At 32.5% G+C, this 72089-nt stretch overlaps 3 protein-coding genes and 1 pseudogene across 3 annotated transcripts; all 4 read right to left on the bottom strand.

Annotated features, from left to right (window-relative positions):
• Positions 1-31382: 31382 nt before the first annotated feature.
• Positions 31383-31838, bottom strand: LOC124941244 (ribosomal protein S12, mitochondrial). Its single transcript, XM_047481543.1, has one exon. It carries the CDS (start codon positions 31836-31838, stop codon positions 31383-31385), a length of 456 nt encoding a protein of 151 aa, XP_047337499.1.
• LOC124941253 (NADH-ubiquinone oxidoreductase chain 3) lies at positions 31613-32362 on the bottom strand. Its single transcript, XM_047481554.1, has one exon. It carries the CDS (start codon positions 32160-32162, stop codon positions 31839-31841), a length of 324 nt encoding a protein of 107 aa, XP_047337510.1. The 5' UTR covers positions 32163-32362; the 3' UTR covers positions 31613-31838.
• A 5525-nt stretch (positions 32363-37887) lies between these two features.
• Positions 37888-38904, bottom strand: LOC124945050 (F-box/kelch-repeat protein At2g44130-like). Its single transcript, XM_047485423.1, has one exon. It carries the CDS (start codon positions 38902-38904, stop codon positions 37888-37890), a length of 1017 nt encoding a protein of 338 aa, XP_047341379.1.
• A 12403-nt stretch (positions 38905-51307) lies between these two features.
• On the bottom strand, positions 51308-53448 carry LOC124919902 (annotated as a pseudogene).
• Positions 53449-72089: the final 18641 nt, after the last annotated feature.

Here is a 72089-nt window from a genome sequence, read left to right as displayed (position 1 = left end):
ATTTCTGATGTATGTTAAACCTAATCCAATATATCGATGGTACAAACGATCATTTCTAACGTATGTAAAACCTAAATCAATTTGTCGATGGTACATACGATAATTTCTGATGTTTTTAAAACATCAACTCATATGTCGACGGTGCATACGATCATTTCGGGCGTATGTCAAACATAAACACATTTGTCAATGGTGTATACGATCATTTATGGCGTATGTCAAACCTAAACATATTTGTTGATAGTGTATACGATCATTTTTATGACGTTTGTTAAGATCCAAACATATATGTTGATAGTGCATACGATCATTGTCTTAACATATGTCAAAATTCAGAATAATTTGTTGATAGTGCACGATAATTATCATGACGTATGTCAAAATTCAAAATTATTTATTGATAGGAATATGATCATTGTCATTATGTATGTCAAAATTCAAACATATTCGTTGATAGTGTGCATACAATCATTTTTATGACGTATGTCAAACTTCAAACATATTTGTTAATAGTGTATACGATCATTTTTATGACATATGTCAAAATTCAAACATATTTATTGATAGTGCATACAATCATTTTTTTTAGGGAAAACGACTTAGTGTCTTTCATTAAAAAAACTCCAAAAGAGAGAAATGAGTTTCAAGAAACAAATCTAGACATACCCTAACTTTGTTGAAAATACCAATTGAGTTTTAAACAACTAAATTACAAAAACAAACAAAACAATAGACAATTGAATTACAAACAAACCATCAAATAAGAACTATTTGAACATTTCTTTTAAACATATCTATTGTAGTGCATACGATCAGTTTTATGATGTATGTAAAACTTCAAACCTATCTTTCGATAATACATATGATCGTTTATATATGATCATCCTAAAAACATTATTTGTTAATGACGTACGTGAATACTTTATCAAGAGTCACGTCAAATTAAAATATATCTTTCGATTGTATCACGATCATTTATATATGACAATCTTTAACTTTATTTATTAATGACATACGTGAATACTTTGTTAAGATTCACATCAAATCAAAATATATTTGTTGATAGTATTTGTGATATTTTATGTATGATTGTCTTAAACATCACTTGTTAGTAACTCACGTGAATAGTTTATTAAGATTCATGTCAAAACTAAACGTATCTATTGATAGTACTTGGGATCATTTATACATGATCGTCCTAAACGTTACTTGTTAGTAACTCAAGTCAATAGTTTATTAACATTCATGCCCAAATTAAACTTATTTGTTGATAGTACTTGCGATCATATATACATGATCGTCATAAAAGTTTCTTTTTAGTAACTTTCGTGAATAATCTATTAACATTCATCTAAATTAAACTTATATGTTGATAGTACTTGCAATCATTTATACATGATCGTCCTAAACATTTTGTAGTAACTCACGTGAATAGTTCATTAACATTCACATACAAATTAAGCATATTTGTTGATAATACTTGTGATCATTTAAATGATCTTCCTAAAGGTTACTTGTTAATAACTCATGTCAATAGTTTATTAACATTCAAACCAAAATAAACTTATTTGCTTATAGTATTTGCAATTATTTACACATGATTGTCCTAAACATTACTTGTTAGTAACTCACGTGAATAGTTTATTAACATTCACATCCAAATTAAATTATTTGTTGATATTCACATCCAAATAAACATATATGTTGATAGTACTTACGATCATTTATACATGGTCGTTCAAAGGTTATTTGTAGTAACTCACATGAATAGTTTATTAACATTCATGTCCAAATTAAGCATATGTTGATAGTATTTACGATAATTTATACGAGATCGTCCTAAATGTTACTTGTTTATAACTCACGTAAATAGTTAATTAACATTCACATCGAAATTAAACATATTTGTTGATAAGTATTTACAATAATTTATATTTGATCATTCTATAAATATTATTTGTTAACAATCTATGTAAAAACAATTTTGTAGAGGTCCACATCACATCGTGTTTTGTTTATTGACATCAGCTCTGTACGTACGACCATTTCTATACTATTGTTCTAAAAAAACATCAACAATAAATACTATTGGTTGGTATCCTTAAAATACTATGATCGGTTAATAATTATATACAAACTTTTTTCTTAAAAGAAAATGTATTTACGGTCATTTTTATGATCACTCTTCAAATGTTATTTACAAATATCCCACACAATTACTTTGTTAAGATTCACGTCAAATCAAAACCTATGTTTCGATATTATCACGATCATTTATATATGACCGTTTTATAACGTTATTTATTAATAACATACGTGAATACTTTATTAAAATTCTCGCCAACCCCAAATGCAATAGTCCATGCGTATACTTTATTAAGATTTCTACACGTTAAAGCAAACTTAGGACAAAAATTAATCATTGTTAAAGTAATTAACAAAAACATACAATAATAATCGCAATTAATCGCAATTGTTAAATAATTGAAATTCTTCAACAATTGCAACACATGCGACAACACAAGGGCAACGTCAACATCAATGTTCTATCCTTCTATCGTCTTTATATATAATCAAAACCATAAATTGGAAAAAGAGAATATAGTATCTATATGTCAAATTTGGATTTGCGTTTTTCAAAATCGATTTGTTATATTCAAACTCGGTCCAATAGGTGTATTCTTTAATCACTAAAATTTTACAATTCTAATTTATAAATTTTAGTTATTTTTGAAATGAATGTTAAATCATACCTTCAAAATAATTAAAATAAAAGTTGTAACAAAAATAAATAATTATTTGAACTAATTATTATATCTATTAAATAAATATAAATTTAATTAATTAAATAAGATTAATAATTTAATGTTATTGTGAGGGTAAATACATATGGTCTATTTCGGGGAGTGGGAGAGACTAGAGAGTAGAGAGTAAACGGTGGCTGCTTACTGCTTGCTCTAACTCATAGATAAGAAAATCATTCCCTATCTATCACATTTCATTCAATTATTTTCTGACTAATTAAATAATCCACTAATTAATCCACTATGCACTCTCTAAACTCATTAATTATTTCATTTTATATTTTCATTTCTAATTATCAATATTTTGAATATAAAATAAAGTTCTAGTTTTTGAGAATATGAGCACACCATCATCTAGTTCATCAACTAATTAAGATCGGTTTCACATTCCATAAGATTCATAACCAGATTAATTCTGCAAGGCATGAAAGTCACTAGAAAATTAGTAGAGTTCATTTCAAAATGTACATTTTAGTTAATAGATTATTTAGAAAATGTGAAATAGAAGAAAATTTAAAGCATTCATCACACCTCAAACATTGTGGCAACATTAAGCTCTATAATCATTGCTTAACATTGAAAAAATACTTAGTTAAATAATATCTAAAATAAGATAACACACTTCACACAAAACATTATTAAACATTACCGAACTTTTCTATCAAACTTATATTGAAACCTTAATTGATTCTCTCTTCTCTTTCGCTCAATCGATTAAACTATAAATAATCAATTTTTACATCAAACCAATTCAAAAGATGATGGAATTTTTCCATCAATACTCTATGTATACAGTTAGAGTCGACAAAAGCTTATGATTGTTTGACATAAACTAAATGAAACAAAAATACAAATTTAAGAACCCTAATTTAGTATAGAGCTCCATATAAAAATTTGATTTAGCAAGTTTATAAAGCTCAATAATACTACAGGGCCAAACTTTTTCAAAACTATCATCTTTCTTATGCATATTAAATAAATCTTTGAAACAATTATTGTGCGTGAAGACCGTGACCTTTATTAAACTTTGTTTGCACAATTAGAGTCGAAAAACACTCTTATTAAATTTCAATTTCGTGATAAACTCAGAACACTTTTTAAACGCCTCAATATCTTAAAAACCGAGTATCACAACAAGGACATGACAACTCATCAAGTCCAAAACCTCATTAAAGTAGTCTCTATTTTCCAGTTTGAAGATGATATACCTCTGCAAAATGTTCCTTAATCCCCATTTCTAATGAAACTTTGTACTACAATCCATTATAACCCATAATTCTGTTGGTTAATTAGATGTTCGCAGCGGAATAATTTATAGATCTAATCTAAACATCTAATCATATAATCATGCATAATTAATAGAATCATGATATATAGTTTATAGAAATATACATTTGATGTGTGAACCAGATCAGATCTGGTAGTAATGAATAGTCGAGAGCCCCACGTGTTGCTCCTCTACTTGGTCCACACGAGCCCGACTAGGTCTCTTTACTTTCGACTGCTAGGACGAAAAAGACAAAGGAGAAGCAATCCAATTGCTAGATTAAAAGATGATTTCTTCCTCTTGGAGTTCTCACCGTAATATAGCAAAAACCGTTTTAAAGAAGTAATAATTCTCTCTCTATTCACTTCCGTTTTCTTGCAAATAAGTGAATCCTTTTGTATTAAATAAAATTCCATAATTAACCATTAATTATATATTATTTTATTTCACAAATAAATAATATTTCTTATTATTAATAATATTTAATATGTATTAATTATATATTATTTTATTTCACAATCTTAACTGCATAATTAACCATTAATTATATATTATTTTATTTCACAATCTTAACTCCATAATTAACCATTAATTATATATTATTTTATTTTACAAATAAATAATATTTCTTATTATTAATAATATCTAATATGTATTAATTATATATTATTTTATTTCACAATCTTAACTGCATAATTAACCATTAATTATATATTATTTTATTTCACAATCTTAACTCCATAATTAACCATTAATTATATATTATTTTATTTCACAATCTAATATGTATTAATTATATATTATTTCACAATCTTAACTCCATAATTAACCATTAATTATATATTATTTTATTTCACAAATAAATAATATTTCTTATTATTAATAATATCTAATATGTATTAATTATATATTATTTTATTTCACAAATAAATAATATTTCTTATTATTAATAATATCTAATATTTATTAATAATTAACCATATTTCTCGTTTATCTAGTCGGTCAACTCTAAGTGTGTGACCTCATATGACCCGATTATAATAGTTATAGGTTTAACCCCATTAATCGTAGTTGGCTTCTAGCAAAGCACTAAAACTCATAAAATAATCGGATTAAATTATATCTGTTAATTTGTCCTATCCAAGTTTAGTCATTGCACATTAAATTAAAGGACACAATTCCTTCAATCTCCCACTTGTCCTTAAACAAGTGTGCAATATAAGATACATTTGTCTCTTAATGTCTTATTTGATGATATGGTAACATTCATACCTTTCTATCAAATATGTTTCTTGAACTCTGAGTTTGAACTGTCAATTAAACGGATGATTCATATTAATCCATCCGAGCATGGCCATGCATTTTCAGTTCTCGCTCTTCAAGTGGTCGAGACACCATTCCTGTTCAATGTATCACAGTATACATGAAGTAGGAGGACTTCTCCATTCTTGTATGACTATGGCTCCCACTCAATTTTTAGAAATCCCAACTACTGTCTTTATAACTCTCTTTTACGGAAAGCATTTAACAGTGTCAAAGAAATATCAATCATCAAGTGAGGCCACAACATACTCATGTCTGAGGAATCTACTAAACCTGGTTTAACTTAAAACTCTACAATCTCTTTTGGAGAGTCTTAAGGTGGGTTAGTCTTACATGTATCATCCATACACATATATGTAATTGACTAGACATCTCCATGTCCTTATAGCCCATGAAACTTGACGCTATCAGTCAGCTTACAATATAGTAACTTATAAAATCATCTATGTCCATTTGATGATTTCAAACTATAGACTTTTAATAATTCAAAACTTCATTTCACTTAATGGGGTTTCATTCACCAGAAAACTTAAGGTGATCTCATTTGTTAATAATGAATTATTTGGACATATTATTCAATATCGATAAAAACAATATAAATAAGGATGAAATATCATATATCATAAAATCATCAAGTTAAACATAAAACTGGTGTCTAACACTCATAAATACATAATGTAATACAAAAGCAAACTCAAAGCCATTCTCCAATGTGCTTGAGACCCTTAGCCCTAGTGTGACTCTCATGCTTGGGCCTAGGCATAGGTTTGGTTAATGGATCTGCAATGTTGTCATCAGTATGCACCTTAGACATCCTAATATCACCCATAGTGATGATGTGTCGAATAAGGTGATACTTTCTCATAACGTGTATGGATTTGGAGTTCGAACTCGATTCCTTTGCCTGAGCTATGGCACCATTGTTGTCACAATAGATGTCGATAGGCATTGAAATGCTAGGAACAACACTGAGTTCATCTAGGAACTTCCTCACCCAAACGGCCTCCTTTGCTGCTTCACTAGCAGCAATGTACTTAGCCTCTATTGTAGAATCTGCTATAGTACCTTGCTTGGAGCTCTTCCAGCTCACAGCTCCTCCGTTAAGGATAAAGACATAACCCGATTGAGACTCAAAGCCATCTCGGTCAGTCTGAAAGCTTGCATCAGTATAGCCTTGTATGATCAATTTTTCATCTCCCCCATATACTAAGAAATCATCCTTTGTTCTTCTTAAGTACTTCAGGATATTCTTAGCTGCACTCCAGTGTGCTTCTCCCGGACTTGATTTGTATCTGCTACACATGCTCAAAGAATATGCAACATCTGGACGTGTACATACCATGACATACATGATAGATCCTATAGTAGAAGCATATAGGATCTTGTTCATCTTCTCAAGCTCAGCAGGTGTTTTAGGACACTACATCTTGCTGAGATATACACCTTGTTGAATGGGTAAAAATCCATTCTTGGAATCTTGCATCTTGAATCTATTAAGAATCTTATCAATATAAGTTCCTTGACTTAATCCAAGAAGCCTCTTAGATCTATCTCTACAGATCTTAATTCCAAGTATGTACTCGGCCTTTCCTAAGTCTTTCATTGAGAAACATTTCTTCAGCCATTCTTTTACGGACTCTAGCATCGAAATGTCATTCCCAATAAGTAGTATGTCATCCACATACAAGACTAAGAAGGCTACCTTACTCCCACTAAACTTCTTATAAACACAAGGATCCTCTTCGCATCTAATGAATTCAAACTCTTTGATCTATTCATCAAATCGAAAGTTCCAACTCCTGGATGCTTGCTTAAGTCCATAAATGGACTTCTTAAGCTTGTATACCTTCCCAGTATGATTTGGATCTTCAAAACCTTCAGGTTGTATCATGTACACATCCTCTTCTAAAAAACCATTTAGAAAAGCGGTTTTGACATTCATTTGCCATATCTCATAGTCATAATATGCAGCAATAGCTAGGATTATCCTAATGGATCTAATCATGACAACTGGTGAAAATGTCTCGTCATAGTCTATATCATGAATTTGTCTAAAACCTTTGGCAACTAGTCTTGCCTTGTAAACAGATGCATTTCCATCCTTGTCATTTTTTAGTTTGAAAATCCATTTACTTCCTATGGGTGTTACCCCATCTGGAAAATCTATCAAGTCCCATACTTAATTTTCAAACATCGAATCCATTTCAGACCTCATGGCGTCAAGCCATTTATTGGAGTCTGGACCCGTCACTGCTTGCTTATAGGTCGAAGGCTCACTATGTTCTAGCATAAGAACATTAAAGCTTACATTTAAGATGAAATCATCATAACGTCTTGGTTGTACCCTTGGCCTTTCTGATCTACGAGTGGGTTCAACTTGTTCAACAACTAAATCCGGAACATGATCTACAACTGTTTGTAGATCCTCTTGTTCTGGTTCTTGATGTTCTGAGGCCATGAGCCTTCAAAAGTAATCATCTCTGCATCAACATCATCCATGTCATTTTGTTGTTGAGTTTGTTGCTCTTCATCATCTTGAACTGTTTCAAGATGAATATTTCTCCCACTTGACTTGTTGGAAAGGAACTCTCTTTCCAAAAAGACACCATGCCTTGCAATAAACACCTTTTGCTGAGTTGGATTGTAGAAGTAATATCCATAACTTCATTTTGGATACCCTATAAAAAAGCATTTATCTGATTTTGGGGCAAACTTCTCTGTTTGTAAACGCTTTACATAAGCTTCACATCCCCATATTTCCAAAAAAGACAACTTTGGAACCTTTCCAGTCCATATCTCATATGGAGTTTTGTTTATAGTTCTTGACGGAGTCCTATTTAGTGTAAGTACAGCGGTAGTGAGGGCATATCCCCAGAAGGATACCGGAAGATTAACAAAACTCATCATTGATCGGACCATATCTAACAAAGTCTTGTTTCTCCTTTCAGACACACCATTTAGCTGATGTGTTCTTAGGGTAGACAACTGTGTGACTATCCCACAGTTTTCAAATGATGATCAAATTCGTGGCTCAAGTACTCACCACCACGATCAGATCGAAGTGCTTTTATTTTCTTGCCACTTTGAGTCTCTACTTCGTTTTGAAATTCCTTGAACTTTTCAAAGGACTCTGATTTATGTGATATAAGGTAAATATACCCATATCTACTCATGTCATCAGTAAATGTGATGAAGTATCTATAGCACCTCTAGCTTCAGTGCTCATTGGACCACATACATCAGTATGTATTACGCCCAATAGTTCAGTAGCCCTTTCAAACGTTCCTTTGAAAGGTGACCTTGTCATCTTGCCCATCAGACATTGATCACATGTATCAATGGATTCAAAATCCATGTCTTTTAGAAGCCCATCTTTGTGGATCTTCTTCATGCGATTCGCACTAATGTAACCCAATCGACAATGCCATAGGTAGGCCTCACTCAAACTATTTAATTTTTGTCTTTTGTTATTTATGTTATACAATTCTGATTTGAGATCCAATACAAAGAGTCCATTACTCAGTGGAGCAGTCGCATATAAAATATCATTCTTAAAAACAGAAATATTTCCATTTTTAATGCTAAATTCAAAACCTTCAGAATGTAATATAGTAACCGAAACAACGTTCTTAGTAATGCAAGGAACATAATAACAATTATTCAGTTCTAATATTAAACCAGAAGGTAAAGATAGACTTAAATCTCCTACGGTAAGTGAAGCAACACTTGTTCCATTTCCAACGCGCAGGTCTATCTCTCCTTTCTTCACTTGTATTTTATTTTTAAGTCCCTGCACATATGAAATAATGTGAGCACCACATGCAGTATCTAATACCCAAGTAGGACCATTATTTAATGTGAGAACATCAGTTGTCATAATCTCAATAACATAAATACCTGAAGTGGAACTCACAGTCCCGTTCTTCTTGTCTTCTAGGTACTTGGGACAATTTCTTTTCCAGTGTCCCTTGGCCTTGCAGTAAAAATAATCATGATCAGCAGCCATCTTTGGCTTCTCACCACCCTTGTGTTTGGCAACTTGATTGCCTTTCCCTTGGTTATTGTTCTTTTTCTTAGCCACCTTCTTAAACTCCTTCCCATTGTTGACATTTAGAACTTCCTTCTTCTTCTCATCAATAATATTGCCTTCAGCATTTTAAGCATGTTATGGAGCTCATTCAGATCATGCTTTAGACCATTCATATGGTATTGCATTCTAAATGGTGCAAAACCATCATGTAAGGATCTAAGAACAATATCAGTGGCCAACTCTTGGTCATATGGGGTCCCAGATTTTCAATCCTCTTGAAAAGCCCAGTCAGGCTAATCACATGAGGACTCACTGGTTTTCCCTTCACAAACTTTCTATCAAGTATAGCCTTGTGAGTCTCATATCGCTCTATCCTTGCCTGATCCTAAAACAGCGTTTTCAGTTCAGTTATGATAGTATAAGCATCAGAATGCAAAACCTCTTTTGCAATTTAGGCTCTATTGCAGCTAGCATGAGGCAAGTAACAGGTAATGCTTCAGTTTTCACCCGAGTTGATGTTGCCTTCTCCTCATCTGATGAGGTTCTGGTCACAATAGGGATAGGGTACTTGGGACGTCCTCACGTCCCTCAGACCTGAGAATATTTCTCAGATTCCTTTCCCAATCAAGGAAGTTCGTTTTATTGAGCTTGTTTTTCTCAACAATTGAGCGCAGAGAGAATTTCAAATTATCGTTAGACATATTCTACAGAATATAAATGACATACAAATCAGTTTATGTTTTGAAATTTACAAAATACTTATAATTGAACAATTTGAAATAAGTGAATGCACATTTTATTCAAGTTTTTATAGTCCCTTATAAATAAAATGATTCCAAGTAGGGCTGAAAACGAGTCGAGTCGAGCTCGAGTAGAGGTCTACTCGAGCTCGAGCTCGAAAAAATTTCAACGGCTCGAACTCGAGCTCGAGCTCGATCGAGTATCAAAATTAAAGCTCGAGCTCGAGCTCGAACTCAAAACAAGTACTCGAGCTCGACTCGAACTCGACTCGATTAGCTTGAATTTTACCGAGCTCATGAGCTCGGCTCGAGCTCGACTCGATTAGTTCGATTTATAGCTCGAGCTCGAGCTCGAACTCGACTCGAAACATACAAAATTAAAACATATCAACTAAATAGTTTCACACTATCAATATATCAAAAGATCACAACAAAATGAATAAACATATAGAATTATTCATTTCACCTAAAACATAAACATTCCATCAAAATCAAATAGAACACACAACATTACACATTAAAACATTCAACTTAAAACATAACCATTCTAACTAAAAATATCTAAAATCCAAAGTCCAAACATACAATATATTAAATTAGTCCAACATAAAACAACCAAACTTACTTAATCAAAACTCCAAAGTTTCCAACATTCCAAAGTCCAAACTAAAAAATAACACCTTATTTGGATTCCGGAAGACAAATTTCTTGATAAGTTTTATCTCTCTGAAAAAAACAATATATAGTTAAATTAATGTTCAAATAATAATATATGTTAACATAAAATAAAAAATATTAAATTTCACTTACCCTCGTATTTTTTTTCACTCCATGCAAATGTCGAAGCCAATCTCCTCCACATAGAAGAACTTGCACCGTCTCTGGGGAAAGTGATGAACGATAAGAATCAAGAATTCCTAAATGCAGATATTAAATTGAAGAGAATCTAGTTCTTTGTTGACAGATCGGAAGTATAACATATCGAATCTATGCAAGATCGAAAGAGAATAAAGAAGAAATTGAAATGAAAATAAAAAAGGGGAAAACGATGAAAACCTTTCGGTGCTTTGCATTGAGCTCCTTGGTGACGTTTGCTTTCTCGTTTGATGAAAACCTAGTTCTTTGTTGGCGGATGTCCGAATGAACTATGGAGGAGAAGAGGTTAGAGATTTTGGAGGAGAAAGGTTAGGGTTAGGGATTTTGGACTTTGGAGGAGAACTGGAGAAGAATGAAGAGGGAGGGTGCCCGTTAGGGATTTAGCCATTTAGGGTATAAATTTATATTTTATATTTTAATACTCATATTTTATATTTAATTAAAGTATTACAATTTTTTATATTATAAAATATAAAATATAAAATATAAAATATAAAATATAAAATATAAAATATAAAATATAAAATATAAAATATAAAATATAAAATATAAAATATAAATTAAAAAATATATATAAAATATAAATATAAAATATAAATTAAATATAAAATATATTAATATAAATTATATATATTCGAGTAGCTCGTCGAGTACTCGAGCCGAGTATATAACTACTCGAACTCGGCTCGATTATATAACGAGTCGAGCTCGAGCATGCTCAAGCTCGAGTTTGACCGAGCTCGAGTCGAGCTTTGACCGAGCTACTCGCGAGCAGCTCACGAGCAGCTCGTCTCATTTTCAGCCCTAATTCCAAGATCCCATTACAGACAATCCCCAACGTACTTTTGCACTGCCTTAGGTCTTGTATGTTCAAGATAAGTAACAATTACTAATTATAACTTCTTATAATTCTTGGTTGATGATCCACATCCAATGTAGGATTCATCCCCATGCCTCAAGATCCAAAACTTTGCCTTTTGGTCTCTTGTTGGGTACAACCGTAATAAGGTTTATGAATCCCCGCATAGATTCATCCTCAGTAGCCTAAGGTTGAGGAAAAACACCCTCGCTTTTGTGAAACCTATCCAACCAAAACCATAAACTTTATGGGTCATGAGACGGAAAGGCATTGCCCTAATTGTCTTTAAGAACTTAAGTTTTGATTGTCTTTTATTTATTAGTGAAAATTATTATAAATAAAAACAATGCAATGAAAATTGTGATCATAGTATGGACCTAAGATGCAAAAAAATATATATATAAAGAACTAAACTTCTTTGGTCTCCATGCTTGCACCCTTCATGGATCTCCATCCTTGAACTTCATGGTTCTTATTTGTATTACATAATTATTTATAATAATCTAATTATCAAAATAAATTACAAAATACATAACGATACGTAGATCGTGTTATAAGATAACATTACGATGCTCAGATCGTATTTCTGGGCCATACTAGAAAAATATTAATCTTTAATAAGTGAGATTTCCTAACTTTTAAAAACAAATATATCATATTTATTTGATCCAAATATTTATATAATCCAATTAAAATAAATATTTCTTTTATTTTCTTAAAGATAGTTTCACATCTTAATCTATGTAAAATTATATCATCGATATAGATCCGCATCAAAATTAACAGTTAATTTATTGATCATTTCAATATATGCAACCTTACGCTTTGATACCACTGTTGGTTAATTAGATGTTCGCAGCAGAATAATTTATAGATCTAATCTAAACATCTAATCATATGATAATGCATAATTGATAGAATCATGATATATAGTTTATAAAAATATACATTTAATGCGTGAACCGGATAAGATCTGGTAGTAATGAATAGTCGAGAGCCCCACGTGTTGCTCCTCTACTTGGTCCACACAAGCCCGACTAGATCTCTTTACTTTCGACTGCTAGGACGAAAAAGACAAAGGGGAAGCAATCAAATTGCTAGATTAAAAGATGATTTCTTCCTCTTGGAGTTCTCACCGTAATATAGCAAAAGCCGTTTTAAAAGAGGAACAATTCTCTCTCTATTCACTTCCGTTTCTTGCAAATAAGTGAATCCTTTTATATTAAATGAAATTCCATAATTAACCATTAATTATATATTATTTTATTTCACAAATAAATAATATTTCTTATTATTTATAATATCTAATATGTATTAATTATATATTATTTTATTTCACAATCTTAACTCCATAATTAACCATTAATTATATATTATTTTATTTCACAATCTTAACTCCATAATTAACCATTAATTATATATTATTTTATTTCACAAATAAATAATATTTCTTATTATTAATAATATCTAATATGTATTAATTATATATTATTTTATTTCACAAATAAATAATATTTCTTATTATTAATAATATCTAATATGTATTAATAATTAATCATCTTTCTCGTTTATCTAGTCGGTCAACTCTAAGTGTGTGACCTCATAGGACCTGATTATAATAGTTATAGGTTTAACCTCATTAATCGTAGTTGGCTTCTAGCAAAGCACTACGACTCCTAAAATAATCGGATTAAATTATATCTGTTAATTTGTCCTATCCAAGTTTAGTCATTGCACATTAAATTAAAGGACACCATTCCTTCAAATTTAACTCAAATGAATACACCTAATTGAATTTAGTGGGCAGCAAACAGGGGATTAGAATTTGAGAGAAAGAAGAGAGGAGTGAGGATCTGCTGTCCCAAAGACTGTCCCACTTGCTGTCTCAGAGATCAAAACGATGTCGTTTTGATAAATGAGACAAATAAAAATTTATATATATGACTTAAACTCTAAACCATAAATCCTAAATCCTAAATCCTAAATATTAAATCCTAAATCTTAAACCCTAAATCATAAAATCTTAAGCTCTAAAATATTATATATATGATATTTTATTTTAATATTCAATTTTCTCTTTCCTCTCTCCACACTCTTCTCTCTCCTCTGAGACAGCAAGTGAGATATTCTCTTGGGACAGCAGATCCGAATTTCATACTCCATTAACTCTCATATAAACAAAGACACTCTAGCTAAAGAAGAAAATGATGAAACCCTTGAATTCGTGAGCAAGAACATCAATGTCAACTCTGAAAAAGCTTTAGGTATGCATTCTTCCACTATAGCCTTCGATAATTCAGTTAAGATGAATGTCAACTGAGATAAAAGCACAAATGAAATACATACTGATTTTTTAAATAAAAAAACTTTTTCTAATGAATTTGTTATTGATTCTTTTGGGAATTAGAATCAATCCAATAAAATTGGTAAGTCATAGAGGAAAAAATGAAAGCAAAATAAAACAGAGGCGACCAACAAGAAGAAGGAAAGAATAGGGGAACAAAAGGAAAATAGTGCTGATCTGGAAGAAATCAGGGTTGGAAACAAATGTCAAAATAATGCAGTAAACAAGAAAGTAAGGGAAACAGAGGAAATCGAAGAGAAGGAAAAAGGCAAATGGAAGGTTGGTTTTAATGAGAGGGCAAACCTCAAAGTGCTGAGAAACCAAATTTTAAGGATGTTGATGCAAGCTAAGAATGGAGAAATGATTCTCAACAAAGAAAGGGCTCAGAAAATCACTATTCAACTAAACCTGCACTACCTCCAAGATTGGAACCTTCTAAAAAAAGAGAAGTATGACATTAATGTTAGCTGGTCCGTCAACACAATGAAAGAGTTGGAAAAATGTACCAAGACAAAGGTTTATACTCTGAAGAAGAACCCAAATTGGCAGGTTGATCAAGTCTAGAAGAAGAATCCAGACATAAAGCAGTGTCAAAACTTAGAAAAATAAAGTAAAAACAAAATCTCAGAAAAGGGACAGATTTTCCTGGGTGCATTCAAAGCAAAGGTGGAAAAACTCGAAAATCCCTTTGAGTTCAAGCTATAATCAGACGTAGAAGAAAAATGTGTTCGATCATGGGAACATGTGATAGTGGGTAATTATATTGGGAAAGAACCTGTCAGTTTTGATGCCACCAAGGAAGAACTAATGAAGCAATGGGGAAAAGAAGGTCTAATGAATGTCACCTCTAACAGTCACGACATGTATTTCCTGAAATTCAATTAAGAGGTTAATCTTGAGAAAATTTTAGAGTTGGGACATGCACACGTGGGGAAAGAATGCATGAAGGTCGAAAAATGGAGAGAGGGTACGAGCTATAACAGTATTTCAAAAGAAACGGTGTAAAACTGGTTCAAGTTGTGAAATAACCCTCCCCATACGTACAATGCGGAAGCCCTAAGCCATTTATCCAGCCTTCTAGAAAACCCTCTATACATGGACAAAATCACTAAGGAAAGTGAAAATCTCACATATGCTAGGATGAGCGTTGAAGTTAAACCAAGAAGCATTCTCCCCCAACGAATTATAGTGGTGGATCGAAAAGGAAAAATTCTACCAAGATGGACATACACTATGAATGGCGACCGTACAGATGCGTGAACAGCAATACCTTTAAACATTCTATAGTTAGATGCCCTAAATTAATGGCCAACCATAAAGCAAACTAGGAACAAGAAATGCATAATGGAGAAGCCAATCAACAAAAGGTTCCTAGTACAAATGAATTAGTGGTGGAAAAACAAGCAGCAAAAGAAAGAAATGCCAAAGGGAAAGATGTTAAGAATTCGGGTGAAGGAACAAAAGGAAATCAAACTCAAGAAGAGGGAAATAAGAAAGGAAATGAAAATGTGGAAAGGCAAGCCAAAGAACCTAAGGAAACATAAAATGTTGAGAACGGTGACCCGAAAATAGAGTAGATCCCAACAGAGGCAGGAAACAAAGAACCCGTAGGAGAAGGAACTTCATACTCCTCTTCTAACGAAATGGAAGAAGATTTTAAGGAAAAGAAAGGAAGGAATAAGCACGTTGTCAATCTTTATTCATGAATATAATAACCTGGAATATTAGGGGCTCAACGACCCCATCAAAAGGAATGAAGTCAGAAGAATGATTAAAGGCATGAAATCACTATTATGGGTATACTGGAGAAGAGAGTAAGGAACAATCAAATTGATACTATCAATAAAGGCTGTTTTGGTAGCGACTGGTCTTAGTTGAGGTCAAGAAGTTATTCGACAGTAAGCATGTCATCATGGTGGAGATTGTTAGTAGGATAATAAAGGCGAAATTCTATTTTGCTGTTATCTATGGAAACAATGTAGCATGAGAAAGAAAAAAGTTATGGAGAGAGCTTAAGAGTAAAGTTATTGATGATGAGCCTTGAATTTTAATGGGCGACTTCAATGTCACCAGATTTATCCAAGAAATAGAACCAGAAACGAGAATCACACTAGACATGCTGGACTTCAATGAATGCATCAAAGACATCAACTGTATCGAACCTTCTAGTTCAGGTAATCTATTTTCATGGTCAGCTACTAGAGGGTCAGAGGAAATGAGGAAGAGTTGCATTGATCGTGGGTTGATCAACGAGAAATGGGCAGATCTCTACCCGAGAAGCCAGATACAAGTTCTATAGCCAGGAATCTCTAATCATTGCCCGTTAAAATTTTTCTGAGAAATGGAGAAAAGACTAAAGAGGCCTTTCAAATTCTTTAATTTTTGAATGCAAAACGAAGAAATCAAAGGAGTACTAATGGAAACCTAGAATACCAGTATATACGGGACAAAGATGTTTAGAGTTTGCAAAAAGCTTAGGATCCTAAAAGGTAAGCTCAACAAGTTTGATAGGAAAAATATAGCAGTATATCAAAAAGGTAGAGGAAGCACGAGTAAAATTGGAGAATATTCAAAGCAAAAGCTTGAGGATGTAGAACCTACATAATAATCAAGCTGAGGAGAAAGAAGCATTGACAAGTTTCAGAGATCTCTACTCAAAAGAAGAAAGTTTCTTCAAGAAGAAGTCTAGAGAAAGTTGGCTTTCTTTGAGAGACAAAAATATTGTCTTCTTCTACAGAAAATGCACGGCTCGAAACTTCAGGAACCAAGTCCTAAGATTGAAAGATTATAATGGGGAAATTCTTCAGGGATGGGAAGCAGTTCCAAAGGAAGCTATCAGTTATTATAAGGGTCTGATTGGAACAAAACCGAGTAACGAAGGACTCGATGGTAGACTTGGGGTGTTGCAACAAATTGTTCTAAGAAGAATCGATAATGAGGATGATGATAAGCTGGTAGCAAGGGTTAGTCAAGAAGAGATCAATAATACTTTGTTTACGATGAAATGATGTAAAAGTCCAGGGCCAGATGGATACAATGCAAATTTTTTCAAGGAAAACTGGGATATAGTTGGGAAAGATGTAAGTGAAGGGGTCCTGGAATTATTTTAAAACGGGAAAATGCTTAAGCAATGGAACGTTACAGTATTGAATCTGATTCCCAAAATCTCACTTCCAGAAAAAATTCAGGACTTTTATCCTATTTCATGATGTAATGTAATCTATAAAATCATTTCGCAAAGATTTAAAACTGTTATTTCAATAGTTTAGGGCAATCAACTTTTATTCTGAATTGCTCTATCTCCCATAATATACTTCTTATGCAGAGTTTATTGAAAATTTATGGGAAGAAAGTTATATCTCCGAGAGTGACTTTCAAAATTGACATTCGAAAAGCTTTTGACTCGATAAGATGGAAATATATTCATGAATTCCTTTATGTTGTCCGTTTCCCTAACATTTTATCGAGTGGTTAATGCAGTGTGTTTTGAATCCTCACTTCATTGTTAGCGTGAATGACATACATAGTGACTTCTTTAAGGGTAAAAGGGGAGTAAGACAAGGAGATACTCTCTCACCCTACCTCTTCGTTCTTATTATAGATATCACGGACTGTATCTTTAAAATGCTCTTAAGGACCATAAATTTAAATTTCACCCCTACTACAAGGAACAAGCAATAACACATGTTTGTTTCGCTAATGATCTGTTCTTAGTGGCTCACGCGTATGTTGAATCTGTTAGTAAAATCAAAGAAACACTAACAATGTTTCCTAGTATTACAAGTTTATTCATTAATGAAGACAAAAGTCATGATTTCTATGGAGGAGTAGTGAAAGAGAATTTGAAGCAGAATATATTTAATATCATGAGGATAGAAGAAGGAACGCTTCCAATCAAATATCTTGGAGTCCCCTTATCTGTAAATCAACTTCAAAGCTCACATTTTCGCCCACTTATTGAAAAGATGAGAAATTCTATCTTAGGTTGGGCTACAAAAAACTTATCTTACGTAGAAAGAATAAAGCTTGTGAAAAGAGTGACTATGGGAATCATTGGCTACTAGGCATAACAAATAGTCATTCCCAAAAAAATTATGGCTTAACTGGATAAACTGATGAGAGACTTCATCTGGGGTACTCAAGGAAGAGGAGGAAAAAAGGCCAAATGGGAAACTATATGTACCCCAAAGGAAGAAGGAGGGCTTGGCATTAAAAATTGTGTCATATGGAATCGAGCGCTCACAATTAGACTTTTATGGGCCCTTGAGATGAAAGCGGATTCATTATGGGTCAAATGGGTTGATAGGAGATTCATGAAAGGAGAAGCTATCATATGGACATGCCAAATCAAAAATGAAATGGCATGGTCCTTGAAGAAAATCCTAAGAACTAGAGGAGAGACATATCAGATGATGAAGTTCAGAATCGGGAATGGAAATGGAATATTATTCTGGCACGATCCATGGTTAAAGAATAATCTCATAATTCTTCGGGAGGAATTCCAATCTGTTAGAGTTAGAATCAGAAGAAAATGTCTCTTGTACTCAATTAGAGATATTCAAAAAGGAAAATGAAGCTCTATTCTTAGGAGTATTCCAGAAGGAGTTAGAATTCTGAATCTTATCAATAATATACAATTCAATGGAAACATTGATACAAAGAGTTGGGATACTGTTATGAATGGAAAGTTCGTGGTAGGAAAAGCATGGGAGATAATTAGAACAAAGAAGGTGGTGGTCGATTGACACAAAGTAGTTTAGTCTTCAAAGGTTATACCTCGAAACCAATTCATTCTTTGATTGACATTCAGGAAAAGATTAGCAACAAGACATAGAATTAAGAAGTATATGAATATTCCAGATGTCAATTGCCCAATCTGCACAAAAAAGAGGAAAGCATTGATCACTGTTTAGGGAGTGTGCATTTGTATCCAAGTTGTGGATCAATTTTGCTCAGAACATGAATATCACTAAATTTCCTGGTACATGGAACGAAATCATAGAGCTTGTAAAGAAAAAGGCTAAGGGAGATAGTTTTTACCCGAATGTTTTCAAACGATTCTTTGGAGCCCTGGTCTATAATGCCTGAAGAGAATTTATAGCACGAATAAGAGAACATAAATAAAAGTTTGGGATGATATTGTTTCTGATGGCAACCCTCTCATACATACATGGAGGGGAATTTCAATTAATGAAGATAATTGAAAACTCAGTCAAAAATAGAATATCCCCTATAAAATCATTACAAGAAAAGGAAGGTTCAAATAGTTCTTGTTTAATGACTTGTTTGTAATTCAATTGTTTGTTGTTCTGTTTGTTCTGTAATTTAGTTGTCTGAAACTCATTTGATTTTTTCAACAAAACTAGGGTCTGTCTAGCTTTGTTTCTTGAAACTCATTTTCCCACTATTGGGGTTTTTAATGAAATGGCACTAAGACGTCTTCTAAAAAAAAAAAAACCTTCAACAACATTAACAAATAACCTAATGAATTCTCATTAATTGAATTTAACATTAAATATTAATTATAATACCTTCACCAACATTGATGTATGCTATAACTATATGCAATTAAATCAATTAAACCAAATTTTTCGTATTTTTCTCCACTCAAATATTTTTTGTTTTTATAAATAATCTTAAACAATAAAGTCAAATTGCAACAACCACGTCAACAAGACACTTGTATTTTCTCCCTCATCTCTCATACTTTTCCTTTCTTAATTAATTTTATTTTCCTTACTATATATATATATATATATTATTCTCACCATATATAATCTAAAAAATAATATTTCATTATTTTTTTAAGTTATTATGTCTTTTATCTATGTATAAGGAGTTAACATTTTTTAGCTCTTCTCAAAGATATTTCTTAAATTTAATGTGTTGGTATGCTGGATTTCTCCGCAATTTCGATGTGATCATCAATCTAGGGTTGCGAGGTTTTAGGCAGGGGTGAGCATAATTTGGGTTTACCCAAACCCAACCCTAACCCAAACCCAAAATATTAATTTGGGTTGGTTAATATAGGTTGGGTTGAGTATGGGTTGGAATTAATTTGGGTTGGGTTAGGGTTACCCAAATTATATAAATTTATTTAATTCTTTATTATTAATCCAATATAAACTAATCATCTTTCAACTCTAAGTCGAACACGTTTTGACATGTTTAACACGTTATTTTTAACACGTTTTCACACTTATAACACGTTTAACACGTTTTCACATTTTCAGCACGTTTAACATGTTTAACACGTTTTTATAGTAATAACACGTTTTTCACGTTTAACACATTTTTGACATGTTTAATACATTTAACGTGTTTTTGACAAGTTTAACATGTTTTTTATGTTTTTGGCACGTTTAACACGTTTTAAACATATTTAACATGTTGACACGTTTTTTATAAGTTTAACACAGTTTCACATTTTTGGCACGTTTAACATATTTTTGACATTTTAACACGTTTTTGATATGTTGAACACGTTTTCACACGTTTTTCACATGTTTAACATGTTTTTCACATGTTTAACACGTTTTTCACACGTTTAACATGTTTTCACGTTTATGGCATGTTTAACACGTTTTTGACATGTTTGACACGTTTTTCACACGTTAACACATTTTTCACATATTTGGCACGTTTAACACGTTTTTGACATGTTGAACATGTTTAACATGTTTTTGTCTCATTTAACACATTTTTAGCACATTTAACACGTTTTGGTACGTTTAACACGTTTTTGGCATATTTTCATGTTTTTTTGCACGTTTAACACGTTTTTGACATTTAACATGTTTAACATGTTTTTGCACATTTAACATATTTTTGACATATTTAACATGTTTTTTTGCACGTTAACACGTTTTGATAAGTTTTAACACGTTTGTGTCATGTTTAACACGTTTTTGGCATGTTTAACACGTTTTCCATATTTTTGGCACGTTTAACATGTTTTTTACGTTTTCGCATGTCAAACGTGTGAAAAACATATTAAACGTGTCAAAAATGTGAGAAACATGTTAAACATGTCAAAATGTGTCAAAAACGTGGATAACATAGAAAACGTGTCAAAACGTGTTAATCGTGCCAAAAACGTGAAAAACATGTGAAAATGTGTTAAACATGTTAAAAACGTGTTAAACATGTTAAGAATATGAAAAAACGTGAAAAACATGTTAAACGTGTTAAAATGTGTTAAACTTGTCAAAAACGTGAAAACGTGTCAAAATATGTTAAATGTGTCATAATCGTGAAAAGCATTTCAAACATGTCAAAAACGTGTTAAACATGTCAAAATATGAAAACAGTGAAAAACGTATTAAACGTGTCAAAATGTGTTAAACATGCCAAAAACATGTTAAATGTGTCAAAACCGTGTTTAATGTGTGAAAACGTATTAAACGTGTTAAACGTGTCAAAACGTGTCAAAAACATGGAAAACATATTAAACGTGCCAAAAACATAAAATATGTGTGAAAACGTGTAACACGTGTTAAACGTGTCAAAAATGTGAAAAACATGTTAAACGTGTCAAAACGTGTTAAACGTGTCAAAAACGTAAAAGAAACGTGTCAAAATGTGTTAAATGTGTCATAATTGTGAAAAACATGGCAAACGTGTTAAAAATGTGTTAAACATGCCAAAAACATGAAAAAATGTGTTCAACTTGTCAAAATGTGTTAAACGTGTCAAAAACGTGTTAAACGTGTGGAAAACGTATTCAACATGTCAAAAACGTGAAAAATGTGTTAAACATTTCAAAACGTTTCAAAAACGTGAAAAATATGAAAAACGTGTTAAAAATGTCAAAAACGTGTTAAACGAATAAAAATTTGTTCAATGAGTGAAATACATGTTAAATGAAAAAATAAAAATAAAATAATTTAGGTTACCCAACCCATACCCAACCCATATTAGTAAATAATATGGGTTGAATTATGGGTTGGGTAAATTTAATTTGGGTTGAATATAGGTTAGATAATACGGGTTGGGTTTACCCGTTTGCTCACCCCTAGTTTGAGACCTAAGAATTCTCATGAATTGAATTTAACATTAAATATTAATTATAAAACCTCCAACAACATCAACGTAAACTATAACTATATGCAATTAAATCAATTAAGCCAAACTTTTCATCTTTTTCTCCACCCAAATCTATTTTCTTCTTATAAATAATTTTAGATCAACAAAGTTCAATTGTAACAACCACGTCAACAAAGCACTGGTATTTTCTCCCTCATCTCTCACACTCTTCCTTTCTTAATTAATTTTGTTTTTACTTACTATATATATAATATAATCTAAAAAAATTATTTCCATTATTGTTTTTAGTGAACATTTTTTAGCTCTTCTCAAAGATGTTTCTTAAATTTAATGTGTCGGTATGCTGGATTTCTCCGCAGTTTCGATATGATCATCAATCTTGGGTTGCGAAGTTTAAGGCCTATGAAGCTTGTGGAGGCCCTTCTTGTGAATTCTAAGGAGTTCTTCGTACATTCATACATTTAGTAGATATGTGTAGTATTGCATAAGAGAAATTGCAAAGTTGAGGAGGTATAAGAAGAAATTTTGCCTTATTGAAGAGGAAATTTGGTACCCTCATTGGTGAGGAAAATTGGATGGCTAGAGTTTGGAAAAAATTTTGCAGATAAAAAAATTGAATATGAAGATATTTCACATGAGAACAAGACTCTAGCATTTTGGTGGCTACCTCTAAAATTTTTTTATTTTGCATAACTTTTTATGTGGAGCGTTATAATTTAATGTCTATTTTAAGTGTATATTCTTGTAACCATTGTTAAAAATATTTTAATATTTTAGATCTGATTTTCCATAATTTAATAATATATTTTTTCTCTTTTATAGGGTTAATATTTATTAAATCTTTATTTTTTGGGGAATGTGTACATTTTTTCCTTTGGTTTATAATGCCATATGTGTTTATATAAATTTTTTGTAAGTCCCACATTTGAAGATATGTTTATAAATAAGTGAACTTCTTTCATAGTTCTTCTCTAACCGTGTTTGTCTGGTTAGTTATATTAATATTACATAGTATTATCATGTCTTTTTATAAATACATAAACATAAAAAATTTAAGATTATTTTGACAATTATTTCAAAATATATATATATATATATATTAAATGTATTCTAAATTAATATATATATTTTTATTTAGTTCTTGCAAAACAAAATGCCGATTCAAGAAAAGAAGCAAGGGCCTTGCGTAAACAGTGCATTCAATTAAAATAATTACGAACTTTGTTACCTACTTTCGTTGAATGCGAATGTGTGGTTAATATCGGTCGGGCATAACAATTAGATAAAGTTTTTGCTAAGATAAGAGCACGTGTTCGAACGTTTTTATAAACGAAATATCATGAATAATGAGAGAGAAAATAAAGGTTGGTTAATTTTAATTATTACTGTTTACAAATATTCAGATCTTTTCATTAATTTTATGTTTCAGAGATAATGTATTAACAAGAGATATCAATTCTTAAAATGGAATATAAATATTCTAATTAAATAAAATAGTAAATATGAATATCCATATTCATATACATATACATTTTAAGAATTAAGTAAATTTGATGTCATTTAAAGAGCAAATTCAATGTTGCGGGAGTAATTTCTCCATTCCTCGGCACTCCTCCTTAAACCCGACTACACGCCTACTCAAATCTGTCCATTTCTTCATCTTCTTGGTGTCTTCCTCCAAAGATGCCCGAACAAGATCTGCTTACTCTCCTAAGTTCTTCTTACATTTTGTAAAAATGCTTACTATCTAGAATCTGAGTCGATGTAGCCTAGCCTAGTATAAATGTAAAAATACCAATTTAATAAACTCAAATAAAACTAAACTAATACTTTTATAATTAAATAAAATTAAAGTGTAAATCTGCTCTAAAATAAATTGAAAAAGAAGCAGAAACTGTGTTACATTCACTGATAGTGAAGTAGTTCTGTGCGGAGTAAATCTCTTCCATGGTTCTAATGAAGATGAAGGAGATTGTCAAGTCCTGTTTGGGAACCCTTGTGAAAAACGTTGTCATTATAGTTCCTGTCTACTTCAACGACTACCAAAGACAAGCCACAAAATACGCTGGTAAAATTTCTAGTCTCAATGTGATGCGCATAATCATTGAGCCAACTCCTCAATTTTTACCTTGGAGGGGGAACTTTTGATGTTTCTCTCTTGACCATTAAAGATGTCATATTTCAAGTGAAGGCCACAGCTGGTGATACACATTTAGGAGGAGAAGACTTCAATAACAGAATGGTGAATCATTTTATGCAGGAATTCATACGAAGGAAAAACAATGACATAAGTGAAAACCCAGTCCCTATGTAGACTGAGGAAGGCTTCCGAGAAGACAAAAGAACTCTTTTTCATATACTACCAGACCACTATGAGAGAGCAATGACAAAAGACAATAACTTGCTTTGAGAATTTAGTCTGTCCAGAATTCCCCAGCAAGAAAGGGTTCTCCTTAAATCGAGGAAAAGACATCGGGTGAGAATCATAAGATAACAATAACGATGAAAAATGTAGGTTAAACTTAACGACCAAAGATATAGAGAGGATGGTGCAAGAGGCAAAGAAGTACATGATAGTGTATAAGGAACACAAGAAGGGAGCTGGGCCAGGAATGTGTTGGAGGACTATTCTTACAAAGTGAGGAACAATGTCAAGAAAATGAGGTTGAATTTGACATATGATGATGAGAAGAAGATAAATATCGCATTAGAAGAGACATTTGCGTGGCTTGAGAATAATCAGGTGACAACTAAGGCGGTTCAGTTTGAGGACAAACTGGAGGAGTTCAAAGTGTGTGCAACCCCTCATTGCCAGTGGCACTGTTGGTTTTGGGTAACTCAGAATGAGAAAGTTGATTGATTATACATTTGCTGCTATTATGTTATGACATGAATGAAGAGCCGTAATATATATGTATTCAAAACTACTTTATTCATTGTATCGTTCTCTTTGACCTAACTCAGTTCTTTTCCATATAGTAAGTAAGCCATACAACACTGTAACTACTAGAATCATTGCCAGATAAAGAACAATCAATCTGAGATGAAATCGAAATGCGAAAAAGTTTTTGAAAAGAGAAAACACGAATGACTTGATTTTTTCCATCAGTAAGTTGCTCGTTTGGATAAGACAACATGGCATCAGCCATCTGTATAAAAAGGAAACTGGACATCCTCCATACATGATTTTCTTATTATTGCAATAAAGTTTCATTTCATCAATAAATATGATATTTTTTTTGATTATTTCAAACTAAGAATATTTTTTTAATGTGGAGGAAGAGATGGAAGAGAATTTTTTTTATTTTTTATTAAGATGAAATCATTTAAATACAACCAAATTACTAGACAATTGAGCTAAAAAATAGGAAAATATATATATACACAATCTTCTAGAAACCACCTACTACATTAATAATTAAATAATCAACCACAAACTAAAATTAAAATGTTAAAAACAAAGGAAAAATAATAGCAGCTTCAAACATACTTCAACACTTCTCTTTGCTTGAGTTGCGGTAGATTCCAAGTTTCTCCCTCAGTAAGGTCTTGGTGAAAATGTTTGTCCAGGTCCAAATATACTTCTCCTAAATTAACTTGTAGTTGATTTATGAACTTAACTTGTAGCGGGAATAGAACGTACAGGTCATAGCATTCAGAAGGCCTTGGCAAGGCCAAGCAAGCCTTAGGAACCAAGCCTTGAGACACACGTACGAAGACCTTGACAAAGGTCCTAAGACACGAAGTGTCGGCCTTAAGACGGTCGGTAAGCACAGGCTAAAGCATATATATATAGTACCATTCCCTCAGGGTGAACCGATCCTTTCTATCATAGCGCCCACTTAGAAAGGTAAAAGAGAGTGCCACATCTTTATGATAGTCCATCTTATCGGCCCTATCCGGCTTGGATCGATAGTGTACCATTTCCGCCTGGGTATGTTGTAGGGATTGGACATCCAAATGACGCTCAAAAGTGCTTTTTTATTTTTTATCTTTAAGTTTAAGAAAGGAAAAAGGTGTTTAATATTCTAGTTTGCCTCTTTACCGGGGCTACACACAGATAAGGAACCATTATCTAAGGTAAGTACTAGTAGCGGCGAGTGCCCCTTTCTCCCTCCGGCGCTTTCCTAAGCTCAATCAAGCCCAGATCTCCCGACCCCCCGCCGCTTGCTGATCTTGTTCCTGACTCCTCTCTTTGCCTTTAGTGGGAGCTCTTATCAGACTGACGAATTGCTTAATCAAGGATTTTATTCTTATTAAGCCCCCTTCTCTCACATAAGGGCGGTAAGGTCATTCAAATAGAATAGATAGCGGCTATGCCTTAGACTCCGCTAAAGCAGCTTTTTCTAAGACTGCCTGAACAGGCGTTAAGAGCTCCAAGAGTTTGCTGCTTTACTATCTATCTATCCTTCCTTACTAACACTAAAGAGCATATAAAAAATATATTAAAAAACCACTTGTTTGAATGCAAGGAAAGACTTTATTCCATATTTTCTGCTTGTCTTCGCTTGCCCACGCTTAACACGCATACATGCTTTTATTCTGATATATCCTCTCAATAGGTAAAGGAATACTAGCTAGAAAGATAATTGGTTACTTTCTTTTCTTCTTCCGAGTTTGATCTCTGTACTGTGTCTATTCACTCATCCTATGGCTATCGAGAAGGGATTGATTCTATTCACAGACAGCTTTCCTTCTAGCGGCTATGAGATAGATTCACAATAAGCACAGCTCTTGCTTATCCCCTTGTTATCTATTCATGTTTGGCACACTAAGAGAGGAAGGATTTCCACGCAGGGTTGGACTTCTTAGTGAGCCTTATTGTGCCTAAGTTCATAGAAGGTTAAGGAAGAGCAATGCTTACCTTACTATACAATAGTAGATTGGTCCATTGGGAGCTACTACTGATTTCGGCTTGGGAATATTAGAGCTCAAAGGTCAAAGAAGGTCGGCAAGGTAAAGATAGAGCTCCACACATAGTTTTTAGTTCAACGTAAGGATAGCTATCATATATTATTCCTTATATGCTTTCTGTCTGCCTTCAAGGGACCTTGTGATTCATCTCGCATCCTATCCACACACGTACTTGTCTCGTTCCGAGTGCTAGGAACAACAAAATCCGAATAATTCTACCAATAAGATCTTAACCAGTCATTTAGTAGTAACTCTTATTTATTCTGTCGGTCGACGAGAGAGGCCATTCTGCAACCTTACCTTACGCGCCTTATTTTCTTTTTCTCTATGCGTATGTCTCGATAATCTTTTAGGATAGCTTCCATGCCCATTTTATACGTTTTGAATCTCATCTCTTACTATCTTGCTTGCCTACGTCTTCATCATCATACACCTAAGCGAACCTACATTCTCTTGTCCGACTAACTCTACTTCTAATAGGGCCGCATACCACATAGTATTAAGTCCAAGATCGGTTTTATCTCTGGAATGGCACTAGCTAGAGAGAAGGATCAATGATCAGACTTAGTAGTGGGAATCCAGCTAAAGAATGGATTCAACTCATAGAAAGAGATCATAGAAGCCACCATCCTTCTGTTATTTCCAAGTGTGTTCAAGTAGTTAGGAAAGAGGTCTAGGATGTCGTAGATCGACGCTTTCTCGCGGAGCTATTGAGTGCCATTACTGGCCAATCAGTCTTTCTAGATTCTCCTTAGTTGCAAAGAAGTACAGTAAGGAGACGACTAGCTCGAACGTAGGCAATTGCCTTATTCAAAGATGGGGTCAGGTGACTTCTCTTCTTCTTGTTCTAAGCTACCTCGCCATTCTCAAACTATTTGGCTATAGGAAATAGAGGGTTCTTTCTCATGTTTTTTTCAGGCTAATACTGACTTATTCATTATAAGCTTTCGGCGAAGGGAAGGCACCGACGGAGTAGTATATTTTTTGATATTCTCTTTAGTTGTGCAGTCGTGAAAGTTGTTCACATTATCCAATCTCTAGGTAAACAGAAGCCCAAGCCAAGATCGACATTAGCAGCACTTAGGCCTTCCACGGCTGATTCTTATTAAAAGTTATTGAACTCCTCAATGATTGAACCGCTTTCCTTCACTGGCTTCGTAGCGTGTAGTGGGCATGGTTTAACTGTATAATAGTTAGCAGCCTAAGGGTTCAGACCCTTCCTTTCTTTGGTCCTAAAACGTAATATGTAATAGGATAACTCACATTTACCTTACTCTCTCTCCAAATTAATTTCAATCTTGTTATAACACATAAGGGGATCATCACCTAGACCAATAGACTCGATCTTTCCAACCAGACTAAGTTCTTCCAACAGCACATATCCAGCTTTCTGGTCGAAGAGAACTCATCATTATCTCTAGTCGATATATAAAATTGAGGAAGATATAAAATGCTATCTCGGGCCCGGGAAACCTTTTTGTAAACTCGCGATCGAAGATGTCTATTAAAAAAATGTTGAATAAGACCCTAGTTCTTTCTCCCAAAGAAGGAATACCATAGGGCCGCGTTTGTTACATGGTATTAATTATATAGGTATTAATTGTAAGGGGTATAAGTTATAAATAGGTATTAAGAGATATAAGTTATATATGTTATTTATATTTGGTTGAAAGTATAAGAGGATTATAAATTATATATATTTTATAATTTTGTGTTTGGTTTGTAGTATAAAAATGTTATATAAAATGTAAAAGACATTTTTGCCCTTTATACTTATATAAATTTAATTCAATTTTAAATTAATATTTATTTATTTTTATTTTTTTAATATTTCTCTCCATACTTGTGTTTTTTTTAATTATTGCTTTTAATTTGTAAACACATTTTATGTTATGTTATAAAATGTTGTTAACAAATGTGCATTTAAATATTGAAACTTTGCTTTTCACCTATAATTCTTTTACATATTTGTTCATAATAAAATTTTAAATTCTTTATATCTCATTTAAGAATTAAGTTTCTTACCACTATACCAAATTATTACTTTATTAATTAGTAATTTTTTTACTTCATTTAAGAATATATATAGATAAATTTTTACTTCATTAAGAATATATATAGATAAAATAAAAATTGAAAATGAAACTGTTACACTGCTCACATAATTAATAAGATTGTCACAATATATTAATTTCCTTGATAAGTCACAATATATTAATTTCCTTGATAACATAATTATATAGATTTAACAAAGTATATATAATTACATGAAAAAATGATGTAATTAAAATAACATGCATGTTAAATAAAGCTTTTAAAGAAAAAAATATAATCAAAATATAAGAATATATATATAAATAGGGCTTTTAAGAAGAAAAAAACATAATCAAAATAAGGGTAAATGTGGAAATAAGAAAAAACATTATCAAAATATAAGGATAATTATGAAAACAATTTTTTTTATACATGCTTGTAACTGATTCTACTAGGTACAAACTTGTACCTAGTTTAAAGGATAAATTATATAACTGGTAAATACTGTTGATATAATATAATTAACCAAACATTAAACTAAATTTACTGTTAGTATAATTATTTTATACCTACAGTCTAATCCTATGTAACAAACACCACCCAGGTATATAAGACTTAACTTTTCTTCCATCATCATCATAAATAGGAAGAATAAGAAAAGATTATATGAGTTTATAAAGAGAACCATCTCCAACTAAAGGTTTAACCTTTTCCATAATAAGACTGATTGGAATAATCGAAAATGATGCGCTTAAGTCAAGCTTGTACAGTCTATTCACCTTTCCCGTTTGTTCAAGGCTATTAAAAAAGGAAGAAAGCCGTTAATCGATAACCGCAAGCAACCATAAGAAGAAATAACGTTAGGGATAACCCCATTAACACAATCCATCTTCTTTATTAGTGGGCATAACCACTGTAATGATACCAGGATCAGTGCTTGCTCCAAACAAAAAGAAGGTAGCATATCATAAAGAAACTTACTTAGATCAACCTAATTTATGAACTTAACTTATAGCGGGAATAGAACGTACAGGTCCGAATATACTACGCCAGGGAATATATATGACTTGTGGTTATGCCCGAAGTAAGATCGGAACGATTAACCAGACCAAGACATAGCGGAGTTTAGGTGGTATACAAGGCTTGAAGTGTGGGTCTTGGGAAGACATTCGGAACTGGTACAAACGCTCATCTAGTGAGTGATGACACTGGCGAGTTGCCGAAGGGATGAGACACTCATTCTTAAGGCTGTTTTTTTGGGTAAACTCTTATGGATGAAGAATACCTCCTCGCTTTTCGTCCATTTCTGTTTTCAGGAGAAAGAACTTCTTTTTCGGGTGTTCGGTCTGGCGCAGCATATTCGGACCTGTAGTTAGCGGATTTTGGGCAGCACCCCCATTGTGAGGTACCATCAACAGCTTTACCATACAGATGGCATCGCGAATCCCCTACTGAAGTGACTGAACCACCACTTCTTGATTTGAGGATAAATCCTTTCCTGAGCGTGATGATATTTGATCGGTGATCATAGGAAGCCGCTAGGCTTACTACGAATGCTTTATTTCTATTCAATCCTCTTGATATGGCTCACGAAGAGCAAGGGGACAGTCATAGGCTATCTTAAGAATCACTAACTTCCGACTCCCTAAACTTGGTGGTGGTGGGTGTGCCTGCTTCTTCCGACCTCAATCCAAACAAATCATCGAGGATGTTAGGTAGGTTTCGGGTAGCACTTCAATGCGAAGTGCACCCTTCACCCACTAGCACGAGCCAAACTAGCGAAACGCGAGGAAAGTTTCACCGCCCTCTTCTAGCTCGAGCTCATAGACCTCTCTGAGTCAATTCCAAATGTAAAATCTTTCCCCTTTCAATGATTCAGTGCTCTCTGAAACCGGCGAGTTTAGCCTTGTTAGTGCTCTCAGAAACTAGAGAAATTAGGTCTGGATTGGCTCACTAAACACTTTACCAATCTAAATTCATTAGAAAGGCGAGACACGAGACTCGAATCAACCCCTATGGGTTACAGAGGGCGTTAGCTCAATTTATAGTCTTCCTTTCTCCTTCCCTGCCAAGATGAATAATGCGGCTAAGATGACTTGGTACCTCTCCTGACCGATACAAATTAGTTCCAAAGGCATTTTCCATTCATATCGATTTGGGTTTTTCCGCACCATATTTTGATCTTCCTCTTCTTCGATTCGGAATTCCCAGCATATCCTCGACTCCATGAATACAATGGGATTTCACACTTGGCAAATCTTTCACTCTACCTCCTCTTATTAAGACCGTAGAATGTTCCTGCAAATTATGACCTTCGCCTGGAATGTAAGCAAATATATCATGTTGATTGCTCAACCGTACTTTGGCTATCTTACGTAGAGCTGAATTAGGTTTTTTCGGTGTTCTCGTTGAAAGACGTGGGCGTACTCCTTGTTTCTGGGGACATTGATCCGAAGCTCGAGTACGGTCCGTGCGCCGTTTTTCTTTTCTACCATGACGAATCAATTGATTGAATGTAGGCATTGCGCTTTCCTTTGTCCTTCCCCCCTCTTTTTCCCTATCACTAGTGTTTATTCCCGATCCGAAGCACCCCTTTTCCATTCATAGAGATCCAATCGTCAAAATCAATAAAAAGGCCATCATGGACCAAAATCCAAACGGATCAATCTTGTTGGGAGGTACTGCCCAAGGAAAGGAAAAGGTAACTTCCAGATCAAGAATAATAAATAAAATAGAAACAAGATAAAATCGTATATCAAAACGACTTCTGGCATCACCGGAAGGATCGAAACCACATTCGTAGGCCGACAATTTATCTGGATAGGTCGAACTATTGGAAGCAAATAAAAAAGGAAGACCGAGTGGGATCAAAGAAACTAGCGGACTGATCACTAAATAGATAAAAATAGGTGAAAATTCTGACATCACCACTGCCCACTTGTTTTCTTTCTTCTTGCTCGCGGAGCGGCATACCAAAAAAGAAGATACTGAAAAAGAACCTATTCTTAAATAGCGAGTCCTAGTTTTTATCTTATCAAGCTATTTAAAGAAGAAAGCCTGATGACTTTTTTTTCCTATTTGAAAAACTACTCCGACCCTGATTCTTTGTTAAAAAAATGAGTTCTTTCTTTCTCTTAGAAAGCATCATCCTTTTCCTCTCAAACTTGGGAAGGGGACTCGTTCCTGTTATTACACATGCTTTCTAATATTTAGGACAGTGCCCCATTATAAAATTCCACGGGTTCCATCCCGCGGGATAAGATCCAGATCATTCACTATAATCCATAAAACGGGTCCGGCCTACCAAAAAATATGATTTTATAAATATTTATTATTTGTTCCCTGGCCAATGTACATCTCAATCCCCATAAATGACCAATATCTTGCGGAGATTGAAGCGGGGGCGAGATGGGGAATTGATGGGTTACAAATTCGACCCATTCCGGATCTTGTTAGTAGAGGGAAAGATAACTAACTACCAAGAAGAGGAGTTCCAGTTCTACTGGAATAATACCAAATAATGGCATATTAAATAATGGCATATTAGATATGATACCAAAAAGAAGAAAGAGGAACATAAATAATTCGAAAACGAAAATTTCCTCAATTTTTCTATTATCCATTTTTATGGTTTTTAAAAGTTGATCCTTCATTTGGTTTGGTTCATTCTTTGACTGCGGAGGAAAGATTTGTCTCCAATCGTCAGTTGGTTTGGTCCAGAAGACATGGGAATTCAGTTTTGGGCGTAAAAGTTGCTTTGATACGATAATTCTATATGGATGAAAACAGCGCTCCGTCTTTCAAATGAGTTCAGTCTATCTAGACTCTGACGTCATCTGGCAGTTTCACAAGTATCTGAACTATCCCCGTTGGGTAGAAAGTCTTTAACTCTAATCAAAAGTGCAATGCACTAAAGCCGTCATGTCTTTCACATGAACAGAGCTTCCCCTCCCACCACCGGTTGAGTGGTCTTAGTTGGAGATGGGATTGCACGTTCGTTTCTATATTTAGATTTCCTTTATTTATGGATTTTGTAATGGAAGTCGTCTGTGTATAAGCTTTCTCTTTTGGTCAACAAGGTAGAATTTAGCTTTTAATTTTATACAGGTGGGGTGGTTGGGCAACGACTTTACTCCTTTCTATTCAGAATATAAATTAGTCTTTCTTTAGACAAAGCCCACGCCCACGATTAGAACACCAGAGATGCACATGGGGAGATGAATGTGGGAAAGAGGGGTCCTCTCACTTGTGCTCACTTCCGTTTTAGAAGTAAGATTGGATTTTGCGCCAAAAAAGACAGGCTTTTCATGGAAGGTGCAGATGCAGAATCCGCTGCTATTGAATTAAGAATCGCTGCTACAGTTGGAGTTGACGGTCCTTCTATCAATTCTGGTCTCATATGTGATATTATATTCTATTTTATTTCTATAAATATAATTATATAGTCCTGTCCTCCCTTTTCTCTTGCTTTAGTTGAATTACCTTACCGGTGCTTGGTGCTTGATGCAATAAGCGGTGTGAGATAGAAAGAATCAGAATAAGCTGTTGTGCACGAATAAGCTCTTTGCGAAAGAATAGCTCCTGGTGGTTCAGCCAGGTAATAAAGTAACCGGTGCTATCCTTCCATCGAGTTATTGAAATTGTTCAATCATCCACTGCTCTCGTAACCCTTGCTTGGTTATAGACTAATTAATCTAATTAGAAGATATATATATATTTATCTTTATTATCGGCTGCATGTCCGTCAGTTTTCTGGCTTCTCCTTCGGACCCTCGTTATTTTCTATCTATAAAGGACACTTTGTAAATTGGTTTCCGAACGATCCCACTACAGAAGAAATGATTGATTGAAGGATGAACCCGGACGCCCCTATCTTTCTTGGGGGGGGGAGAGGCGCATCTGTCTGAATGATGAACGAGTAGCGTGCACTCTGTGCTTCATTTCGTCTCATTTTCAATCTCTCTATCAAGATAGAATGAGTCAATGCGCATTCCCTGGTAAGATGTTTGTACATATTATCTTGGCCGGACGCTTTTTTGAGTTTCGCCCTACATACATAAGGGAATCGAGGTTTGGAACGTAAACTAAAAAGAAGGAGAACACGGGAGGAAAAGCAAATATCGCGCGTTAGGGGGTTTTCCCATAAAGTGGAATTTCAGGCTACGTCGCCTGTCTCTGGTTGTCGAGTTGGGAATGGGTCCGGGTTCTATATCCTAGTGAGAAATAAGCACTTCTTGCTACTTTTAATCAAAAAAAGGAACATTGATATCACTATTCTCTTGCTTTATTTTTTGTGTGTTAGCTAGGTGAAAGACTCACTTGATCGGCAAATATGCACTTTCTATCCAGGAGGAGACTCTCTCAAACTCCATGTTTTCAGCTAGCCTGCCCTAGCTGTCTCGTAACCCCCTCATCTGGTCCAAGAACCCGGCCTTCTATTTGTAAGATAGATAAGTAACTCTCCCTCTCCTCGTTCGATGAGGTTAACGTAGTCAAGCCTTCTAGCACTGGTTGAGCTCACTTCTCCATTCCTTGGCTTGGGACGCATACATCGAGAATAGACAGTAAATCTAAATGGATTTGAATTCCCCGCGGGCTAAAAGAAGAGAGAAAGATAACTCCTAAATGCAGTCGTGATAAACTGTACTTTACCACCAGACGCACCTCGTTCCATCCGCCAATCAAGGCTAGTCTTCCAGTACTTCAGCTTAACAAACCCCTCTTTTTGCACTTCATTAAGGAAAAACAACTTGATGTTGAAATGTTTGGTCTTCCAATAAAAAACGGGATTATTTGATATAGAAATTGTAGTTTGGTTGTCAACAAACACCTATGTACAATCTTTTTTCTCAAATTCAGATCAATTAACATTTTCCTCAGCCATAAAGCTTAATTTTCAGCAGCAGTACGTAACCACAATGAACTCTGCTTCTGTTGTGGATTTTGCAATTATCACAACACAATGAGAATACTTCTGAACCAATACTAAAATAATAATCTGAAGTACATTTATACAATCAACCGATCCATCCCAATCACTATCTAAATACCCCTGCAAAAAAAAGTTTTGACTTGTACTGAACTTAATATAAAAGTTTAGTGTTCCCCTAACATATTTAAGAACCCTTTTAACTGCTCTAAAATGAGTTTCAGTTGCACAGTTAGTATATTTTGACAAAAAAAACTTATAACATTTATTATATCAGGTATGGTTACTGTCTAGCACAGTTAGTATATTTTGACAAAAAAAAAAAACTTATAGCATTTATTATATCAGGCATGGTTACTGTCTAGTACATGAGACAGTCAACCAACCTTCTATAAAGAGCCTTATCAACTTTATCAGCTTAATCACGCTTGCTCATCTTTTCCTTCTGACACATAGGAGTAACCATACTTTTTCAATCCTCCATTTTGAACTTTTTTAAGATCTCTTTGACATACTTCTTCTGATAAATAAAGATTTAATCAATTCTCTACGTGATTTCCATCCAAGAAAATAAGTCATCTCTCCTAAATTTATTATCTCAAAAGAACCTTACATATTCCTATTAAACTCTTCAACAAACTTAAGATTGCATCATGTAACTAACAAGTTGTCAATATATAAACAGATGACAACAAAATTGATTGCATACATAAAGAGTTGTTTCACTTAGACTTTTTTTAAGCTCAACTCCATCAAATCTATTTATCAGGCCTTTGGAGTCTGTTTCTTAAGCAAGTAGACTTTATCTACAAGCCCTTTCACAATAAACCCTTCAAGTTACTCAACCTAAATCTCCTCTTTAAAGATTCCATTCAGAAATGCAAATTTAACATCTAACTGATACACTTTCCAACCATTTTAAGTCTCCAAAACAAGTAACAATCTAATGGTATCTAATCTTTCTACATTGAAAAATATATCAGAAAAATCAACACCAAAGATCCGAGCATAACCTTTAACAACAAACCTTGATTTGTATTTATTAATGGAGCCATTTGCATTCAGCTTGGTTCTGAACACCACTTCACTCCTATCACTTTTCTGTCCCTTAGCCTCTTTACAAACCTCCAAATATGATTCTTCACGATCATAGTGATCTCCTCTTTCATTGCAGCTCTCCATTTTAGATTTTTTTCAACTTCCTAATAATCTGCAGACTTAAGGACTGCAACATTGCCACTCTGGTAGATATCAGAGAGCAATATTGTGCCCCTCACCGGTTCATCATCCACCAATTTTGAGGATATGGAGTTGGTTCTCTTTTTACCCAATTCCACGTGTCATGCTCCATGAAGAGAACATCTCGATTTATCAGAATTTTTCTGGTTTGAGGTTTGAGGCTGAAAATTTTAATAAGTCTTTGAAACTGTGTTGTATCATACAAAGATTCAAATTTCAGCATTTTTGTCTGGCTTATCTATGTTGATTTGTGGCACATAAGAAAAACAAAAACACCAAAATATCTTTAAAATTTTCACATAAGGATTGTAACCATATCATGCCTCAAAAGGTGTTCTTCCTTTGCCTCAAAAGGTGTTCTTCCTTTCACAACCTTAATAGGTAGCATGTTGAGTAGAAAAACTGCAGTGTTTGCACTGTTTGCACTTAGTACATCTTTGTAATTAAGCATACATCTTGACATCTCCATGATGGTGCAATTCTTCCTCTCATCACTCACTCTGTTGAGGAGAGTATGGGGCTGTCAGTTGATATTCAACTAACTTCTGATATTCAACCAACTTCTTTACATAACTGATTAACCTCAAAGACCGAATCTTGTAGCCACTAATATCAAAAACACATCATTAACTTTAGACTTAAACTTGAGAAAATAGATCCAACGCATACTCAATCGAGGTCTGTGGATCAATTACAACCTCTTAATGGCTCTCCCGTTGTTTGCTGTCTTGCATTATGTTAAGTTAGTTTCTAATTGAGGCAACTATTTCTTCTACAAATGTAAGACTACATTATGATGGAAATGCCAATATGCCAAATCTTAGTTTAAGACATTGTAGTTGTATATGTTGCTTGATCCTCCTTTAGTGGATCTAGCTCAATCATTTTCCCCTTAATGCCTACCTACTATTGCAGTCCATTTTCCTATTGCAGTCCATTTTCCTTTTATTGTAAGTACTCTCTATGGCAATCTTGACTTTGGATATGAATGGATATGAATGGTGTGTCTAGTTTCTTGAGAAGTGGTCTCGATCAAATGTAGTTGATGCAAAAGGTTATAACATTTCTTCTCATAGGAACACTTTTCTTCTTATTTTTCCCTATGGTTGGCAATGCTCCTTCTACATACCCTTATTCCAGGTCTTTAGTAGTGTTTTCTAATGAGTTTTCTAATGAAGAAATGGTAGGTTATTAAACTCAAGAGAATTAGGGGTGGTCGATGTCTCATAGGTCCCTCGCAGCTCTAATACTAGTTAGTTGTCTAGTAGGTGCCTCACAGCTCTAATACTATAGTGTGTTAAGTGGAGCTAAAAAAATTTTAAAAAAAATACATGAATATAATCTGAAGGCTAAAAACAAAGAAAAATAACCGCAACTGTATAAACAAAGAAAAACTCCAAGTAAACAAGCAAACAGAATCATTTAGCGTTTACACAACAAACATAAAGTTTCATTTCTTACTTAGTAAATATGATTCTCTTCCTAGAGTTCCACACAGCAACATGATCCCACATATCCAGAAAACTCAGAACTAGAGGGCTCCATTTTTTCAAAATTACCATCTTCACCCTGCATATAAAATAATTCCTCCCGACCATAACCATCCGTGAGGGTGACAAAGGGGGCCATTAGTAAACATTGCTTACCCAATTGGAGTCGAAAACAGTTTTCCAAGACCTTGAAGTTATTCTCCGACAAATTTTTCATCAACTCGTACAATTCAAAGTCAGTGCGGGGACACAACACCTCATTAACTCCTCCACTAGCCAATTCAACTTGTCTCCATTCCTTAGTTTGAAGATGGTACACATCTGCACCATTTCCTTTAAACATTCTCATGTTTTTTATGCCTCTGCATCCGATGATAACCCACAATTCCTCTCCAATTATCTTCATCCCTATGATCTGCCCGCCTCTCACCCGATGCAACACGGTCCACTCGTCCTTCCACGCATCATACTCCCAAACCGCACCCTCTTCCCGGCCGACATCACCACTTATGAATATCCGATGGCATTTGGAAGCCGCGGTGGAAAACTTCGAACTTCTGATTGAAGGCATGCCATTGCCTTTCCTCCACCGCTGAGTTGCAAAATCCAACACGAACACGGACTTCACCGGGTCACGACTCTCCGGATCACACTCGCTAATCACGACGAGTTTCCCTTCTGAGGGAGCAATCGAAGTCGACCAAGGAAGCTCCTTTGTGAAATTAGGGATCGGAGGAAGTCGGTTCCACTCCCGATTCATTGGGTCAAACTGGTTGATTGCGTATTTGAGATTAGTGAATGTTGGCGGAGGAGACTGCTGGAGCAAGCAAGCCACCTGATTCGAAAATCCCAGTTGTTTCCTGAGGGTGTAAAAATGACGAGATTCAATAAGATGAAGCCATTTATGACAGACTCTCGATGCAACAGGTATATCCTTGAGGTCCAGACGAGCAAGACATTCAAGAATCAAGCTTTCAGGCAAAGCGTCTATAGGTATAGGTGCTTCCATGGCGTACGTAAAGGGCTAAACCCTAAGCCGGCATACAGTGAGAGAGAAAGAGAAGACTGAGTTAAATTAGGGTTGTAGGAAAGTGAAGGTATTTAACCACGTTAAGATCCATCACAACCGTTGAAACACAATCTATCATGACATGTGGCTTCATAGATAGTTAACACATGGGTTATTCTAATGGAAATAAATGACACATGTGATAAGTGAACACAGACATGTGGCTTATTCTAACGAAGATAAGTGGAATAGGTAAGTCACGTGTCAATATTCATTATTTACTTCTTAACTAGATTAGTTTGGTTTGGTTGGAAGGCAAAAGGAAAAGGATAAGTAAAACCTTATTTTAGAATATTATATGTAAGACAAGGGATGTACGTTGTTGTGCATCATTTACATCAATTACTCTTGTATTCGTCAACTTCCATTTTCTGATATTTTGTGTATACATGAGATCAGGTAACATACGATTTAGGATAAGGATAAATATAGGATATCCACGGGTTGAGGCCGAGAATCGGTAATTCATATCTTAACATGTTCAGTGTGGATAATTCATTGATCCACGAGTAAGATGTTAGTATTTTGTCTTGAAAAATAACAGAAATATATATATAAATTATGTTACAAATAGATGAAATAAATAAAATATATGAAAAACAATATCACCGAATAAATTGTTGATTCGAGGCATGTGCTTAACACATTTCCCTTAAAACAGTTCCACCGTCTCCCCATGTGCTAGAGCTTATCACAGATGGCTGTCTCCCAGGGTACAACGAATCTAGTAGTGATTCAGCACCGAAATCACTACACAACGAGCTTGATAAAGTACCTGAACTATCACCGGGTTTCAACGGAAAAATCGAACAAAGAACTCAAAGAACACTCACAAAACAAGAAGAAGACTTTTGGAATTCTAGTGTGAGAAAAATATAAGATAATGTAAAGTTTGAGATTAAAGATGAGGGGTTTTATATTGTTGAAAAGTTAAACTTTCATAAAAATAAAATCAACCATAAATCTTTGATCCAACGGCTGACCTTGATTGCCTCTTCATTGCCCTTTGTATTTTCTCTTCAATAGAAAATACACGTTACATGATTTTCTTGCTAATAAATTGATAGCAATAATATCATGAAGGTTACAATGACAATTAACAAAATTAAACATATTTAATTTGATAATTGTTTTTCAAGCCATTAAATGTTAATTACATCATTAGCAAAATAATTTGATTATTTGGATCAAATTTCACTTTAATTCACGTTTGAATTTCATTTGATTTTATTTACCCAAATTCTCATTTCCATTCATTAATGGAATTTATGAATTAGTTTAAAATTCCAACAATCCCCCACATTAATGGAAATTGAAAGATTAACCCGGTGAAAGGTTCAACAGTTGAATTCTACATAGGATAGGTAGGTGTAACCCTTTGAACCTTCCCTTATGAAAGTATATAACTTTACTAGCCGATTAGTAGACTCGATGTCCTTGAACTATTCTGCCATTTGTGTAAACGATTACACACTTTCACATAAAATTCTCCCTGATACATGTCAAGCTCTCATGGTTGTGTCCATTTTGGCCATGGAACACGTGCCTGGTTCTGTGAGAGGGTCTAGAATTGAGCCGTGCAATTCTTTCGAAGCGGCCCCACTTCTCCCTCACATAGGTGATCTCTTTTCTCACAAAGAATCATTAAAAGCGATATGCTTATCCTCGTCAAAATATATATTGTTTCGTTATAGGATTAATCCTCAACAATAACTTTCCAAGTTAGTACAATTAGGTTGTCCCATTGAACCTAGTTCTTGGGATCTCCAGTCTGCATAGGTTGGGTTTTCCTTCATACCAACTTATAGTAGGCTGATGTCTCATAAGACTTCAAACTATCTCTCTATTCAATAATTTGATTAGTGGATCCACAATGTTATATTTGACTTACATAGTCAAATTTGATAACTCCATTAGAGAGTATAGTCTAATGACATTATGTCTAAGACGTGTATGTCTAGACTTGTCATTGACTCTAAGTTTATCTAATTTCAAATTATTATTACAATAATTAGAAATTTCTGATAATCTTAGAATATCTTCTAATAAGAAGCATAGTCATTCGTACATGCTTACCATTTAAACATTTTTTTTTTATGAAAATATTGTTTACTTGGCTAACTAGTAGACAAAATGTCTTTGAACTATTCTGCCTTCGTGTAAACGATTATATATTTTACATAAAAATATTTTATTTTTCGACATAAGTCAAAAATATAGATTATAACGTTTAATCTATCCATCACAAGTTTATTAGAAGATTTCCATACGTAGATTGCACTTCTAAGTGTAAACATATTCACTTTAAGACGTAAAGTCTTTCATTTAATAATATCAATATATCATTTGATAACAACGTGATATTTCGTTTAGTGCAATTCATATCCTTTATGGATTTAACCATTTTTATCGTAATTTTCAACGATAAAAATATCGTACAAAAGACACGTAATGAAATAATTTTCATTGTCTTCATGATATATATAATTGTCACATCCACTTTTTAATAAAAGTATGATCAAATTTTCATATCATTATTATAAAATTTATTATAAGTCATATCAAGACTTTATAAACTTTCCTTTTCATTTATTTCATAAAATCTTTTTGAAGACATTGATTCTTCAAAAATTTTATGAAAGTAATGTCAAAATATGACACGTTTCTTGATTTCAAAATCCTCAAATTTTAAATATCGATTTGAGCACCAACTCAGCAAATATAAACAAGACATTTTCTTGTTATTTTCTTTCTTTTTGTAAAGTTGCGCAACTTTATCTTTTATAGAGAACATATTTCTCTAACAATGAATTATCTTTTCATTTATCATAATATACACAATTATTTTTGTATTATAATCAATAAAAATATTTGCCCCCACATTCGTGTTGGTATCCTTTAAATCACACACATTTGTATGATTTAAATCAATGATTTTCTAATCAAGAAATTGTCACACAATTCTTTTACAAATTTTTTTTGTTATACTTATCATACATTGAATAAGATAACTATATTATAAATATTTAATTGAATAAATCATAATTTCTATACAAGAGATTAGAATGTTTATTCATTTATAAATCATTCTTCACATAATCTCTACATAAGAAATTAAAAATATTTAATCAATTAAAATATTTATTTCAACACTTAATTTCTATAAAAGAAATTAGAATATTTAATCAAATAAATATTCACCATATCACATGATTTCTACAAAAGAAATCATAATGTTTCAAGCACCTTTGACCGAAGTCGCTTAAACATTTATTTCCGGTTGCACGTTTGCATCCCGTAATATCGGCACGTTTGCCACATTATTCTCAAATCAAAGAAGACTTTACTTGTAATTATTTGATTTCAAAATTATCAAATTAAGTAAGTCTTAATGATGCAATTGGACAATGTATATCAAGTATCTTATATTAAACCAAAATTAATATATCTATATATATATGATATTATATATTATTGCTTCTTTTATTTTAGTCACCACGATGACAAAACAACTATAATATATATAGTCAATAACATAGAAACGTAATCAGATAAATAATATGTCATATATATTATTAAACAAATATATATACAACTTCATTTATCATTAAAAATATCGTTTAAAAAATATATGATAATTAATTAGAATATTGATCATTTATTTTTAATCAAATATAAAACTAACTAATTATATAAATAAATATTCATGTCATCAATTATTCGTTTCTTAATTAATTAGATGACCTTTAAGATTCTATAACAAATCTTTGTCAATCAAAGAACACATGATTTGTGACAAATTTCAAAATTATCTATTAAAATAAAAATAGATAGAAAATAAATCTTAATATATATATATATATATATATATAAATTTCTAGATAATCATACTTATTATGAATAACATGAACCATCATATTATTAGCTAATATGCATGATTTATATTAATAATCAATTAACACATAATCAAATTAAATATAACTACAAATATATTTCATATCTTAATCGAAGCACTTACATTGCCATGTTTTGAAAAATAATCGACGTGAAACGACTATGCATGCTCAAAATAAATCTGAGTAGATTATTCTCACCGAGACTAATTTCCATAGTCGTGTCTCTTTAAATGAATGATTAGAATAAGTTTTAAAACAAATAACTTATTTAATCTCATTATACATATGACCTTCATTTTGTCATTATGAATCACATAATTTCTATAAAAGAAATCATTAGGATACCCATTTCATTTCATAATTTCTACATAAGAAATTGTAATGATTTCAACCTTCATGATTAATGTCATTTAGACAAATCATATTATATATTTATATATATATATATATATTATAAAAATCATTATGAACACATTAATCTCATAATTTTTACACATGAAAATTATAATGATTTCCACATCAAGACCTGACTCAGATCTGATTTCTACCAAGAAATCATTGACTACTCATTCATCAAATAATTTCTACACAAGAAATTAGAATGATTTCTACACAAGAAATTGAAATGGTTTCAACATCAATGACTTTATCAAGTCTGATTTCTACAAAGAAATCATTAACAATCTCATTCATCTAATAATTTCTACACTAGAAATTAGAATGGTTCCATCATAAATGACTAGTGTCATTTTATAACACATCAGATTTCTTATGAAAGAAATCATTGGCTCCATTCATCTAATAATTTCTATAAAAGAAATTTGAATGGTTCCATCATAAATGACTAGTGTCATTTTATAACACATCAGATTTCTATACAAGAAATTTGAATGGTTCAATCAAAGAAATCATCGGCTAAATGGGATTCGAACTAGGGACCTTTCGCCTCCTCACACCCTTGCGTCTGAACTTTGAACCACTGTGCCAATGCGCCCTTTTATTGTTGTATTACTGTTTACGACCTTTTGTCTTCTCTTTAGAGAAACTTATTTTTCTCTTATTTTTGACTTAAACTCTGTCAAACAAAATTGATAACTTAGTATCATAATCAAACGGTAAATATATAAGACAATTTATATGTACATATATAAATAGACTATATTTCGTTAATAATCAACATATCACATTCTTATTAATCATCACGCTTAATTAATTTAAGAATGTATATATATATTATAATTAATTATTTTAAAACTGAAACAATATGTTTTAATTATAATTAATTTTAACACCATAAATTTTATAAAAATTGAAAGCTAACATATTAGTTACTTTCTTATTTTCATTCATTATTATTAATAATTTTAATGACCAAAAAAAAATCTGTAAATAAGACTAGAACAAATTAAATTATTGTGTTCTAGATTATTTTCTATATAACATTTGTATAATGAATATACAAATCAATATTTCTTGAGAAAATTTTTATATCAAAATATATTAGCTTATAAAAACTAAGCTTTAACAGCATAAGAATATATGTGTTAATAATCAAACATATTTATATGCAATAAAGACTTATCTTTATTTGTTGATTCCTTAAGATGTATCTTTTTCATTTTTTCGAAATGAACATCATCTCTTTCGCAACACCGCGACTCGTATTTCTGAAACATCAAAGACAAAAAATATATTCGATGGTGCAAGCTCTTAAATAGCTTAGCACAAAGAGACTGTTTTAAGATTGTTAGTATTTTGTCTTGAAAAATAACAGAAATATATATATAAATTATGTTACAAATAGATGAAATAAATAAAATATATGAAAAACAATATCACCGAATAAATTGTTGATTCGAGGCATGTGCTTAACACATTTCCCTTAAAACAGTTCCACCGTCTCCCCATGTGCTAGAGCTTATCACAGATGGCTGTCTCCCAGGGTACAACGAATCTAGTAGTGATTCAGCACCGAAATCACTACACAACGAGCTTGATAAAGTACCTGAACTATCACCGGGTTTCAACGGAAAAATCGAACAAAGAACTCAAAGAACACTCACAAAACAAGAAGAAGACTTTTGGAATTCTAGTGTGAGAAAAATATAAGATAATGTAAAGTTTGAGATTAAAGATGAGGGGTTTTATATTGTTGAAAAGTTAAACTTTCATAAAAATAAAATCAACCATTAATCTTTGATCCAACGGCTGACCTTGATTGCCTCTTCATTGTCCTTTGTATTTTCTCTTCAATAGAAAATACACGTTACATGATTTTCTTGCTAATAAATTGATAGCAATAATATCATGAAGGTTACAATGACAATTAACAAAATTAAACATATTTAATTTGATAATTGTTTTTCAAGCCATTAAATGTTAATTACATCATTAGCAAAATAATTTGATTATTTGGATCAAATTTCACTTTAATTCACGTTTGAATTTCATTTGATTTTATTTACCCAAATTCTCATTTCCATTCATTAATGGAATTTATGAATTAGTTTAAAATTCCAACATAAGATATAGGATATCGTTGTCATCCTTAAAACAGATCCTACACGACAAACAAGTACAAAATTATTTTTCAAAATTATTTTTCGTTGTTTTTAATTAAGTGATTTTATGAGTTATCGTTTTTGCGATAATGGTTGGACTAACAAGTTATCGCAAAAGCGATAATGATTATCTTATGAGTTGTCGATAATGATTATCTTATGAATTATTGCTTCTGTGATAATGATTATTTTATGAGTTATTGCTTTTGTGATAAGTTTTGATCTATGGAAAGGTAGAATTGATATATGTGTTTTCTTAATGCTGTAAAATGTTATTTGACTTGATTATTTATGAGGATCATTATTGTCACGATAAATACAATGTTATAACAAAAATAAATAAATTATATTATACCAAAAACGGAACTCACCGATTTAGAATGTTTGATTCGATATGTTAGACACATTTGTTTTTTTAAAACGATTACTTATTACATAATCTAGTATTTGATTATGCACTATAATTAATATGCATCTAATTAAAGTGAAAAGAATATACATTTTAGAAATGATAAGAGGATGAGTTGAAAAGAAGTAAAGTCAAGGGCCCGATCCAGAGAATATAGGGCTAAGTGCAAGTTTAAAATTTTTGCTCCCTAAAATAAGAAAAAAATTATTTAAAATTTTAATAACATAAAATGATATCTAATGGTTAATATATTATAATAATATATTTAATATTAAAGTGAAAAAAACAAAAAAAAATTAAATTAATAATATAATACTATTAAATATTAAAAAATGCTACCTACAAAAGTGGTAAGTGGTAAGTGGTAAGTGGTGCATACTTTGTCTTTTCCTAACCCATATAATAAATTAAAACCTAAAATTATTTATAAATATTTTAATCATCCAACTAATAATTAATAATTAATACAAGTAGATATATTATAACAAAAAATTATTTTGTAGTTACAATAACATTTGTTAATTATATCATTAGTATTTGTTAATTGACTCATTCAAAATATTAATTATCTCCTTCAAAGCATTAATATCTCCTTCAAAGCATTAATATTAATTATAATTATTAGTATTTGTTTCATTCAAAACATTCATATTAATTGTAATAATTATAAATTTATTTTCATTTGAATTAAATTTCACTTTAATTTATATTTCAATTTGGTGTGAATTTCATTTAAATTAAATATTATTTTAATTTATATTTAAATTTGATGTCAATTAATTTGGATTAGATTTCAAAATTAATTAACATTTGAATTTTGCGTGAATTTTATTTGCCAAAAATATTATTTCCACCTACTTAATAAAATTAGTTTAATTCCAACCATCCCCATATTAATGGAAATTGAAAGATTAATCCGGTGAAATGTTCAATAGTTGAATCATGTTATTATATAGATAATAGGTAGGTGTAAATTTTTGAAAAATCTCTTATGAATTTATATAACTTTACCAGTCGTTAACAGAATCGATGTCCTTAAACTATTCTTCATTTTGTGTAAACAATTAAATAATTTCACATAAAATTCTTCTTGATACATGTCAGTTATCATGATTGTGTTCGTTTTGGCCATGAACACTCGCCTAGTTCAGTGAGAGAATTTAGAACTAAGCCGCGCAATTCTTTTGAAACGATCCCACTTTTCTCTCACAAATGTGATCTTTGTTCATAAAAATCATTAAAAACATGTGTGTTTATCCTTTCCAGAATTACAATTTTATCATAAGATTTTTCACTCATAACAATCTACCAAGTTTTGTACAGTTAGGTTGTCCCATTAAACGTAGTTTTGGGAATCTCGGATCATCATAGGTTTGGGTTTCCCTTGATACTAACTTATTGTAGGCTTAAGTCACATTTTTTGTGAAGACTTTAACACCAACTCTCTATTTAACCATTTGGTTAACGGATCCACAATATTATTTTTTGATTTTATATAATTGTACACACTCAATTTTTACACCCTAAAATTAAAATGAGTCTTCCCGATTCAGTATGATTTCATACTTGATTATTGAACTGGGAGAATAAAATTTTAAAAAAAAAAATCACTTTTTGAAATTGTCTTGGAGTGACTCTAAACCCAATTTTAAAAAATACTCAAGCTTCATATGTTTTCATATATTCAAAATGATTGTCTTGAAAAATCAACTTTGAGTATAATATTGTTGTTGAACAAAATGTGTCGAACAAATAGTATTCACTCCATTTTCATCCAATATATAGCCTAGGTAGGAAATATGTTTACATCCAAAACTACATTTTCTCTTGTTAAGGAATAACTTCTTATGTTGTAATATTGACAGGACTAGGTGTAGATGGAAGATATGCCCATTCCAGCTCAGGCTGTACACCAAGATGTCATTGAAAAATACCAGCACGAACCTTCTCAGGAATGACTTTAATGTTGCATTCATTAAGCTTTGGAAAGAATATGGGGGTGTTGGTTAGGCCGAAAGGCATCACCATAAATTGGTATAGGCTTGCTTTCGTGAGTTCGGAATGTTGTCTTGTGGCAGTCACCTAGGTGCATCGTTATTTGATGGAACTCATAATGCAAATCTAGCTTAGAGAAGACTTTAGACACGTGCAACTCTTCCATAAACTCCTTAATGACAGAGATTTGAAACTTGTCCTTGATAGTTGTTGAGTCCCGCCGCCTATAATCTATACACAACCTCTAGGATAAGTATTTCTTTCGGACCAGCACCACAGGGAAATAAAAGAGATACAGCTTCTTATAATGATTCCTCTATTCAGCACATCATTAACTAAATGTTAAATTTATGTCTTTTGCAAGGCATATACCGGTATGAACACAAACACACAGCTTATGTGCATTCCTTAGTGAGATTCAATGATCATGTTCCTTGATTGGTAGTAAGTCTTATAGTTGCTAGAATATCGAAGTGAAGCCTGCGAGCATCCGCTGGAGGTCTTCAGGAATCTCTTCTAGTGCTATTATGGTAAGTAAAAATTTGGCATTCATTTACACTCCTTAATTGAACCATGGCTACAACATTGACTTTCTTTAGTAGCTTCTCGAATTGGTTTTCTTGTATCAAGTTGATCTGTGCATGGGGTGTACTTAGCAAGATAATGTTTATCCATTCTTTTTCAAAAGATATGGTCAACTTCTCAAAATTCCATGACGAATGACCTAAACTAATCAACCAATCGATGTTCATCACAATATCGTACTTTGTCATGGTAAGCATCTTCATATTTGTTTGATAATCTTTACCCTCCATATACCATTTCAGTTCTTGGCAGATTATGGAGCAAAATATGTTGGAGTCGTCTTCCACTCGAACTGACAACACCTGGGTAAGAAGGGTATTGTGACTTATGTTTTTCATTATCCTATTATTTATGAAGTTATGAGTGCTTACTATATCAATCAGAATCACCACCGGTAGGTTCTCGATCTTAGCTGGAATTTTGAGTGTTTGAAAATTCTTAGAACTAGTCAATGCTTACAAGGAAATTACAGGCTCTTCCCTTACCCAGGTTGCAAAGGAGGATCATCAAAAACCGGCTCTGAAATGAGTTTTTGGAAATATGGTCATTCTTCATGGTCATACAAAACCATGAATAACTTTTATTTACACATATGGTTAGGCACCCACTTTTCATCGCATGTGTATCATAGGCACTTTTTTCTCTTTTCATCAATTGTAGTCGGGTTTAATTGCTTAATATGACTCTGGTTCGTGCTGGAAGAAGACGCATATGATGAGCTTGGATTGAAGTATGGGGTTATGTTGGTGCTTTGTCAGGCCGGTTTAACATTGGTTGACTTGGCAGCAACGACGATTCAACATTGTACAAGTGCCCACTGCTCAACAAGGACATGTATGTCGCTTCTTGGACATTGGTCATCAACATGGCTTCATTTAAGGATCCAGGAAACCGAAGTCTGATCACATTTGCGATTTCCCACCTCAATCCGGACAATGAGCAGTTTATAACATACTCTCTGAGCATACTATACAATTTTGGGGAAATTAACATGTATTAGAGATTGTATTTTTGAACAGAACTGACATGTTTCATTTTCATCAATTGTCTCATTGGGTTATCATGTATAGAAGGACTGAACCAACAAGATGACTCTCTTGAACACCTCCCACATCATGGCTTCTCGATAGTTTTTTTTTTTTTGAGAACGCTGGGTTCCGCTGCTCCTATGGAGTGCGACTAATCCCCGCAGGTTAAGCACATAGCCCCCCAAACACACTTAACCATTTAACCAAGCGCATAACTTGCCGCCCGACGGGCTCGAACCCAGGACCTCATGGAGGCCTGGGGGATATCCACCTCATGTTGCCGCTAGGCTAGAAGAGGGGATGGCTTCTCTATAGTTATGTTGATGAAGATATGGCCCATACCACATTTTGGCATCACTAGTAAAGTGGATGAGAGAAATGTCAAGTTTAGTTGCATATGTAGTCTTGTCCACCTTAAAGAACTTCTCCGCATATATAAGTCATCCATTCACATTTGTTCCATCGAACCGAGGGAAATCAACCTTGGTGAGCTGGGTTGGAGAAACATACTATGGCCAGGATGAAAGGGAGCCCTATCGTGAGGAGGGTCATGGTAAGAAACATCATCATAAGCCCTGGGGCGGGGATCTTGGCCAAGAACATACCCTCCTATTATGTCAATCTGTCTTTTGTGCCATTGAACATTCTTACCATATTATCACTTAATTCAGTCATATTTTGTTGTAAGGAAATTTGAATAGAAGTTGACTGTTGGGTCAGACTTTCGATTAGGGTCTTAAAAGCATTCATCTTAGTTTGTTGCTGATTTCTATTATCCGAGCCTGACTCTGATACCAAGTTGTTTTGTAACTAGAGTTGCTAGTTCTTGATCTCAAAAAGCAAAAGGGAAATTTGTGTTCAAAGTGCGGCGAAAGAATTATCAAAAGAATAATTCAAAGATTATAGAAGAAGAAAAAGAAGAAAGAGAAACAAAGATGGAAAAAGAATACTGCTTGTATATGTCAAAGAAAGACGAAGAACGAAATCAGAAAATACAAGAGGTAAAAAACTCTCACAAAGTTTTTCATTTATCTCCCATTGGGGAGTGAGCTCAGCATATATAACAACTGAATTCACTAAAAAAAAGTATTTAGTTACAACTGTTACAACTATTACTTGAGAATTAACCAAAGTCATTTTTGTGAATAACATAAAATAGAATCAAAACAGAATTATAGAACAAAAAACAGAAAACTCACAACATTATCTAGCCCAACGGCTCAATTAGACATTGGAGGGTGAGAGATTGTAGCATATTGGTGTTTGCTTAATTCTCAATTTACTAGACTGACTTTGGCTATATGAGATATACATCCAATGATCAGCAATTATATGAACTCCAATATGATGGAAGTAGGAGTCAAGTCTTGTACACACAAGTTCATTAATTTAAATACTTACGATTCAATTTATTATCTTGGTAAAGTCTATTTTTTCTGAAAAACTAAACAAAATTATATCATTTGGATATAAATAACATAAGCTAAAGCTAAGTAACAGATGTTTGAGGTTTGATTTGCATGTCATCAGATATTTCCTGTATATTGTTTTGACATATATGTATATATATACTATAAATAGATCAAATTGTATGGATTTCAGTAGTTAGAACATGATTAACAAGTAATCAAGCATCAAACTAAAAGATTTGTGAGTTCAACAAGTTCAAATATTTTGAATTTCAATTGTTAGAACATGAAAATTTCTAAAAACAAATCAATCCTGTATGCTCTTAGACTAAAAAATGCATAAACTAATTAAGCAAAATATCAACATGCATGGAAGTAATTAAAACATCACCTATGAAATAAGGACAAAATGTATGCATAGAACTAAATTCACAAGATATATTGCTAAGGTAAGCTTGGATGGTAAACCAAGCCAACTATAGGCTATAGCTCAAAGTAAATCTCTCAATTTAAAAAAACTGAAATGAACTTGTCACATAAAACATGAAATTAACAAAATGAAGTTTCTTTCAAACAAACTGCATAATAAAAATTAACAAAAACACCATAATCAAGCAGCAATTAATCAACATCCTCAAACTCTGGTTCCCCAAAACCAGCACCACCAGCCTTTGCAAGAATGGGGTTGCACACACTTTCCAACTACTTAATTTTTTTATCACACTCGTCTGCTTTCGCAAATTCATTGTTCTCCAGCCAAGTAAACGCCTCATCTATTGCATCTTCTATTTTTTTCTTATCATCATAAGAAAGCCTTGATCCCATCTTCTCATCATCCTTCACAGTGTTCCTCATATTGTAAGCATATTTCTCCACTGCATTTCTTGCTTCCACTTCCATCCTATGCTCCTCATCCTCCTCTCTGTACTTCTCTGCCTCTTCCATCATCATATCTATATCTTCCTTAGTTAACCTACCTTTCTCATTTATTAATGTAATCATATTCTTCTCCCCTGTTGTCTTTTCCTCTGCTACAACGTTTAGTATCCCATTTGCATCAATATCAAAACATACCGTGATTTGAGGAACATACCTCGGTGCAGGGGGAATTCCTGACAGCTCAAATTTTCCTAGCAAATTATTGTCTGTCGACATGGATCTCTCGCCCTCGTAAACTTGAATCAAAACACTCGACTGATTGTCAGAGCCTGTAGAGAAGACTTTCTCAATCTTTGTGGGAATCGTAGTGTTCCTAGGAATCAAGACTGTCATTACGCCTCCAGCTGTTTCCAATCCAAGAGATAAGGGAGTGACATCAAGAAGTACCAAATCTTGAACTTTCTCATTTTCCTCACCAATCAAAATGGAAGCTTGAACTGCAGCACCATAGGCAACAGCCTCATCAGGGTTCACGCTTCTGCAGAGTTCCTTGCCATTGAAGAACTCCATAAGAAGCTGCTGAACTTTCAGAATTCTTGTAGACCCACCAACCAGGACAATATCATCGACACTGCTCTTATCTATCATAGCATCGTTTAAGCATTTCTCAATTGTCTCCAAACACTTCTTGAATAGATCCATGTTCAACTCCTCAAACTTGGCTCGGGTTATATTAAAATTAAAGTCTACACCCTCAAAGAGAGAATCAATCTCTATGGACGTTTGGGAAGTATACGAAAGACTCCTTTTTGTCCTCTCACAAGCAGTCCTTAGTCTCCTTAAGGCACGCGAATTCCCGCTTATATCCTTCTTGTTCTTGCGCTTGAATTCCTGAACAAAGTGATTCAACATTCTATTATCAAAGTCCTCTCCTCCCAAACGGGTATCACCAGCAGTGGCCTTCACTTTAAAGACAGGCCCATCAATGGTCAAGACAGACACATCAAATGTTCCACCACCAAGGTCGAATATGAGGACGTTCTTCTCTCCAAGGTTGCTTGCTCTCTTATCTAGACCATAGGCAATAGCTGCAGCAGTTGGCTCAATGATGATACGCATCACATTCAGACCTGAAATTACACCAGCATCTTTTGTGGCTTGCCTTTGGGAGTCGTTGAAATGAGCCGGAACTGTAATGACAGCATTTTTCACAGGTGATCCCAAAAATGCTTCAGCAATCTCCTTCATTTTCATTAGAACCATGGAAGAGATTTCCTCCGCAGAGAACTGTTTTTCCTCACCTTTGTAGTTAACAACTATCATTGGCTTGTCTTTTGGCCCAGAAATCAACTTGAATGGCCAGTACTTGGCATCACTTTTCACCAACGGATCACTGAATCTCCTACCAATCAATCTCTTCGCATCTAAACCATAACATAAGATTTGAAAAATCTATATTATATTCACACAATGACATTACAAAAGTAAAAGAAGTTGAGAAGAATTACCGAAGACAGTGTTACTAGAGTTGATGGCTGCCTGATTCTTAGCCCCGTCGCCTATCAATCTCTCTGTTTCGGTGAATGCAACGTAAGAAGGAGTGGTTCTATTTCCTTGATCATTGACAATGATTTCGACATGGTCATGCTGCCACACTCCAACACATGAGTAAGTTGTACCCAAATCGATTCCTATCGCCGGACCTTTCCATCTCCCTGCCATGATCAAATTATTATTGGTGTGGTCTATAATTCTTATGGCTTGGTTAATGGAGGAAGAGATATGGCAAGGAGTAAGCTATTTATGTGCAAGTTTGTAGTGTCTCTTCGAGTACTTGGTATTGGTAATATCATTATTATCTCTCGAGCTTCTCTGTAAGTTAAATAGTCACTCTCATCTCTCCACCTTCTATGTTGTAAATTAAATAGTCATCATTAGTTATAAGTCCATTAATGCCAGCCTTGTCTTGAATACTTTACTGCCCACTTTGTGAACCAACAACAGTTGATTGAGGTTTCAATTTTTTTTAATTAATCATGCGGAAGAATATTATATTTACTTGGACTAATTTATCAAATTTAGTAATGAACTAAAAATATTTTATTTGGGTATAATGAAAAACAGAGTTACAGCATCTAGGAGTACAAATTTATTATTCAGTATTTTAACTTAATTTTTTTTAATAATTTTAATTTTTTTTTATATATATATATATATATATATAATATAATTTTAAATACAATTTTTTTAAACAATATAATTATAATTAATTTATTTTTAATATATATATATATATATATATATATTATTTAAAATAAGTAACAAACTAATGACATTATTAATTAAATACTTTGAAATAATTATTTTATGTTAATTTTTTTTAATAAGATTCATAAGTATATTTAAAATACATTAACACTTAATATATATATATATATATATATATATATATATAATTCATTTATTTATTAGAATAAATTAATAATATTCAAAAAATATATATTATTTATTATATTATATTTTTTAATAACGTGTTTTTAGTTCAAATTCACCTTAATTCCAAATGTTTCCAAACCGAGGCAGGCAATTTACTCAAATTTAAAATATTTAATTACTTATATATATATATAATTATATTACATATTCAAATATATAATAATATTATGAACTTATTCTAATAATTTAAAAATATATATATTTACAATAACAGTGTATTATATATATAAATTATAATTATTATTTTTATTTTATTAATTAATAATAAAAATCATTATTTTAAAATATCATTTTCTTAATTTGGTATTCTTATTTATCTAGTAAATATTTTAAATAAAATATATTATATATAAATTATCTATATAATAGAAATTTTATTTTAAGTAAATTATAGTTTAAAATATATTTTTTAAATTATTAATATAAATAGAATATATATATATATATGTAAACTAAAAGTATTGCGTAGTAAAGCCTCGCACTTAGTAGGTATATCACAATAGATAAATTATCAAGTTTTCAAAAATCTATTAATTAATTTATTGATCCTATTAAAAAAGTTATAAATTTAAAATATTATAATATTATATAAAAAAAAATTAAACAGAATTATACTAAGGATTGAATAATTAATTAGTTTTCAAAATAATATCTATAAATTTGAAATAAGTAAATAATAATCTAAATATTAATAAATAGTATAATAAATTTATAAATTAAAATTCTAATAGGAAAGATTCAATCGCAATACAATCTTTAAAAGTGTCTCCAACGAATATTAATGAAGAACAACTCAATTAAAAGATGTTGAAATTTCTTTTATCAAATAATTTGTATGGTAATGAAAATTGTTTTGGTTGATGGTTGGTAAATATAGTAAAAAAAAAAAATATTCTATAAAAAAATGAGAAACGTATACAAGTTGCAGCAAGCGAGCTACTTTTCCAGACTAATGCTCATACTGAAAGTTTCGCTTGCTACTTTTCCAGACTAATGCTCATACTGAAAGTTAATACAAAGACAAACATTTTATCTACAACAAAAAAAAAACACCTATTTTAATTATCAATGAACTAACGTGTTTGTTTTATTAATTTGCTAAGGTAATACACCACCTACTGTTTATCAAATATCAACTATAAACCTACTAAAAGGTAAAACAACTTTAACGAGTAATGATAGAGAGCGGAAAAAAATGACAAAAAATGTAGGGAAATGATGTGTCAATCCCTAAATGGTTTGAAAATCTGAAAATTCTCTTTCCTATTAAATTTTCAAACCACTTAGGATTGACACATCATTTCCCTACACTTTCTTGTCATTTCTTTCTGGCTCTCTATCATTACTCATATATATATATAATTATGTTTAAAGTCAACAAAAATACCACAATAATACACGTCATCAAAATATAATCAGTATTTTCTCTCTCAGTACTCCCTCTTCCTTAATTAAATTTTATATTTTAAAAACTATAAACATATTTTATCTTATATTTTTTTTTATTTTCTAATTATTTTCTCCCTCATTAATTATATATATATATATATATAACCATAAATATATAATTTTTTATTAATAATTTATATATATAATATATTATTAAATGTAGTTACGTTATATATTTATATATATTTATATATATTATTTTTCATTATTAATTTTATATAAATACATTTTATCTTTTATTATACATTTTTTCTCTCATTATATAATATTTTCTTTATTAACATAAATAATTTTTAATAAATATTAAATACAAAATATATATACATACAAAAAATAATAAAATTATTTCAACAATCTCAAGTAGTTTAGTGGTTAAAGTGTTCACATTTAATGCTTAAAATCAAAGTTTGAATCTTATTAGTAAGGGCAAAAACCGTTACTGAAAGCATCGAACGCCGTTACTGAAACTTATTTGTAACGGCACATAAAACCGTTACCAATCGTTACAAAAAATTACGTTACAGAAACTTCACAGGTATCAGTAACGGCGTTCAAACACCGTTACTGATAGTCATTGAACAATAGTAACGGTTCTAGCCGTGTAAAAACCGTCACAGAAACAACACGAGTATCTGTAACGGTTTTATAAAACCGTTACAGATAGCAATGGCCCAACAGTAACGGTTTTAGCCGGCTAAACACCGTTACTGAAAGGCTATAGCATCTGTAACGGTTTATGAAAACCGTTACTGATGGTCGTGTTGTTTCTGTGACGGTTTTTTACTTGTAAAACCGTTACAGTTTGATTTATAGTAACGGATTTTTAAATTATTTAACCGTTACTAAACTCTAATAGTTTTTTTTTTTACAAATTTTTACCTATTTAAAACCTCAATCATCAATAACCAATAACCAAAAACCAAAAAGCACACAATCATTAATAACCAAAAACCGAAAACTACAAGCATTAATTCAAAACAATAATCATCCACAAACTACAATCCATCCAAAAACTATAATCCATCCAAAAACTACAATCATATCACAAATTCACAAAAACCATTAATTAACGTATTTCAAATTACATTTCAACTGACCAGAATTGAAGTGGGAAATCGACGATCACGAGGAAGGGGATCATCTCTAAGTAGGAGGGGCATCATCTCGAGTGGGAGGGGCAGGTGGAAGTTGATCACGGGGAATCCTGGATAATAAGAAGTTCATTGTCGCTCTCATCTCAAGCATCTCATCCCGCATTCTCTCACACTCTCTTCGAGCTTCTTCACGTTCATCTTCACGCTGCATCAATAACTCTTCGCGCTCCATTTCACGCTGCCTTTGTGCTTCCTCACGCTCCATTTGACGCTCGACTAAGGCTTCTTCGCGCTCTCTCCGTGACTGAAGCTTCTCAGCTTCACGCTCCTCTCGCATCCTATGTATCTCCTCAAGTAAAAGTGCGTTTTGCGTGTCACCGCGCTGTGTGCTAGTACCACCACGAGCATCAGGTCTAAAAGATCTAGGTGTGACACCGGAGCCCAAACCCACAACTCGCCCATGTCCCTGAGACCCGAATGCGCACTCAGCCAACTGCAATTCATTTCTATTCGGGTCTTCTTCTATAGCAGTTCGCAAGGCAGTCTACAAACACAAATTACATTCGATTACATACATACATAAAAGAAATATAACTAATAAACACGACTTACCACTTTTTCTTGAATAATAGGGGGAACCTCAGGATTTGGATATTGTAGAGTCGGTTTCTTTGTATGAGTGTGTAGAAATAATTCTGCAAAATTAGGCGACGTACCGGTAGTCTTCTCCTGTACAAATTTAATTATTAATAAAAACGTAATAACATTATAAACTTTGTTATTCAATGATAAAACGAACCATTTGCTTCTCCACTTGCGAAAATGAGATGCTGCCCGCATGATTCTTGTAAACAACATGCGACCTATTTTGCGCATTCACAGCACTTGTTTTCTGCAAATAAGAAAACATTTGTGTTTAATGAATGATTAATGTAAAGCTATTTATAAACACATTAATTTACCTTGAATTCCGGCGTGAGAAAACGACGATCAAGTAGATAATTCCAATCACTAATTTCGATCTCGGGAGGGGGATTTGCCCTAATCGCTTGCTCGTCACCTTCACGGGATTTAATGTACATGGTGTTCCAATGACATCTCCATCTATCCCATAATTTGTTGGCTTGAAATAAACTTTGTCTTCGATATTTGTTGATGTCATCTCCCACAGCCACGAAAGGATCCTAAATAGTTAACATTAAAATACGATTATAGATTGTGTTGAATACATAATGGACTTAATAATATAAAAAGTTATATACCGTGATAGCCATCCATATGTGATCTAGCTGTGTGGAGCTCAGGTCCGACCAACGCAAAGTCCTATGAGGTAGTGCATTGGAGTCTCGAATGACACTCCCAATATGCCTCGACCAAGCTGTCCTATTCTCGCACATTGGTTTACCATCAACAGGGTTAAATTGAAGAGTCATCTTTTGCCCCGCTTGCAATCTACCAACAGCTTTATTCTTGTTCTTGCCCCGTCTCCTTCTCGAAATAGATCCTAAAATTAAACAAAAAATTATATAGGATCACAACAACTAACTTAAGCAAAAACACAAGTACTTCCATCTTGCTCCTCAGACGGGGGCTGTGTCTCATCATCATCATCATCACCGGGGATAGTATTTGGTACACTATCAACATTCATGACATCATCAAGGTCCAAATCTATTTCCCCGATAGAGGTACACAATTGCACGGGATCTTCTGAATGCTCCTCGGTCCTTTGTATAAGGTCGTGTAGCGCGCTGTTTAAACTCTTACCTTGCATTCTTTTAGGTGCCATGATAGCTGCAAATATTGAATGTAATGTTTATAAGACAAATTTACAAGTAACCCTTCATAGAAAATAATTCAACCTTAATTAGAATAACGGGGATTTATTGGTGTCACAATTTTCCATTCAAGCCTTGATGCCATATCTGTAGAGTAAAAGACTTGTTGTGCTTGGCTTGCCATTATGAATGGTTCATTTAATTGAGTCTGTAGAATCCTGTTGATATTTATACTAACATAACCATACTTATCAACTTTAATGCCCCGATCTTTGTGATAAACATCAAACCATTTGCATTTGAAGAGAATCACTCGTCTTCCACAAAAGAATATCACTTCTATGATTTCATTGATCACTCCATAGTAGTTAATAGTCTCGGTCCCATTATTACCAACAACCAAAACCCCGCTATTTTGGGTAGTCAAGCTCTCGTCATGTTTTTCAGTGTTAAACTTGTACCCATTTATTTTGCACGAGTTATATTTCTTTGCATACAATGTAGGCCCACGTCCTAAAATCTTAAGATTCGTTGTCCTATCGGATTGATCGGTTAGTTGCTCCACCTATATATTCATTAGAAATTATTGTTAAACTAATTGTCATATACTAAAAAAGAAAATTGTTGAGACGATTACTTACTCTTTCTTGGAAATATCTAACGTATTGTTTATCCCGAGCCTCAATGGAAATATTAGGAGGGCATGATTGAACGAAATCGCTGCGCAAATGACAGATTAAATTAGTACTTTCTTAAATCATACCTCATATGAAATTAATGGACTTACTTATAATATTCTTCAGCTTCGCGACAATTTTTTAAAATGTACCAATGAGCACGCTCACGATCACCCGGTTCATATGTGTAGGATGTGCCATTAGATAGGTCTTCCATAGTGATGAAAATGGAGAATGTTGTACTTGTATTTATGGATTCATCATTTGACTCTTGATCGTCCAAATATCGGGCACACATGCTCATACTCTCATTCAAAAGGTAACTCTCGCTGATTGAACCTTCTGGAAAGTTCCTGTTCCTAAGGTATTTCTTGAGTGTGCTCATATATTGTTCAACTGGATACATCCATCGATACTGAACGGGCCCTCCAAGACAAGCTTCAAAAGCTAAATGAACTGGCAAATGCACCATTATATCAAAGAAAGAAGGTGGAAAGATCTTCTCCAATTTGCAAAGTGTCAAGACAATGTCGTCATGTAATGTTTCCAATTGCCCGCGTTGTAAACTTTTTTGGCAAAGCAACCGAAAGAACCTTGCTAAATTCACCACGGCATCGTACACATCATCGGGAAGTAGGCCACGTGTAGCTAGTGGAAGGAGATATTGTAATAGAATGTGACAATCGTGACTTTTCAACCCTGATATTTTTTTCTCCTCCATGTTTACACACGCCCCTATATTTGAACAAAAACCGTCGGGCATTTTAATATCTTTCAAAAACTGACATAAACGTTTCTTATGTTCTGAGGACAATGCATAGGGGGCCGGCGGACACCGAAGAACACCATCAACTTCAACCGGATGTAAGGAATGTTTTATGTTCATTATGACCAAATATTTCCTTGCTTTAATTCCATCCTTGGTCTTTTCTTTGAAATTCATTAAAGTTCCCAACAAACTATCACATATATTCTTCTCAATATGCATTACATCCAAATTATGTCTCAACATCAAAGATTTCCAGTAGGGCAATTGAAAGAATATACTGAATTTGTTCCAATTATCACCTCGGGATTCATGTATAACTTTTGTTTTCTTAGGCAGGTACTTTGTCAAACAAATTTCCTTTAGATCTCGCGCTTGCAATTGAATTTCGGAACCCGATAATAGTACAGGAGGATCTCTATGCTCCGTATGCCCGTCAAACGTATCGGTCTCTTTGCGCCATCGATGATTAGACGGGAGGAATCGTCGATGATTCATGTAACACTCCTTCTGGCAATTTGTTAACCTCAAAGACGCGGTGTTCTGATTACAAGACGGACATGCCAATTTACCCTTTGTACTCCATCCAGACAAATTTGCATAAGCCGGGAAATCATTAATAGTCCACATAAGAGCTGCCCGTAAATTAAAATATTGTTTTCTGCTTGCATCGTATGTCTTCACACCGGTATTCCACAATTCCGTCAACTCTTCAATAAGTGGCTCTAGAAATACGTCAATACAATCACCGGGACTTTTTGGACCTGGAATGAGCATTGAAAGAAGAAAATTGTTTTTATCCATACATGTGGTAGGAGAGACGTTGTAAGGGATGAGAATAACTGGCCAAATGCTGTACGATGTTTTTCCGCTAGCAAAAGGTTGAAAACCATCACTAGCCAAACCAAGTCGCACATTTCGAGGTTCTGTTGAGAAATTTGGGTACAAGCTATCAAAGGTCTTCCATGTCATTGAATTAGTAGGATGCCTCAACACATCATCTTCGGGATTGTTATCTTTATGCCAAGTCATGTGTGGAGCAGTTTTGGAACACATGTATAATCTTTGCAACCTCGGTTTTAATGGAAAATAACGCAGCGACTTGTTGGCTATATACTTACCATTCACCTTCGTTCGAATTGCACCATTAGATTTATTGACATTCCACCTAGAAAGCCCACAAACTTTACATTGCTGCAAATCCTTATCCTCTTTACGAAAAAGCATGCAATCATTCTTACACGCGTCAATTGTTTCGTACGATAGGCCCATGTCTTTAATGAATTTCTTGCACTCATAATACGAATTCGGTAGTTGATTATGAATTGGTAGTATTTCCTCCTTCAATAAACTCAACAATAAATCAAATGACGTGTTTGTCCACTGACCTACATTCTTGATGTGAAGAAGTTTAAGAAGAGTTGAGGCTTTGGAAATGCGAGAACCTTCATACAAAGGTAGTTTCGAATCGTCCAACAATTTGTAAAACGTATTAGCATCATCAACGGGAGGCTCATTTTCACTCGACCGTTCATTATCAATGTTGACATTAGGGTACAAATCACCAATAATATCTTCCATTAGATGATCCTCAACAATAATATCTTCCATTAGATGATCCTCACAAACTTCATCAGGTTCGTCTTCCATGATATTAGTCTCGTTATTTGGTGGTTCATTGATCGGTTCGTCTTCAATTTCATCATCTGATTCATCTTCCTCCACATTCTCGGTAACAGCATTTACAAGTTGACGTCCAATTGATCTCTTTTCACCGTGAAAATACCAAAAACCATAATTTTGTCTAATGCCGTATACAATCAGATGGGATCTAACCACACTCTTATTCTCATATACTCGATTTGCACACCTTACACAAGGACATGCAATCGATGACCTACCCGTAGATCTTTCAGCAAATTCTATGAATTTGTCAACCCCCTCACTATATTTAGGATCGGTACGAAGTATAGTCATCCATGTTTTGTCTGGGATTTCCATCTAACCTAACATACAAATTAATAATCCAACAACCTAACATCAATAATGAAACATACAAATCATTTATTCATCTACTAATCCAAACATGCAATAATCTAACATACAAAATATCTAACTTAATCTACCAATCCAATAATCTAACATACAAATTATCCAATAACCTAACATACAAATTATCATTGAATATTATCTAACCTAACATACAAATTATCCACTAACCTAACATACAAATTATCCACTAACCTAACATACAAATTTTCCACTAACCTAACATACAAATTTTCCACTAACCTAACATACAAAATTTCCACTAACCTAACATACAAATTATCCACTAATCTAACATGAATAATCTACTAACAATATAACATTGATTGTAAATAAGAACTAACCTGAATTTTGAAGTGTAAACAACAATCCGCGGCAACAAAAACAATGGGAATTTCAAACAGCAAGCTATGAAATTTATGCAACCTGATTCAACAAAAATATTCCAAATATATAAAATTTCTAACATTGATTGTAAATTTTACAACCAGGATACTTTAAATTTCATGAATCAAAATCATCAAGACAACAACCTCCACCTTACAACGGGAAAGCAAAAGAAACCCATTAATGGAGTACTAGTTAAAGTAAAGTTGACGAATATGTATTTATATAATTATATTGAATGGATGCAATCAGTCTATGATATATATTTATATATATATAGCATTACCCCAAGAAAATAAAGCATAAATTTGAAGAAAAGAAAATAGAGAACAAGTATTGTTGCTATTGTTAATCATTAAAGAATCAAGATTCATTCAAAGCAGCACATCAAGACTTTTATCATTTGAATGAATACCAATATAGTATATATAATAACTAGGAATTTTCAAAATTGTTCTCACAGTTTGTAACATTTATATATAATAACATTTATGAACTCAACTTTCAAAGTATTCTAAAATAACAGCAGCATTTCTTGTTAGTCCCATGTTCTAACAGTTTTTAACTCAACCAATATTACAATTCAGTTTTGTATCTTCTTCAATCATTTTCAGAATTATTCAAAGCATAGTCACAAAACAATCCTATATTAGTTGTGGGTAAACACAAAACAATCCTATATTCCAAACAATCCTATATTCCAAACAATCCTATATTCCAAATAATCCTATATATCTAGAGAAATGCTAACCCAAGAATAACAATCAAAAACAGAGTATCATGAACATACCTAAAGAAATGATCCAAAACCAGTCTGTTGTAGTAGACTATATATGTTGAGAGGTAAACTGGCCTAAATCTAATTCGAAACAAATATTAAGAAATCCTAAATCAGAATCTAATAAATATTGTCAAATGTACACAAATATTAATACATTGGAGGGAGAAGAGAGTTTAACCTGATTTGGTTCGATCGGCGGTGGGCAGCGAATCAGCGGATATTGGAGGGAGAAGATATTGGTGCGAATCGGCGATAGAACGGCGATATTGGAGGGCCGAAGATATTGGCAGCGAATGGCGGCGATCGGAGGGAGAAGATATTCGGCGAATCGGCGACTGGAGATGATCGGCGATATTGATCGGTGGATGAAGAGAAGGGAAGAATACTTACCTGGCGGCGACTTCAACAGACGACGGCGACTTCAACACACGGGCGGCTGCGCTGATCGGGAAGAAGAGGAGAAAACGCGGAGGAAGAAAAGAAAAGAAAGAAAAGAAAGAAGAAGCCATTCGCGGGTTTATTACAGACAATCTGTAACGGCTATGTAAAACCGTTACAGATAGTCAACCGTCTTTTCGTCTTCTTTTTCATTATCTGTAACGGTTAATGAGAAACCGTTACAGATATGTTATTAGTAACGGTGTTGGAAGAAAGCCGTTACTGATAACCTTCTACAATAACGGTAACTTAAGCATTATCTGTAACGGTTAATGAGAAACCGTTACAGATATTGGGTAGTACAGAAGAAAAGACGGCTTACTTTATGTAACGGTTATGTATAAAACTGTTACAGATATAATATTAGTAACGGTTTATGTTCCAAACCGTTACTAATAGCTCACGCAAAGATAAGTAACTGATGTCTTATCTGTAACGGTTATAAACAAATCGTTACAAATACTAGCAAAGAAGATTAAAGAGCGGTTCACTATCTGTAACGGTTATAACAAAAACCGTTACAGATAATCCTTCAGTAACGGTACATTGGTAAAACCGTTACTGATATCCTATATTAAAAACTTAAACTGCAGCCTTATCTGTAACGGTTTATATGACCGTTACTAATGAACTAATAATAGTAACGGTTTAATATAGCCGTTACTAATAAAAACTATTAGTAAGGGCGTTCGAGCGCCGTTACTAGCAGTCGTTACAGAAGACCTATTTTCTACTAGTGAAATATATATTGACGCAATATTTAAACAAAGGATACGAGACATCTAAAAGTGTGAGGTCACGAGATAGAGGTCGGTTGGTCGGCTGGTTTGTTGATAGTGAGGTCGAAATTATTAATTGGTTTGGCGAGCATTTAAAAGTGTGAGGTTATGAGATGGAGGTCAAGTGGTGGATGGTTTGTCGAGTGTGAGGTCAGAATTAGTTGTTGGTTTGGAGAGCATTTGAAATGTAAGATCACGAGTTGGAGGTCGGGTGATAGGTGGTTTGTCAAGTGTGAGGTCAGAATTAGTGGTTGGTTTGACGAGCATTTGAAAGTGTGAGGTCACGAGATTGAGGTCGGGTGGTGGGTGGTTTATCGAGTGTGAGGTTGGGAATTAATTGTTGGTTTGATGAGTATTTGAAAATGTGAGATTACGAGATGGAGGTCGAGTGTTAGGTGAAATTAGTGGTTGGTTTGGCGAGCATTTGAAAGTGTAAGGTCACGAGATGGAGGTCGGGTGGTGGGTGTTTTTTCGAGCGTGAGGTCGAAATTAGTGGGGTCGGGTGTTGGGTGGTTTGTCAAGCGTGAGGTCGAAATTAGTGGTTGGTTTGACAAGCATTTGAAAATGTGAGGTCACGAGATGGAGGTCGGTTGGTGGGTGTAAATTAGTGGTTGGTTTGGCGAGCATTTGAAAGTGTAAGGTCACGAGATGGAGTTCGGGTAGTGGGTGGTGGGTGGTTTGGCGAGTGTGAGGTCAAAATTAGTGGTTTGTTTGGCGAGAATTTGAAAGTGTGAGGTCACGAGATGGAGGTCGGGTGGTGGGTGGTTTGTCGAGTGTGAGATCGGAATTAGTGGTTAGTTTCGCGAGAATTTGAAAATGTGAGGTGACGAGATAGAGGTCGGGTGGGTGGTGGGTGGTTTGGCGAGTGTGAAGTCGGAATTAAGATTAATGGTTGAGTTTGACGAGATATAAGAGATGTGTCATCGATTGAGGTTGACTAAGATTGGTGGGTGGTTCCCCGAGGGAATAAAAAAGACATATGAAAAAGTGTAAGTCACAAGATGATAGTCAATTTGAGGGTTAATGGGAGAGAAAAGCTCTAGAGATTTGATTCGCGATCGGCACAGGCGGCACGGGCGGCACGATTGGTACAATGGCACGATAGGAACAAGTAGAAAGGCATGGACGAAATGATATTGTCCTGCACCGTAAGTCATCAAATCGATATCGGAATTACCATTAATCAAAGGAAGCACCATGGGCACAAGCGACACAACACGATCGCCACAGACAACACAATAGGCACAGGCGTCACGGGATGATCGACATGGGCATCTCGGTATTCTCTTGCGTCGTTCATTAAGTATTTCTAGTCTAGGGTTTCTTGAACATTTGTAAGTGCCGTTAGATTTTGCCCTCGATTGCGGTTTACTTTTGATCATCTCTTAGGGTTTCTGCAATTAATTTGTTTTATTACTCTGTCTCTGCCATTATGGGGAAGGGGAAGAACAAAAGTAATAAATCAAAAGAAGTTAGGGAATTTGTGCTGGAAGGAATTAAGGAAGCAACAGTCAAAGAATTTGAAAGAATTTCTGAAGAAGTTATCAAAGAACAGCAGGATGCCAACACAATTAAGCAATCTTCTCCAACTACTGCTGGGAAAATTCTTATTTAAAATAATGCAGGAAAACAATGGGATAATGAAGGAGCTTGGAAGATACGCCATAATGAAAGAGCTAATATGTTTGGGCTCAAGAATCAGATTACAAAGCTCCTTATGCATGCCAAAAGGGGAGAAATTGTCATCAATAAGAAAACAGCACAACAGATTACAATTCAACTCAATACCTACTATCTTCAAGACTGGAATCTATTGAAAAAAGAAGAATATGAAAAAATTGTTCAATGGTCAGTTGCTACAATGAAGGAACTAATGAAGGCTCCCAAATCTAAGTCATATACTATTAGGAGCAACTCGACATGGAAAACTAATGAAGTCTGGAAGAACAACAATGCAAAAAAAGTCAGAAGATCATTCTTATAAAGGGAAAATCTACTTAGGCAATACACAGACAAAAGTGGAGGTACTGAATTTTTCATTTGAATTTAAATTGCCTACTAAAGTAGAGGAAAACTGTATAAAGGAATGGGAAAATGTAGTTGTGGGAAACTACATAGGGAAAAACAGAGTATCCTTCCCAATTACTAAAGATGCACTGTTGAAGCAATGAGAAGAAAAAAGGCTGGAGAAGATTTCAGCAATTGTCCATGATTTATATTTCCTTAAATTTAATAAGGGATCTAGTCTAGAGGAATTTCTAGAAAATTGGCATACATATATAGGATCTAATTGTATGAAGTTAGAAAAATGGTCCGAAGACTTAAACCTATTGAGTAAGGCAAAAGAAACTGCACAGATATGGTTCAAGCTCTGGAATATACCTACACATATGTACAATTTTAAAGCCCTTAGTCATTTGGAGGTTTATTAGGTAGACCATTATACATTGATCCAATTACTAAAGGAGGAGAGAACTTAACATTTGCTAGAATTAGCATTGAGGTGCATCCTAGAAGCACGCTGCCGAAAAGTATGACAGTAGTAGACAGAAAAGGAAAACCTACTGTCATGGAAATCACTTATGAGTGGAGACCAGATAGATGCTCTTTCTGCAATACTTTCCAACATGTAAGCCCAAAATGTGATTTGACTAAGGAAGAAGATCAAAAAATTCATAATGGACAGAAAGTAAAGATGCAGGAAAACGATACAAATGTGCCTATTTTTAAAGAGCAAAATGTGGTTAAAGAACAGGAAACAGAAAATAAAGAAAATTATGTACAAGAAGAAAGCAATACGAAAAAGGAGGTGGATCCTCAACCTAATCATGCTGAATAGATAATTGATGATTCTCAATCAAATCAAGTTGAAGTGGTTGCTGATGAAAACAGAGAGGAAGATACTCAGGTTAATCAAGAGGAAGAAGAGAATGTCAATGTTGATATAGAGGAATCTAAAGTTGTTGAGGATTCCAAAGATGAAGCTGAAGAAATTAAAGACAATGATCTCGAAATTCAAGTTGAGAACAAGGGGAAGAGCTCAGAAATTCTGAAGAATAATTATTTCTATCAAATAAGAGCAAGTTCATATAAAGAAAGAAATCAAGATGTGAATATGCAGTATTCATCAACCTCTTCAGTTCATCCCCCGTTCATTGCAAGAGGAAGGGGAAGGGGAAGATGAAGAGGAAGAGGAAGGACAAAGGGAAGAGGAAGACAATATGTTGAAACATCAGGTTGGTATGAAAATAAAAATCCTGAGTGGGATAATTAGGATTTGATACAGTTTATAATCTTTGTTTGTAATCTATATTTTTGTATGTTTGATTGCTACTAATCAGGTTCTTTAGAGTCGTTTGATTGTCATCTTATAATCCTAGCTAAGACTTGTCTAGCTTTGATTCTTGACCCTCTCACTTTTGAGATTTTAATGAAATGGTTTTAACCGTTTTCCAAAAAAAAAATTTGAAGGTTAATAGGGTGCCAAGGGAATAAAATATATGTTAACAATTAAGTTTAAAATTAAACTTAATTTTTACAAACTAAAACTAATTTTAAATTAATTAGATTTAAATAATATTAATTTTATTTAAAATATTTAATAATTTAGGATTGTGGGGATTAATTAATTTCAACTAATATGTCTTATTTAGTAAGTGTAAGAAAGTGACTTAACAAATCGTTGTGCTGGAAATTTAACATATCATGTCTTTACTCTTCAACTAATATTCGTTTAATGAGGAATTTTTTTTTGTAGTGTCAATTTTTATTTTATGGTAACTTTTGTTCATTAGGTATGAAATTAAAATAATCCCCACAATCCTAACATTTTTTTAATTTAAGAACCAATATTTTCATAGTTTTACTTTATTTTAAAAATGTCGCTTACTTGGAACCATTAATTAATAAAATAGACTTAAGGCAGACTTAGCTCATTAATTAATAAAATAGACTTAAGGCAGACTTAGCTTAGTGACAGATGTACACTTTGGCATATTAATTTTTCTCTCTTTAATTTTTATTTTTACAGGTCATCTAAACACATTTAATAATTTATCTCTTTTTAAATTTTTATTATTTATAAAAATTATTTAATAATTTTTCTCCCTTATCTTTTATTATAAATATTTATTTCATCTGAAATTGAATTATCATAAAATAAATTCTTAATTACTTAAATGATTTAACTCAAACTATAAATTACTAATATTCAAAATAATTAAAAATCAAATTACTAATATTCAATATAGATAAAAAAGAATATTATAATATAAAAGAATTTTTTTAATATATATACAAATATAAAAATGAAATTTTAATATATATAGGAGTTGAACGGATCTTTAATTCAACTTATATGAAAATGGATATATATAAAAAAAGAGACTTTTAAGGAGAAATAACATTAATATATATATTTATAATTTAATATATATTTTTTTGAAAATATACATTTATATATTTTATTCTTTTAATTTATTCTTTCTCATTATTATTTTAAAAATACATAAAATAATTAATTAGATTAAAAATCAATTAATATTTTTTATATTTAACTTCCTTTTATATTTCTCTATATAATATATATATATATATATATATATATATATATTTTGATTTATTAATTTTTTAAGTTATTATTTTTAAAATATATAAATAAAAATTAAAAATTAAAAAATTAAAAAATAGAGAAGAGAAGAGAAGAGAAGAGAAGAGAAGAGAAGAGAAGAGAAGAGAAGAGAAGAGAAGAGAAGAGAAGAGAAGAGAAAAAATAATAATAAAAAGAAGATAAATAAATAATTATTTTGAATTAGGCTTAGTTATGAATCATAATTACTTTTCGCACTGCATGCTTACTACAAAATTTTCTCTTTTCACTATAAAATTGTCGCTCCTACTTATCAATAAAATAGAAGACGTACAGCAGACTTGAACTTACGGACACTTAGCTGAGATTGACATAAGCCCATTTTTTTTATATGTATAAAGCATTAAATATAGAAAGAATCTATATGTATTAAAGTTTGATTGAGAGAATTAATATTTATGTGAGATTTGAGGGAAAGTTTGTTTGATTTTTATTTTAGTTGAGTTTTGTATAAAAAATTTGTTTTAGTTGAGTTTTGTATAAAAATTTATTTGATTTTATTTGTTTTTAAATTAGTTTTTAAAATTTATTAATCATTTTACCTTTTAAATACATCAGATAAAAGGATAATATTATACTTTTAAATATATGAAATATAAAGATAAAATAAAAAATATTAAATAAAGAGTATTTTACTATTTCATGGATAAAAGAAATGATGATATAAATAAAATGAAATGTAAAAGATATTAAATTTTGAGTAAAAATTTTTAAAAAAAAAAAAACAAACTATATGATATTTTTCATTATTATTAATAATATATATATATTGATGATAAATTTTAGGTAGTTTTTTTATTTCTTAAACTGTGTTTATTTGTTTTATGTTTAAATAATATTTATAATAAATAATTAATTTTAAAAAATAATTAACATCATATATATTCTTATAAGACATATACAAATATTTTAAAAAATAATAATAATAACAAGTAAAAGATGATATTTTTAAATCTCATTTTTCCTTAATTGTTTTGAGCTAATTCAACCAAAAAAAATTATTTAATTTTATTTTAAGCCCACCCTATCTATATTTTCTTGGTTCGTCCGTTACTGCGGTGTTTAAAAAAATTTCAGCCAACTATTAAAGGTGTCACCGACGCATATTCTTGTGTCGTTAGAAATTGTTAAAAATAAAGTGGACGCAAGTTTTAACAATACTTATTTAAACATCGGTAACAATAATAATACTTATTTAAACATCGGTAACAATAATTTAAGTGCCGCAGAAAATCTATTTATTTTTTTAGCAACTTTATTTTATCTTTTTGAGTTTATTTTTTATTTTATATTTTTAACAATTTTCTTTAAACTATTATTTTTATATTTTTTATATTTTATAAAATAAAAAAAAAGCTATAATTAAAAAAGACATTTACAAGATCATTTCTTTACTCATTTTAAATTGACATTTTAATTAATAATAAAACAATTAAACAATAATATCTCATAAGATAATTAAATAAAAAAATATTAACTAACAAATAACAAATTCTTAAGAATGTTATAATGGTTTAAAACAATAAACTAAAAGACAAATTTATATACTAAAATAACTCCTTAAACGATAGAAATAATCGTTACTATAAACCATTTAAATCGAGGCAAATACAATTTTATCATTCTGGTTAAAGATGCAAAGAAGGATATTTTAAGCTTTTACAAAATATATTGATTTTCTTCTCTTGCATATGTAGATAAATAAAGAAAAGAGAAGTAATTAAGATTTCTACTAATAATTAAATATAAAACTAATAATAGTTTTCATCTTTACATTTGAAAAAGAAGATTCATATCAAGATAAGTAATCATACTACATAATTAATAAAAAGGTCTAGTGCAATTTCTTTTTCCTTTTCTAGGTCCACTACATGCGCAAACGTTGAATCCATAATGAAAAATATGATTTTTTTTTGCCTTCAACGGAATTCCTAAATACCTAACTGGAAAATTGCTCTCCTCGATGCCCATAATATCTTCGCCTTTGTTTCCTCCTTGACTCCACCGTTTTTATGGATTTAACGTCCGAGTGTGCAAGTATAAACAAGTCATCGATGAAACAAAAATTTGTGATCCTTCCTCAATTATGTTGTATGATTACTTATCCTGATATGAATCTTTTTTTTTAATAATTTGTTATTTGATTAATTCCTTTGGGTTGTTTTAATTATTTTTCTCTTAATTAATATTTTTTTCTCTCCATTAATATTTCTTATTTGATTAATTCGATCAATTTTCATATTATTAATTTAAATTATAGATATATATAAAAGTTAACTGACAAATATATAAATATATATGTTTTAAAATATATAATATATTTTTAGTGAGAAAAACGAAACTCGACATCTATTAAAAAAAAAAAAGATAATAAATAAATCAAATATAACATTATTGAAGCAATTGGTTGAGAATATGTTTTCAGAAGGAAGATTGAAAATGAAAAAAATTGGATTTTATTTCTTTTTATTTTACCATTCTCATTATAATTAGTTATTTATTTAGAGATAAATTGTACACTAATATAATATATTAAAATTGTTTTAAAATGAATAAAAATGGTGATATTTATAAACACTAAAAATCTATCTCCCAATTTATAATATTAAAATAATTATTTTGACTTATTTTTGAATAAATAAAGTCAAAATAATTAACTTCATGACAAAAACTAATTAAAACAATTAATTGACTGACTAATTATTGTGATAATTAAAACCTAATTAATTAAGGAAAATGGTTAAAATAATAAAAATAAAATTATTTAAAATAAATATTGTACTCATTTATTTTAATATAATTTTAGAAAAAATTAAAGGATAAAAATAAATAATTAATAATGAATTTTGTATCTATTCACCTAAAAGAATTATTTATTTAAATCTTAAAAATATACCAAAAAATAAATAATAAATAAATGGGAATAATGATAGATTTAAGACTGTGGTTGGAGCGATTTTTCAAATTTAGGACTCTCCTAATATTTTATCATTTATAGAACTCTCCTTTCCTTGTTTAATC

The sequence above is a fragment of the Impatiens glandulifera genome, chromosome 1 (genome assembly GCF_907164915.1).
Source record: "Impatiens glandulifera chromosome 1, dImpGla2.1, whole genome shotgun sequence".
NCBI classification, from domain to species: Eukaryota; Viridiplantae; Streptophyta; class Magnoliopsida; order Ericales; family Balsaminaceae; genus Impatiens; species Impatiens glandulifera.
This window is presented reverse-complemented; position numbering and strand designations above follow the sequence as displayed.

Excerpts from the sequence above, each read along its gene's own strand:
- LOC124941253 (XM_047481554.1), bottom strand. The coding sequence starts at position 32,162 with ATGTCAGAATTTTCACCTATTTTTATCTATTTAGTGATCAGTCCGCTA.
- LOC124941244 (XM_047481543.1), bottom strand. The coding sequence starts at position 31,838 with ATGGAAAAGGGGTGCTTCGGATCGGGAATAAACACTAGTGATAGGGAA.
- LOC124945050 (XM_047485423.1), bottom strand. The coding sequence starts at position 38,904 with ATGGAAGCACCTATACCTATAGACGCTTTGCCTGAAAGCTTGATTCTT.